The sequence below is a fragment of the Silene latifolia genome, chromosome 1, assembly GCF_048544455.1.
Source record: "Silene latifolia isolate original U9 population chromosome 1, ASM4854445v1, whole genome shotgun sequence".
NCBI lineage: Eukaryota > Viridiplantae > Streptophyta > Magnoliopsida > Caryophyllales > Caryophyllaceae > Silene > Silene latifolia.
Window position 1 is genome coordinate 104,817,928 of NC_133526.1, and position 72,089 is coordinate 104,890,016.

General features: G+C 38.6%; 1 long non-coding RNA gene across 2 annotated transcripts; it reads right to left on the bottom strand.

Moving 5' to 3' along the window:
• Nucleotides 1–6,835: 6,835 nt before the first annotated feature.
• LOC141599909 (uncharacterized) lies at nucleotides 6,836–9,996 on the bottom strand. 2 transcript variants are annotated; one of them, XR_012524049.1, is made up of 3 exons: nucleotides 9,917–9,996; nucleotides 9,159–9,247; nucleotides 6,836–7,137 (listed from the first exon to the last, which is right to left on the bottom strand). It is a non-coding gene; the product is annotated as an uncharacterized LOC141599909 (long non-coding RNA). The 2 variants fall into 2 exon arrangements; XR_012524032.1 differs by having other exon boundaries at nucleotides 6,836–7,377.
• Between the last annotated feature and the right edge of the window lie 62,093 nt (nucleotides 9,997–72,089).

The window sequence follows — 72,089 nt, forward strand, 5'->3', positions numbered from 1 at the left end:
ACCTTGCAGCGTCTGCGGCTGCAAAGGAAGCTGTTTGGATTAGGCAATTCATGGAGGGGCTAGGAGTAGTCCATTCCGCCAAAGATCCGATCACTCTATATTGTGATAACAGTGGAGCTGTTTTTCAAGCCAAAGAGCCGAAGTCTAGTAACAAATCTAGACACATTGAAAGGAAATACCATGTAATTAGAGATTATGTGGAAAGGAAGGAAATTGACATTTGTAAGGTTGGGACAGATGATAATATTGCTGATCCTTTAACCAAGCCTTTATCAAAGGCTAAGCATGATGGTCATGTCGTCGCAATGGGATTGAGACGAGTACCAGATTTTCTTTAGATTATGGATATGTAATAATTGGATAGTGTATCTCTTATTATATATATGATAATCAGATTCATTGTTTTCGCATTCATTCTTTTATGAATCTTTTATTTAGCGTGACTAAATTTTTAAATACCTTGTTTATCTGAATAAGTTGTGGAGACAATGTTGAACACTATTCAAGTGAATAAGATGAACATTGTATTTTGTCCCTAGTCACTTAATGAGGTGACGTCTCGGAGTGACTAGATTGTAAGTTGATTGATGGTTGTTCAACACCATAAGGTCATACGTGATGACTAGTCGATTACATAGACAGAGTGTGTGACACTTTTCCGGACAGTGACCATTTAGAGAGTCCCTAAGTTCTATTATAGACGCCTGGCCGTGGCGGGGATCTCTGAGATGTTCTAATGAGTCGATTCTTTTGACTGGAGACTATTATCTGAGCAAGTGCAGTTTTCGAGTGACTTTGGTTTTTGTCCTAGGTCGTGCCGTGAAAGGAGGCCAAAAGGGCATTTACTAGGTCATGGTGATCTGTATTGTGCAATAGGATAGATAGGGCATATACCCGAATTCTCCAGCCACGTTGGGTAAACTATATCTCAAGGCCACTCGAGGAGTTAATGACTACAAATGCGTGGCCACGCTCGGAAGTAATATGTGAGAGATTTTTCCGGTCAGGTAGTCACACTCCTGATTGAGAAAACCACTCGCGATATGTTCATGTGCAAGTGCGACCTGAAAGACACCTTGCATTGAGTGCGAGATTAAAATGGACAAGAGAATTGGTAGCGCACACCTTGTGTCGGACAAGTGGGAGATTGTTGGAGTTAGTGTCCTCCAAAATAGTGCGTTTACATAATAAATCTCATTAAAGGAATATCATCAGATATTTAATTATTTGATCCTCATCAGTTGATTAACGTAAATCGATAACGGTTGGCTGACTAGATTTTGACGTTATTGTCGTGAGACGACGGTGATCAACTGACCCCTTTCGGTCACACCTAAAGGAACGAACCCCAATTGACAACTAATTAATTGTATGAGATACAATTTATTTAGTCCCTTGATTTATAGACTAAAAGGTTAGTCGATTATTTTTAGAAAGATTTCGAGTTGCGAACTCGAGGCACGGCAGTTATTATTTAATTATGCGATAATTGAATAATAAATTTTGGGAGACGGGTTTTAGTTAATTAATTCTTAATTCACTAAAATTGTACTAATTGATTAATGTGATTAATATTAGTACGTAAATAATATGTGTAGCGGTACACGTATATTTACGGAGTGATTTGGACGAAATTAATTATGGAAGTATTTAAACATGAAACGATGTTTAAAATAAAATTACACGTATTTGTGCGACAAATATAAGAACTGACATGGACCCGTAAATGGGCAAATGGACCGTGTAAATGAAGTTAGTGGATGAACATAGTCATTTCACCTTACTTTATATTCTTCCATAAGTTATCTTTTGTCATATGATCATTGTGCATGTCATAATGTTTTTAGACAAAAATTAAAACAAGTCCCGGTTTTCCTCCATATACACTCCAAATGTTTGCTCATTTTTACACTACTTCACTTGAACATTTGCATGTGTATATCTATCTTCTCTCTAAAAATAATAACCATCATTTTTACTAAGTTGTTAGTAAACTAAAAATAATAACTAAGATTGTTAGTATTATTTACATATTATCAAGGGTTTATTTTACAAGTATCTAGTTAGTATTTGTAAGATAATTTGTGGGTGTAGTTCTTGGGTGCAACTTGAAGGAGACTTTCTTTTTGAAGGTTTTTCAAGGAGGATCATCCATATCTTTTTAGCTCAAGAACAAACTAGAAATGTGATCTAGTTTGTGCCCATATTACCATAAAATCAATATAAGGAAATTGTTTTTCCTTAAACTTTCATTTTTATGCTTTTATATTTGCATGCATGTTACATAGATCACCAAAATGATAAATTATGAGATAATTTAATTTTTATTAGAGAGTCTACTATGGATCTATGATCTTTCAGTTTTAATATCTCGTTTTAATCTTATGGGATTTGTGTTAGATTGAAATCTATTTTTGTATATCTTTTGAAGAAATATTTTATTATATCTTGTTTACAAGTTATGATGGAATCTTTTAATAAGATAGATAATATTAGGTTTCCTATTCGAACACAATTTCCAATCTTTTAAAGATATTTTATATTTTACAAACATGGAAACTATCTTTGTTTCCTTACTTTATTCAGCCGAATTTTCGAAGGTAATATTGTATCTTTTTCGGTTTATATCTTCATGAAATATTAATCATATCTTTATCTTTTTAAACTTATTTTTTTGCCACGATATTTTGAAAAGATTATCTTACAATATTTTATATTATTGTTATTATTATTATTATTATTATTATTATTATTATTATTATTATTATTATTATTATTATTATTATTATTATTATTATTATTATTATTATTATTATTATTATTGTTATTATTATTGTTATTATTATTGTTGTTATTGTTATTGTTATTGTTATTGTTATTGTTATTGTTATTGTTATTGTTATTGTTATTGTTATTGTTATTGTTATTGTTATTGTTATTATTATTATTATTATTATTATTATTATTGTTATTTTTATTGTTATTTTTATTGTTATTCTTGTTATTATTATTGTTATTATTATTATTGTTATTGTTATTATTGTTTTTGTTATTGTTATTGTTATTGTTATTGTTGTTGTTGTTATTGTTGTTATTGTTATTGTTATTGTTGTTGTTGTTAATGTTATTGTTATTTTTATTGTTGTTATTGTTATTATTGTTATTGTTATTGTTATTGTTATTGTTATTGTTATTATTATTATTATTATTATTATTATTATTATTATTATTATTATTATTATTATTATTATTATTATTATTATTATTATTATTATTATTATTATTATTATTATTATTATTATTATTATTATTATTATTATTATTATTATTATTATTATTATTATTATTATTATTATTATTATTATTATTATTATTATTATTATTATTGTTATTGTTATTATTGTTATTAGGGTTTTTTTGGTAACTACTACCTTTGTACTACACTGTTTTAAGAACTACTACCAAAATAATTTTCGTTTAAAAACTACTACCAGTAAGTTTGATGTTTTTTAAAAACACTATCAAGTCTCATCCAAACCTTAATAAAACACAATTTCAGCCATTTATTTTTGAATTTCCATCTTAAGTTGTAACTTGTATCCCTTTAACACTACCAACACTACCGTTTGCCAATCATTTTGGGATACACTTTAACCTACCTTCATCTAATTCACTTATCTAAGGTAAAAAGTTGTTTAAACTTCATCAAAGTAACTCGTTAAAGAGATAAAATTTACTACTTAAGATGGAAATTCAAAAATAAATGGCTAAGATTGTGTTTTATTTGGTTTGGATGAAATTTGGTAGTGTTTTTAAAAAAAATCAAACTTAGTGGTAGTAGTTTTTAAATGAAAATTATATTGGTAGTAGTTCTTAAAACAGTGTAATACAAAGGTAGTAGCTATAAAAAAAAACCCTTGTTATTATTACCTGGGCTCCTTCCTGGTATCAGAGCCTTTAATAAGGTTCACTCATACTGTGTCTGCATACACTGTTTAAGTGTTGGTAAGGTGCTTGGTAAGCCCTGGTTTAATCCGTTGGTAAGCCGTGTCTAGGTGTTCCCGGTAGGGTGGTCCCACTGTTCCCATTTACATAGCGTCTGCATTCATTGGTAGGTTTAAACTTTATTCATGGCAAACTGGTTAAGAAAGGCGTTCCAAGTAGGAACAAGTAGAGATATGTCAACAGTTCAAAGTCATGAAATCAATGTTCCTGTTGATTTCTCAAATTGGGATATACCCAAAGAAAACCCAACTGAAATATACAAAATAGGATCATTTGATTTCAAAACTGCATTTTCAGTAAGAACTCATGAAGAAACTAGAAGTATCCATAATTCCACAGAAACTTTACATTTACTTTCTCATACTAGTATAAAAGAATATATTCAAAAGAAATATAGATTTATTCACTTGGCCTTGTTCGGGTTGCAGTCAAACCTTTAGTTCATAAGGGGGTTGATTGTCCTATATTCATGGCCTTAAGAGATAATAGGTTAAAAGCATACAAAGACTCTTTGCTTGCTGTTATTCAAACCAGTGTCTGTAATGGACCTGTATATTTCAACTGTTTTCCAGATTTTTCTGTTGATTTACAAGATCCATTAATTCAGGACTCTTTAATTCTTGATATTCATATTTTGGATAATAAATTCAAAGACTTTGCAAGAAATTTTGCAATTGTTTTAAAAATTTATTTAAAACTTATGACTTCCACAGTCAGTCCCAAGTTCATTCATGAACCTTCTTCAAAAGAAGAAACTATTTTCCTAGAAGTTCATTCAAAAGATAGCGGGACTAAGTCCTTAGTCACTACTGCCAAAAGTCTTCCCTGGAATAAGATTACCATTCCGGAAGAACTTCAAATTCCTAAATAACTACCTACTCCTAATATGATCAAAAAAGATCTTGATGAGATAATTGAAGATGATAAAAGGGTTATTATGAGATTCAATTCTTTTAGAGAAGGATCGTCATTTTCTTCCCCCGGTATATCTTCCTCAAAGAATCTTCCAAGAAAATCATTCTCTTATGTAGAATCTTCAGATATTCATTATAAGATAAATTTCAAATCTCCTTTACCTGAATATGACGCTACTTCTTCAAGTCCTCAGTCTCTGACTCCATCAGATTTTCAGTCTGTTAATACTATTACTCAAGAGTTTGAGATAAATAAAGATTTTCTTCGAAAAGATTTTGATTCTCCACAAAATAGTCAAAATAAATCTTGGTTTCTCTCTTTCAAAGAAGAATTTAAAGATCAAATACGTGAATATTGGTATGCTGATATGAAGCACCATGCTATCAATATTCCTTTCTTTACATGGTTTTCTTTCTACTGTCAAAAGAGAGGTATAGAGAACCCTTATAAATTATCTAATATTCAAGTTAATTCCAAATTATCACAAAATTGGAATATGATGGATGGTCGAATAGTTACTTCGGTTCATCCTCCTCCAACATCATTCAAATTTGATGCAGGTGGAAAAGAACTAGAAGCTGCCCCTTTTAAAATAGGTCGCTTTGATAAGCTTCAAGAATCTGTAATTGTTGAAGATATTATAAAGGTATATCAACAAAACAATTTTACAAATCAAATTCTTCAAACCATAGCAAATCAAACAGATCATATTTCTACTAAATTAGATTCTGTCAAACCAATAGAATTGACAAATTCCAATCAAAATCAAATTCCGCTTTCATTACCCAAATTTCCTAATGAAGTATCTTCACAACCACACTTCAAACCTCTAGGTTTTCCATACTCAATAATTCAAAAAATAGAAAGCTCTTCTAGCTCTTCAAAAGATATAAATTCTAAACAAAATTTGTCAAAAATTTCTTCAAAGATCAATGTCATTCAAAAAAACCAAATCGCTTCTGATTCAAATACCGAATCAGATGATCATATTGATCAAATTGAAAATCAATTCATAGAAAATCCTCAAATCAGAAAAATTAGAAACCCATGGAAAAATAATTCCACAAACAATTATTATCCTCGACCAACTCCTCCTGATATCCAATACGAAGAAAGATCCAAGTTCCAAGCTCATCAATATCATCCAGATACCATTCATGAATGGAATATCGATGGTAAATCAGAATATGAAATTCTTAATACCCTTCAAGAAATGGGTATGGCTATGGCCGCTTACAAAACTCGAGAGTCAAATTAACAAGTTGTTTTTGCAAAACTTAGTTCTAGTTTTACAGGGCAACTTAAAAATTGGTGGGATAATTCCTCATCTCTCCAAGATCAGTTAAATATTCTCAATCATACAATTCATGCTGAAGGAATTGATGGTAACTTAGTTAAAGTTACAGATTGTTGTACCTTTCTTCTTATTACCATAGGTATGTATTTCGTGGGAAATCCCCAAGAACAATTATCCGCTCATAAGATCGTTTTAACCAATCTTTGATGTCCTACCCTAAGTGATTATCGTTGGTATAAAGACATGTTCTTAACATATGTGTTAAGAAGATCAGATTGCAATTAGGCATTCTGGAAAGAAAAATTCATTTCTGGCCTCCCGAGTCTTTTTTCTCAAAGGATATTCAGAAAACTTAAAGAGGTGATTGGAACTGAGGCAGTCCCCTATAAGGCTATTCCATATGGCCAACTATTTGCCTTTGTTAAAAATGAAGGCCTTTCACTATGCGAAGAACTCAAACTTCAATCCAAATATAGCTCTGAAAGGAAACAATCCAGAAGAGAGCTGGGGTGTTTTTGTGAAGCCTTTGGCCTTGAAAAAAATTCAAGCTCCTTCCTCAAAACAACGCAAATATGCTACGAAATTCCATAAATATTTCAAAACTAAACATACTTCTTATCAAAACCCACCTCCTTATTACAAGAAACATAATAAGCACAAAAAACAAAAAACTTCTACATCTTCAAAACCTACAAAAATTATCTGCTACAAATGTGGTAAACCAGGTCATAAAGCAAATCGATGTTTCACTAAGAAGAAGATAAATGAATTATTTAATGATGATTCAGCGCTTTGTTCAAAACTATCACAACTTCTTCTTCGGTCTTCCTCATCTTCTTCTGAGGGGGAAGAGGACATCATGGAACTTCAAATTCTAAATTCTTCTGATTCTGAGTCTTATGATTCAGCATCTTCTTCACCTATTCAAATCATTAATGTCATCACAGAAGATAAAGAGTTTCTTTTTGATATCATTAACAAAGTTGATGATCCTGAAGTGAAAAAAGAGGCATTAATTCGTCTAAAATCTTTAGTCATCAAAGATAAAAATATGTCCACTTCTATTCCTACTACTGAACCATTTAGTATTTCCAAACTTTTCAACAAATATCCTGAAGCTTCGGTCAGAAGTAAAGCCTCATTAGACTTAACAGCTTCGCCTGTTAAGATAATGCAGCAAGAAATTAATTCCTTAAAGGTCCAAGTTAATGAAATTAAAAATTATTTGGAAAATCTTGAAATCAGAGATCTGGATATCCAATCAAGATTAACTGCTCTAGAAGCAATAAAAGAAGTTTCGAAGGGAAAATCTTCAGATAATTCTCTTGAGTTATCTTTATCAGAAACACTTCAAGAACGTCCTTTTAAGATTACATCATTAGAACCTACCTAATGAGGGTTTTATCAAAGCTATAATCAATTTTCAAAAATGGTATTCTATTATCACTTTCAAAGTTAAAGATTTTACAGTAAATCTTATAGCACTCATAGATAGTGGTGCTGATCAAAACTGTGTTAAGGATGGAATAATACCACCCAAATACTATGAGAAAACCAACACCAAGCTCTATGGAGCTAATAATAGTCCATTAAATATCAAACATAAAATTTCAAAAGCTAAAATCCTAAATGAAGATTACTGTTTTAAAAACTCCTTCACTGTTGTTAGAAACATCCAAGAAGATATCATTTTAGGAACTCCGTTCTTAACTCAAATCTATCCTTTTCATGTAGATGATAAGGGCCTTCATACAAATATTATGGGTAAAACCCTATTTTTCAAATTTTTATCTTCTATAACTCAGAAGAACATAACTCTTCTACAATCATCAACTATATATCAAAATATCGATTCTATTTATAAAAAAAGAAAATTAATTATGAATCTTAAAGAAGAAATTTCTTATGCCAGTATTGAAGAAAAACTTCAATCTCCAGCCATTCAAAAACAGATCTCAGATCTAGAAAATCTTTTTAAGAATAAGGTTTGAGCTGATACTCCCGACGCTTTCTGGGAAAGAAAGAAACACGTTGTTACCTTACCCTATATTAAAGATTTTTCTGAAAAATTTATTCCTACAAAAGCTCGCCCTATTAAAATGAATTCCAAACTCGTAGAAGTTTGTAAAAGGGAAATTCAAACTCTCCGAGACAAAAAACTTATTAGACCTTCCAAATCTCCTTGGAGCTGTGCAACATTTTATGTCATGAATAATGCTGAAAAGGAACGAGGAGTACCTCGTTTGGTCATTAATTATAAACCTTTAAATAAGGTTCTTCAATGGATTAGGTACCCAATACCTAATAAGAGAGATCTTCTTAAACGTCTTTTTGATGCAAAAGTATTTTCAAAATTCGACATGAAGTCAGGTTTCTGGCAAATACAAATTGCAGAACAAGATATATATAAGACAGCATTTGCTGTACCATTTGGTCATTACGAATGGAATGTAATGCCCTTTGGACTTAAAAAGGCTCCTTCAGAATTTCAACATATTATAAATGATATTCTGAACCCTTATTCAACATTTTCAATAGTTTATATTGATGAAATTTTAATTTTTTTCTCAAAGCATAGAACAACATTTCAAACATCTTCAAACATTTCTCTATATTACTGAGAAAAATGGGTTAGTTGTCTCTGCCCCAAAAATGAAACTTTTCCAAATCAAAATACGATTTTTGGGTCATGACATACATAAAGGCACAGTAAAACCTATAGCAAGAGCTATAGAATTTGCCGACAGATTTCCAGATATTCTCAAAGAAAAAACCCAACTTCAAAGATTTTTAGGATGTCTTAATTATGTGTCAGATTTCTTTCCTAATTTAAGACAAACATGTATACCCTTATTTCAAAGACTAAAAAAGAACCCTCCTGCATGGTCTGAGTCTCATACGAGTATAGTTAAGTATCTCAAAGAAAAGGTTAAGTCTTTACCATGTCTTGTCATACCACACCCTGATGCATTCATGATAGTCGAGACCGATGCTTCTGACATTGGTTTTGGAGGCATTCTAAAACAAAACCTACATAACGAAGTAAGTCTTGTTAGATTTCATTCAGGTGTCTGGACAGGACCACAAAAGAATTATTCAACTATTAAAAAAGAAATTTTGTCAATCGTTTTATGTATTTCAAAATTTCAAGTTGATCTTTACAACAAAAAATTCCTTTTAAGAAGTGATTGCAAATCTGCAAAAGAAGTTTTAGAAAAGGATGTTCAAAATATTATTTCAAAACAAATTTTCGCAAGATGGCAGGCTATACTGTCAGTTTTTAATTTTGACATTGAATATATCAAGGGAGATCAAAACTCTCTTCCAGATTTTCTGACTAGAGAATTTTTATAGGGAAAAAATGTCGAACTCAAACAAGAACAAGGGAAAGATTCAAAAAGGATGATATCAATCCTCAGATGATTATGAGATGGATATTCAGATATCCAAACCATCTACTTCAAATATTCAAACTTCAAACCAATTCATCCCACTAACATCAAACTTTCCTGCTTTACCCTACTCTCAAGCAGTCCAAAATCAAACAAAATTTACCAAAGCTCTAATACCAGGAAGGAGCCCAGGTACCAACAGAGTAGTAGAAATTAAAACAGTTGAAAGAAATGAGAACAATAAAAGTAGTTGATTTTAAAATAAACTTTGAAAATTACATGATTGAAAAATGAAAATAAAACTTACAATGAATATTGATTCAGAGATCTTTTGATTACAACTTATTTTTAGATTTTGTTGCTAGTTTGCTTAAGGCAATACTGCATTCTAAAAACTCGATGATTTTCTTGAATACTGAGGGGTTCCTTTTATAGTGGTTTCCTTTTGTACTGTTGAATATGCTTTTGAATTGTGTTGTTGAATTCTCATTTGCAGATGAATGATAACCGTTCTTTTGCGTTGGTGGAGGGACCACTTTCTCTGAAGAATCCAGTTGTCCATCATTGTTTGAAATTGCATGCCTTTTGTCTGGTATTGAAATATTGTCGACATCCTTCATACTTCTAGAAAGGTATGTTGACCAGTATATATGAATAGTAAAAGTCAATTTTGAATAGTACTATACGTATTTTTGTACATGCATTATACAGACTCAAAATACAAAATTTGTACAATCATATTGAAAAATTATACAGACTCAAAGGAAAAGACATGACATGATAATTGGCACAATTATTATTATTATTATTATTATTATTATTATTATTATTATTATTATTATTATTATTATTATTATTATTATTATTATTATTATTATTATTATTATTATTATTATTATTATTATTATTATTATTATTATTATTATTATTATTATTATTATTATTATTATTATTATTATTATTATTATTATTATTATTATTATTATTATTATTAATATTATTATTATTATTATTATTATTATTATTATTATTATTATTATTATTATTATTATTATTATTATTATTATTATTATTATTATTATTATTATTATTATTATTATTATTATTATTATTATTATTATTATTATTATTATTATTATTATTATTATTATTATTATTATTATTATTATTATTATTATTATTATTATTATTATTATTATTATAGTATCCATTCCGCCTCCTTTTTTTTTGTCATATGGGTCTTGGGAAAAAGGTCCACCATGAATATCAGAGGTACTGGATCCGGAGGATTCAGTTAGACCTGGCAAACAGATCAGGTCGTGTCGTGTTCGTGTTCGTGTCAATTTTAAACGGGTCACCACTACCCCAACCCTAACCCGACCCAATTACATAAACGGGTCATATGTCTCAACCTTAACCCAACCCATTTAATTTTTCTATAACCCAGCCCGACCTGTTTAACCCATTTATCTTTTAGCAGGTCATGTTTAACCCATTTATCTTTTAGCGGGTCATTTTTTACTTACTTAACCCGTTTAACCCAATAAACTAATTGAATAAACTAAACTTTATAAGCCTATTATCCCAAAAATGAGGAATGAAAATACTTAACTTTAAGTTATTTGGGTGGGTTATTGATTCAACCCAAATATATTACGACACTTTAAATAAGCGGGTTATTCGCGTCGGGTTCGTGTCAAAAGAGCTCAACCCTAACCCGACCTATTTAAGTTTCGTGTCGTGTCCGTGTCAACCCAATTACTTAAAGGGGTTATAACGTCTTGACCCTAACCCGCTAACTTCGTGTCGGGTTCGTGTCGTGTTTTCGGGTCGTGTCAATAATTACCACCTCTAGATTCAGTATTGTCTGAACTTTGAGATTTAATAGCGTCGATCAGCTATTTTCGAATAGCTGGGTCATTAAGCATTTCTTTGATTGTGTGATTGGTAAATTTTTGTTTTGAGTGGAGTTGTTTTTGAATTTTGGAATTTGATGAAGAAGTACCCTGATTAAATGCAAGGATACTCCATTCAACCTTTTTGCCAGTTTCAATAAATGTTTGAACATTTTCAGGAGAACATAGTTCTACCAGAAATTTGTTCCACCATTTAATTTTGAATTCTCTTACTAATGAAAGGGGATAAGGAGATGGAAGAATTTGTTGGAGTGTATAGCTCCAGCAAATAATCCACGGGATTTTGAATTCTGTATGAAATAATAATGGTTTGATAAATAATTCACCCTTTGTATTTGCAACAAAGGTTTCAAATCCTTTTTTACAAATTGGAGGGTAAATTTCTTGGTTTGGTCCAAAGTAGTACCACCAGTTGTAAAACCAAATACGAAAATTCTTTGGACAGGTTTTGTTGAATGTGATGAACCAGGAATGGTCAAAGTCCTTGAAAAGGAGTGCTCTTGACCATGCTAATCTATAGTCGGTATATGAATATGTTGGAGGAATAAATCTTTTTGAAAACTCTTTTTCGGCATGAGGTTCAATCCAGTCATCAGAAGAAATGACTTTATTGATAACTAGTTTTGAGTATAAAATGTTATTACTGGATTCTGACATCTCGTGTTTGATATCTGCAGAGCCAGAATCTACTAGTATGAATTCGTAAAATCTTTGGGTTTTATTTGTATTATCAGTAAACCAATGAAAGTTTTGAGGAAAGGTTTCGTAGTTGTTTTTCCTGATTTCTGTAACAGATGGGGTATGTTTGATTTTGGTAAGGCAGATGGGTTCTACTGCTTGTTTAATGAAATATCCAGAAGATTATTGTTATTATTATTGTTATTGTTGTTATTATTGTTATTATTATTGTTGTTATTATTGTTGTTGTTATTATTATTATTATTATTATTATTATTATTATTTTTTTATTATGAGATGCGCGCAGCTTTCATTAAAATAAAAGTAAAAGTTTACATGAAATTGGTGGGGAGCCGAGAGACAATCTGGGCTCCCACACCCTTAGCAATAGCAAAGCTAAGCCTAGTAAAAATGTAAGCGGCTACCCGAGCCCCCGCATCCTGAGATACCGAGAATTTCTGGATCCGCTTGATGATGATTATTATTATTATTATTATTATTATTATTATTATTATTATTATTATTATTATTATTATTATTATTATTATTATTATTATTATTATTATTATTATTATTATTATTATTATTATTATTATTATTATTATTATTATTATTATTATTATTATTATTATTATTATTATTATTATTATTATTATTATTATTATTATTATTATTATTATTATTATTATTATTATTACTATTATTACTATTATTACTATTATTACTATTATTACTATTATTACTATTACTATTATTACTATTATTACTGTTGTTGTTGTTGTTGTTGTTGTTGTTGTTGTTGTTGTTGTTGTTGTTGTTGTTGTTGTTGTTGTTGTTGTTGTTGTTGTTGTTGTTATTATTATTATTCCTAAACTATAGATCCCTCCATTACCTAATATAAATGCTACCTTCTCTCATCACTTTTTATTCTGTTGTTCACAACTACTACACACAAATATTTAGAGAGATAAAGGGAGATAGTGAGACAACTTTGCGAGACGACTTTTTCATCTTGCCTTAGATCTAAAGATTTTGAAGGATTTGTGGAGGAGCCTTATTAATTTCTTATTGCTTGAATATTTGAAGATTTGCTAAAAGATAGGAAACTACTCAATCTTATGCTATTTTATTATTGTTGTAAGACGGATTATATGTTGAGTTGAATTGGTGATAAGATGAATTATGTTGTCTTAAGACGATTTTTATTATTGCCTTGCTGGATAATTTGTCTTATGCCAAGTTCTTATTTTATGATAATTTGGTTATCTTACTGTGACTGTTACTATTGTTGGCTATTGTTGGAGTTGGGAGATTTTATTTGTCCTGAGATGAGATGAGTATTGTATAGGCCAGGCACATGGATGTGGAAGGGCCGTGGACCTGAGGAGGGACTGCGTGTCCGGACTATGTGTCCTTAAGACTGTGTGTCTTGGTGTGGAGTGTGTGTCCAGGAGTATCCAGACTGTGTGTCTGAGGCGGGACTGTGTGTCCATTGGACTGTGTGTCCATTGGACTGTGTGTCCTGGAGTATGACTGTGTGTCTAAAAGTGGAGTATGACAGTGTGTCTAGAAGTGGTTGTGTGCCGTGGTGTTATGTGGCACACGGTTGAGCCGTGTGTGACGATCTTGGTTGAGTTCTTGATTATGACGTTTTGCAGGTTATCGTATTGTTATTGTTGTTTAGTTATACTACTCAACCTCGTGGTTGACTGTGTATTCGTGAACACCTGTGATGAACCAAATATTGGGGAGCAGATATTGCAGGTCTTAAAGATTAGCTGACTTGGGGAGCTTACGGGAATGCGTGAGGATTGGCTAGTCGACCTAGAAGTCTAGATCACTTAGATTATCTATCACTTTATTTTATTTCCGCTACAGTTGTTTTAAAAACGTACTTTGTAATAATTATTTATCTCGTTGGGAATTTTTTAATAAAGTCTCTTGAGGCACTTCAATAATATATTGTCTTAAAGTACTTTGGTATTATTTGTCTTTTATACTTACTACCTCAGGCAACTGAGATGGTGACACCTTTATTTATTTAGGAATGTCTTGCTAAAGGCTCTTAAATAAATTGAGGTGTTACAGTCCATCTGTCATAATGTCCTTTGGCACCCCATGTAACCTCACTACATTCTTCCTATAGCCATTTGCCAACTGCACCTTACTCCACGTATCTTTCATTGGAATAAAATGAGCTGACTTAGTCAAACGATCAACGATCACCCATATCATGTTATTACCTTGCTAGCTCCTCGGTAAACCCACTATGAAATCTATGGAGATAGATTCCCACTTACACTCAGGCTTCTCAAGAGACTGAATCTTACCTTGTGGTCGTCACTGCTCCCCTTTAACTCTCTGACATGTCAAACACCTAGCCACAAACTCAGTTGTGTCCCTTTTCATCCCAGGCCACCAAAAAGTCTTCTTTAAATTCCTATAAAGCTTGTCACCACCCGGACGCACTGAATACGGAGTGCAATGAGCCTCTGTCGTGATTGTCTTTCTCAACTCTCCATCCTTAGGCACACACCATCTCCCATCAAACCGAACACTCCCATCAGAATGAATAGAGACACTATCCCTTTCTCTACTCCAGCCCTCCACCCCTGGATCTTAGAATTAAGAGCCCGCTTCCTGCGAATATCATCATAAAGATCCGGTTCCACTGTCAAGTCTGCCCTAGCATCTCCTTTTTGAATCACATGTATCCCCATCTTACCTACCTCATCTCTCAACCTCATCAAAGACATAGTTGTGCATAGAGAATGCACACTCTTCCTACTCAACGCATCAGCAACCATGTTTGCTTTCCCTTCATGGTATATGATATCCATGTCATAATCCCCGATAAGCTCCACCCACCTCCTCAGTCTCATGTTCAGCTCCTTTTGAATAAAGACATACTTTAAACTCTTGTGATTGGAAAACACCTTAAAGGTTTCCCCATAAAGATAGTGCCTCCAAATCTTGAAAGCAAACACAACTGCACCCAACTCTAGATCATGCGTCGAATAGTTCTCCTCATAAGGCTTTAGTTGCCTAGAAGCATAGGCAATGACTTTCCCGTTCTGCATCAACACACAACCCAACCAGTTTATTGAAGCATCTGTATACACCTCAAAATTCTCACTCCCCTCAGGTAAAGCTAAAACTGGAGCCGTGGTCAAACGCTTCTTTAATGTTTGGAACGCCGTCTCACAACTTTCATCCCAACGAAACATGTTCTCTTTCCTCATCAACGCAGTCATAGGCCTGGCCGTCTTCAAAAAGTCTTTCACGAACCGTCGATAGTACCCTGCCAAACCCAAGAAACTTCTGATCTCGGCCACATTCTTTGGTGCTTTCCCACTTCTCAATCTTGCTAGGATCAACAGATACACCCTCTTTAGAAATCACATGACCCGAAAAAGTTACTTTCTCTAACCAGAACTCAGACTTAGACAACTTTGCATACAGCTGGTTGTCGCACAGAGTTTGCAACACCAACCTCAAATGCTCCTCGTGCTCCTCCTTAGTCTTGGAATAGACTAAGATGTCATCTATAAACATCACCAAAAAATTGATCCAAGAACTGACTGAAAACCCGGTTCATCAAATCCATAAACACTGCCGGCGCATTAGATAACCCAAACGGCATCACCACATACTCATAATGACCATACCTCGATCGAAAAGCTGTCTTTGGTATGTCTTCATCCCGAATCCTCACCTGATGGTACCCCGATCTCAAATCAATCTTTGAAAAGACTCCGACCCCACTCTACTGGTCAAAAAGATCATCTATCTTTGGTAAAGGATACTTGTTCTTCACTGTAACACTGTTCCGCTCCATATAGTCGATACATAACCTCAAGCTCCCATATTTCTTCTTCACAAACAAAACCGGTGTTCCTCACGGCGATACACTAGATCTAATGTACCCTTTGTCCACTAAATCATTTAACTGTTTCTTCAGCTCCTCCAACTCCTTAGGACCCATGCGGTACGGGGCCATATAGATTGGTCTCATCCCCGGTTTCAACTCCACACTAAAATCTATCTCTCTCTTTGGTGGTAAACCCGGTATCTCCTCTGAAAAAACATCTGGAAACTCTCCCACCACTGGTATCTCATCTGCTGTCGACTCTACCATACTATAATCTTTCACATGGAATAGAATCAAAGGACACCCCTTCCTCAAGTAAGACTTCAATGTCACCACTGCAATCACTTTGATTATGGGTTTGACAACAAACCCACGATAAGACACACTAACTCCCTTAGGACCTCTCAAAGAAACTTTCTTTTAGTGACAATCTATTCTAGCCTTGTACTTACCCAATCAATCCATCCCAACTATCATCTCAAAACCATCCATAGGAAATTCTAACAAATCCACTGGAAGATCAACCTGCCCAACTATCATGGATACCCCCTTATATAACCTTCCACATGACACTAACTCACCCGACGGTATAAAAAACTTCATCTTTTATAGACTCAAACTCTCTCAAACCCATAGACTTAGTATGACACGGCGATACAAAAGAGTGCGACGCCCCAGAATCAAACAAAACAAAGGTAGAAATGTCGATATCAAGAAAGGTACCGGTGATCACGTGTGCATTATCCTCAGCAGCTTGCTTGTCCATCATGAACAGTTTGCCACTGGTCTTTTGTCCACCCCCTTATACTGTACTAGCTAATGTATAAGGCTTGGCAGCTGACGATTTCTGATAAGAATTACCGCCATTGCGGTTGAACCCACCGTTGTTGTTACTCTGCCCTCCTTGATTACTCCATGACCCAGTTGGTCGGTTGCTAGCATAGCTCTATGTCGGACCCTGCGAAAAGCTCCCCTGTGATGGCCTCTGAAAACCTCTTCCCCCTGCACTAGTACACTCATGCCTCTTGTGGCCCATACCGCCACAGTTAAAACATGAGATACCCCAGCTGCTACTACTACCGCAACCACGCCCATAGGAAGATCCTCCAGTAGAGCCCGATCCCGAAAATTAAGCCCTTGCCTGGTTGTGATTACACCTCTTGTAACTAGACTGACCACCACCTTCACTCCCAGCCTTTCTCTTTTCCGGACCCCTCTCTTTGTTTTCCATGGCCATTTCGACCAACTTCTCAGCTCGTCCTGCTCTCTCATAAACTTCCTTAACATCTGTAAGAACCCCAACCGGTAGCTTCTCCATGATCTGATAAGTCAACCCATTCTCAAACCAAAGTGTTAAGTTCTCCTGATTCAACCCTATATCGTCGGCATATCTCAATTTCTCGTTGAACTTATGATGATACTCCGCCACTGTCATATCTAAGGTCATCTTGAAAGAATCGAACTCCTCCTATCCTCCCGCAACTTGCTGCGAACATGCTCCGAAACAAACTCCTTCCTCATAGCTCTTTTAAACTCGGTCCATGGAATAGCAGACTTACCCTGCCTTAAACTCTTTGGGACAATGAACCACCCCAAGGATGTTTTCCAACTCACGGTGCCAGTTATCGAGCAAAATCGGCGCACCTGTATCCATATAGTTTGTTGGGTTGAAGCGGGATATCGTAGTGCTCATCTTGGCAAAGTCTATCCCGGCATCCTTATCTTTCCCAAAACTCTTAAGAGCTTTGATAAGCGCATCCTGATGCTCAAGTATCTTGGAAATCTCATCAACACTCATCTCCTGAGCCCTAGCCTACATAGCTAACCTGTTTGGCGACATATCTTTGAGCTATAAGAAGAGAGATAAACGTAAGCACATAGCCTACGGCTCAAAGAAAATATGACCCGCACAGAATCTACTCGATTGAGTAACCACACATACTCGATCGAGTAGAGGTCACTCGATCGAGTTATCCACTTACTCGATCGAGTACCCTAACTCCAGAACCTGACCAGATCTGACATATAACACACTCGATCGAGTACTCCCCTTACTCGATCGAGTTGCACAAAACAGCAGCTACTGCCAAACGTATACACATACCCACTCGATCGAGCTGAGCCCACTCGATCGAGTTACCCCCACTCGACCGAGTCATGCTGACGATTCTAACTACCTGCATGCCTTTAACTTTATAACTTTTCGTAACAATAAAACATACGTATACAACAACTCCTATTCACATGTTACTACTATCACCAACAACATTATTATCCACTTTATCACATAATCATGCTCAAACCACTACTCACATTATCATGAAACAATTACTTCTCATCCTTTCCTCCACATCCTCAATTCAACCACATATCCATCAAACATATTCATATGAACAATAGTAAATACATAGCGATCCCCATGACATCGCATAGTGATCGGTTCAAAGTTTTAGGGCGAGTTCGGGACTTTAGGACGTCTCCCTAGTCTTTGCATTAGCTCCTAACAACTCCTACCCGAGTTCATTTTAGTTTGACTCTCTAAGTTCATTAGGTTCATTAGTTACAGGTTCCAAAATCGTCACTCTGATACCACTTTGTAACACCCCCATACACCCTGGTGACTTACTAAGACCACCTAATGTATGAGAACTCTACTATCTCGGTTGCTCGAGGTAAAGTATAACAAATAGACCATCAAAGAACGTACTTTGAGTAAATAGTTAAAGTGATTACTGTTTTGGGTGTATTTTGCGCAAGGCGAAATCAGGTCAGGATAGAGTCGTGTGCGCTTAACTAGCTCTAAGTGGCCTGTTGGTCAGGTCGTCAGGGTTAAAATATATAGCTATAAGTATAATAACAACAACAATAATGAGATACAGAATTTTGTACGTGGAATACCCTTAAATGGGAAAAAACCACGGGCACCAAGCCAGGAGAGGATTTCACTATGTAATTGGGAGCATAATTATATGATAACGACAATGTTTATATTTCTCTAAGTATTGTGTATGTGGATGTATGCTTCTTCTTGTGTAGACGATGTGTTGCAAATGTCTTCAAAGTATTCCTTATATAAGCTTCACTTGAATGGCTGCCTGATGCTAGAATTAATGCGGATTATTCTCCATAATTATCCATAATAATTGTCAATATTTCTCCCTTAGTTACTGCATTTACTGCGAGATCTTTTCATTCAATGTTGCGCATATATTCCGTTTATAATATGAGCTCCTGGTCTGATATCGTCCTGATAGTTTGACCGTTATCCTCTACATGGCCTGGCGCCTATCTTCATGTGTCCTGATACCCTGACACCCTGACGGCCTGATAGTCAGGTCAAGATGAGATACTGATCAGGGACGTCTGCGAATTTCCAGGCCTAACAATAGCCCCTTATCTCCTTATTTTCAGCGTGTCAGGATGAAAAAATGAGGAGATAACCTTATTCTCAGAAAGATTACCCAACGGTTAAGTTATGCCTAGTCAGTTCCTGTAACGGCTATTTTACTGCAGTTTATGACGCGTGTAGGCTTTACTGCAACTTCCTTAATGATTATCCATCTCTTTTGCGGTTGAAACCCTAATTTACACCACTATAAAGACCTGCTTGCTTCATTGAGTTAAACTTCACCAAAGTAATCTTTCTTATTCTTCCCTTAATAATCTTTCTCTCTAGTTTCCTTAATTCCCAATTGTTCAATCTTCAATTAATCTTCATAATTCTTTCAACAATGGCCGCAAAAAAGAAGTCTACCAGGGCAGAGACTCCTGCAACCCCTCCTTCCCAGAATCCAGAGGGAACTTCTTCCGAGAATTTGCCTTCTTCTTCTGCTGCTCAACCTTCCACGATCAGCAAGGCGAGTGATTCTCCATTGAAGATGATCTCAATATTTCATGGTGATTTCCAGTTCAAGCCTACAAAGGCTTTGAAGGATGACCAGTCTCTTGAAAATCGTTTGAAGCCTGAGTTTGAGATGGTGTTGAAGGATAAGGGGATCATCCCTGCCGATGCTGAAGTCTGGATCCCTGAGAATTCTCCTATCAGGGCCGAGTGGGCTTGTCCTGGTTGGTTCTGCATTCATGACTGGGCTTTCAGGGCAGGTTGTAAGCTTCCTTCTTCTCCTCTTATGGTTGAGGTTATTAAGGAGATTGGCGTTCCATCTTATCAGCTGATGCCTATGGTGTGGAAGGTTGTATGTTCCATTGAGTACCTCTGTAAAAAGCACAATATTTCTTTTTCCCTTGACGATCTTAAGGCTTGTTATGCTGTCAAAACCAATAGTCCTGGACGTATAAGTTTTAAGGCTAGGGCTTCTACTACTCCTCTTTTGAGCAATCTGGATAGCGGCCATGATAAAGGCTGGGCTGCTGGGTACATGTTTGTCAGGACCAATTCTGTGGGTCCTGACCTGGCATATTTAAATCATGAAGCCTGCGTTGCTGGTGAGTTTCTTAGTTTTTCTTCTGTCCTGCATGTTTTACTTGTTAGTGAAAAATAAAATGAAATTCATGCCTGAGTTATACCTTTTATGCGTGCAGTTGATGATTGGGTTACTGAGACTGAGTATCCCACTGCCAATATTTCTGCTTTCCCACTGCCACCTTCCTTGTTGCTTGAAGGCTGATGGTGCTGCAGGGTGGCTAAATCTTCTGGGGCTGTTAGTGCCACTACCTCAGGCAGTAAGTCTATCTTGACTTCTTTTTTTCTTCTTGCTTTGGCTTCCTGGTGATGTTTAGTTTATATTGCTAATATAGTGTTTTGTGTTGTAGCCACTAGGTCATCTACTCGCCTTGCCAGATTTGGTATGGCTGACCTTTCAGCCAAGCTGGCTAAGATCAAGGAGGAAGGTTCCCAGGGAAGCGGAGATGTTGAACCTGTTATAGATTTGACTGAACAGCCTGATGCTCCTAAGGTCACTGCTGTACCTGCTGCCCCTGCTAAAACAAGTTCAGCACCCCAAAAAAGGAAAATTGAAGATGTTGACATTTCTGCCCCAGTCAGGGAAGTGAAGGCCAGGGTGGACAATATGGAGGCTGCCAGGGTGAAAATCAGGGATTATGTTGCTTCCAGATCAGATGTCATGCTCACCCTTGACCTTGTTGAGACTGCTACTCAGGCGGTTGCTTCAGTGGATCATTCAGTCAGCCTCTTGGCAGGTGCCTTGGCTGCTGTAAGGGAGGTAGGCTGGAACAATTTTTATGTGTGTTTTGTTTGGGTAGTTTTTATTATTGGGGTATATTATTCATACTCTTCTTCCTGGTTTTGATCAGGGTGCTGTGACCTGTCTCCATAACGCCTATCAGGCTACTTCTTTGGTAGCCAGGATTGATCTGATGAGATCAGATTATGATAGGCTGAAGTCTGAGTTGGATTTTGCACGAGCTGACCTGGCTGCTAAAGCTGCTGACTTGGTGAGGGCGCAGGCTGAGAGAGATGCTGCTAAGGCTGAGGCAGATTCAAGTAAGCAGCCTTTGCAGGAAGCTTTGGACAGAAATGAGGAGCTCACCCAGGAGAGGGATGACCTGCAGTTCAAGTTAGATGATGCTTCCCTCTATTTCTATATTAAGGGGAGGGCTGCTGCTATGTCAGAGCCTGTCGAGGCCTGGTCGAAATGGTACCCTGAAGCTGAGATGGCTTTTGCTGCTTCAAAGTATCCTGACCTGCATAATATGGGAAATGAACAAGAGGTGGACTCTCCAGGGGAGCAGGACGTTGATGTTGATCTGGCCAAGGGTGGAAGTAGTGGTACTGTTTCTAAGGAGAAGCAGTAATTTGATTTTTTAGTTGGTATTTGGCCCATCCAGGGGGGATGTCCCTGGACGAACAAATTTTCTTTTTTCTGTCTTTATCCGGGTCAGGGAGACTATCCCTGGCCTTTATGAATATTTTGGTGCCTTTGCCCGAGGGGGTAAGGGCTTTATTAATGTAGGCATGGTGGCCTTTTTTGGCTGATTTTGCTTTTGACTTTGCTTGGGTCTGTGAGTTTCATCCTGTTGGGCCTGTTTAGACATCCTGCACATCATTTTTGTTTTATCTTGTTATTTCATGAGTAATTCAACCAAGTATAGTTTTTTGCTATAATGGTTGAAGGGGTGGGAAAACCGGCCTGTCAGGAGGGCTTATGTCCCCTGCCTAGCTGGAGGGCTTGGAATTCGGCCTGTCAGGAGGGCATTTAGACTAAGTGGTTGGAAGAGAACACCCTTGCACCTATCTTGCTGCGTCCAGCCGGTTGTAATATGTGGCAGTAAACCTAGTCAGGTCAGGCAATTATTTCATACCTGATTGGTCCTGACATTTACTGTATCTGGTGGTGGTTACCAACTCACCAGGCACAGTCAAGTGCAAAATTTTGTTTCAGAAATATATAGTAGAGTAGCCCTCAATCCTGAATATTTATGCATATAATCATTTATCAAGTATAATTGTTCAGGATTCAAGAAGTAAAATAAATGGGTTAGTTGAATATATAGATATGAGTTGCATACAAAGCATGTAAAACACGTAGTTTCTCAGGTAGCATGTCAGGTTGAGTAGTGATTGAATTTATACCTGATTGTGGCCTGATCTGATCTTTACTTATGGAATAATTTCAAATGGGTTACATTCCAGGATCTGAGGATCATCTCTCCTTCTAGTGTTTGGAGCCTGTACGCTCCTTGTCCAACAATTGAGTCAATTAGGTAAGGGCCTTCCCATGTGGGGGCCAACTTGCCTGCTGATTTTTCTTTTTTATTTGGAAAAACTTTTCGTAAAACGAGGTCTCCTTCTTTAAAGACTCTGATTTTGACGTTTTTGTTGTAAGTCCTGGCAACTTCTTGTTGGTATGATGCCATCCTGATCTTGGCAGCGTCTCTTAACTCTTCTATTAGAACCAGGTTATCTTGCATTAGGTCTCTATTTGCCTCAACGTTATTCAGGCTGTATCTAGATGTTGGTACACGTACTTCTGCGGGAATGATAGCTTCACAACTGTACACCAGGGAGTAAGGTGTTTGGCCTGTTGATGTCTTTGGAGTTGTCCTGTCTGCCCATAGCACTAATGGAAGTTCTTCAGCCCATCTGCCTCGTCTTCTTTTTAGCTTCTTTTTTAGGCGGCTTATGACTACCTTATTGCTTGATTCAGCCTGGCCATTGGCTTTTGCATATCCAAGGGTTGACATTACCAGGTTGATATTCCATTCTTGGCAAAATGCTTGGGTCCTTTTCCCCACAAATTGAGTTCCATTATGACATACTATTTCTGATGGGACTCCATATCTGCAAATGATGTTTGTCCTGATGAAGGATATTACTTCTTTTTCAGTTACTTGCCTGAAAGAGTAAGCCTCAATCCATTTGGAGAAGTAATCAGTCATAACCAACATGAATACTTTTTGTCCTGGAGCTACGGGCAGTTTTCCCACAATATCCATGCCCCACTTTATGAACGGCCAGGGTGCGGAAATTGAATGGAGGAGTTCAGATGGCTGATGTATGATTGGTGCATGAATTTGGCAGGCTTCACATTTCGAAGAGTATTCCAGGCAGTCAGCCCTTAGTGTAGGCCAGTAGTAGCCTGTCCTGAGAACTTTACTTGCCAGGCTCTTTCCTCCTTTGTGGTTGCCACAGTGTCCATCGTGTATTTCTTGAAGTACTAGTTTGGCTAAATCTTCAACTGCACGCATAAAAGGTATAACTCAGGCTGATGGTGCTGCAGGGTGGCTAAATCTTCTGGGGCTGTTAGTGCCACTACCTCAGGCAGTAAGTCTATCTTGACTTCTTTTTTTCTTCTTGCTTTGGCTTCCTGGTGATGTTTAGTTTATATTGCTAATATAGTGTTTTGTGTTGTAGCCACTAGGTCATCTACTCGCCTTGCCAGATTTGGTATGGCTGACCTTTCAGCCAAGCTGGCTAAGATCAAGGAGGAAGGTTCCCAGGGAAGCGGAGATGTTGAACCTGTTATAGATTTGACTGAACAGCCTGATGCTCCTAAGGTCACTGCTGTACCTGCTGCCCCTGCTAAAACAAGTTCAGCACCCCAAAAAAGGAAAATTGAAGATGTTGACATTTCTGCCCCAGTCAGGGAAGTGAAGGCCAGGGTGGACAATATGGAGGCTGCCAGGGTGAAAATCAGGGATTATGTTGCTTCCAGATCAGATGTCATGCTCACCCTTGACCTTGTTGAGACTGCTACTCAGGCGGTTGCTTCAGTGGATCATTCAGTCAGCCTCTTGGCAGGTGCCTTGGCTGCTGTAAGGGAGGTAGGCTGGAACAATTTTTATGTGTGTTTTGTTTGGGTAGTTTTTATTATTGGGGTATATTATTCATACTCTTCTTCCTGGTTTTGATCAGGGTGCTGTGACCTGTCTCCATAACGCCTATCAGGCTACTTCTTTGGTAGCCAGGATTGATCTGATGAGATCAGATTATGATAGGCTGAAGTCTGAGTTGGATTTTGCACGAGCTGACCTGGCTGCTAAAGCTGCTGACTTGGTGAGGGCGCAGGCTGAGAGAGATGCTGCTAAGGCTGAGGCAGATTCAAGTAAGCAGCCTTTGCAGGAAGCTTTGGACAGAAATGAGGAGCTCACCCAGGAGAGGGATGACCTGCAGTTCAAGTTAGATGATGCTTCCCTCTATTTCTATATTAAGGGGAGGGCTGCTGCTATGTCAGAGCCTGTCGAGGCCTGGTCGAAATGGTACCCTGAAGCTGAGATGGCTTTTGCTGCTTCAAAGTATCCTGACCTGCATAATATGGGAAATGAACAAGAGGTGGACTCTCCAGGGGAGCGGGACGTTGATGTTGATCGGCCAAGGGGAAGTAGTGGTACTGTTTCTAAGGAGAAGCAGTAATTTGATTTTTTAGTTGGTATTTGGCCCATCCAGGGGGGATGTCCCTGGACGAACAAATTTTCTTTTTTCTGTCTTTATCCGGGTCAGGGAGACTATCCCTGGCCTTTATGAATATTTTGGTGCCTTTGCCCGAGGGGGTAAGGGCTTTATTAATGTAGGCATGGTGGCCTTTTTTGGCTGATTTTGCTTTTGACTTTGCTTGGGTCTGTGAGTTTCATCCTGTTGGGCCTGTTTAGACATCCTGCACATCATTTTTGTTTTATCTTGTTATTTCATGAGTAATTCAACCAAGTATAGTTTTTTGCTATAATGGTTGAAGGGGTGGGAAAACCGGCCTGTCGGGAGGGCTTATGTCCCCGCCTAGCCGGAGGGCTTGGAATTCGGCCCGTCGGGAGGGCATTTAGACTAAGTGGTTGGAAGAGAACACCCTTGCACCTATCTTGCTGCGTCCAGCCGGTTGTAATATGTGGCAGTAAACCTAGTCAGGTCAGGCAATTATTTCATACCTGATTGGTCCTGACATTTACTGTATCTGGTGGTGGTTACCAACTCACCAGGCACAGTCAAGTGCAAAATTTTGTTTCAGAAATATATAGTAGAGTAGCCCTCAATCCTGAATATTTATGCATATAATCATTTATCAAGTATAATTGTTCAGGATTCAAGAAGTAAAATAAATGGGTTAGTTGAATATATAGATATGAGTTGCATACAAAGCATGTAAAACACGTAGTTTCTCAGGTAGCATGTCGGGTTGAGTAGTGATTGAATTTATACCGATTGTGGCCGATCCGATCTTTACTTATGGAATAATTTCAAATGGGTTACATTCCAGGATCTGAGGATCATCTCTCCTTCTAGTGTTTGGAGCCTGTACGCTCCTTGTCCAACAATTGAGTCAATTAGGTAAGGGCCTTCCCATGTGGGGGCCAACTTGCCTGCTGATTTTTCTTTTTTATTTGGAAAAACTTTTCGTAAAACGAGGTCTCCTTCTTTAAAGACTCTGATTTTGACGTTTTTGTTGTAAGTCCTGGCAACTTCTTGTTGGTATGATGCCATCCTGATCTTGGCAGCGTCTCTTAACTCTTCTATTAGAACCAGGTTATCTTGCATTAGGTCTCTATTTGCCTCAACGTTATTCAGGCTGTATCTAGATGTTGGTACACGTATTTCATGGGAATGATAGCTTCACAACCGTACACCAGGGAGTAAGGTGTTTGGCCTGTTGATGTCTTTGGAGTTGTCCTGTCTGCCCATAGCACTAATGGAAGTTCTTGACCCATCTCCGCCTCGCTCTCTTTTTTTAGCTTCTTTTTTAGGCGGCTTATGACTACCTTATTGCTTGATTCACCGGCCATTGGCTTTTGCATATCCAAGGGTTGACATTACCAGGTTGATATTCCATTCTTGGCAAAATGCTTGGGTCCTTTTCCCCACAAATTGAGTTCCATTATGACATACTATTTCTGATGGGACTCCATATCTGCAAATGATGTTTGTCCTGATGAAGGATATTACTTCTTTTTCAGTTACTTGCCTGAAAGAGTAAGCCTCAATCCATTTGGAGAAGTAATCATATAACCAACATGAATACTTTTTGTCCGGAGCTACGGGCGGTTTTCCACAATATCCATGCCCCATTTTATGAACGGCCGGGGTGCGGAAATTGAATGGAGGAGTTCGGATGGGCGATGTATGATTGGTGCATGAATTTGGCAGGCTTCACATTTCGAAGAGTATTCCAGGCAGTCAGCCCTTAGTGTAGGCCAGTAGTAGCCTGTCCTGAGAACTTTACTTGCCAGGCTCTTTCCTCCTTTGTGGTTGCCACAGTGTCCATCGTGTATTTCTTGAAGTACTAGTTTGGCTTCGTCAGGCTCCAAGCATCTCAGGTAGGGTCCAGCCTCCGATCTCTTGAACAAAGTGTTACTGATGATAGCATAAGTTGAAGCTCTAATTTTAAAGGCCCTTGCCTCATGTCTGCCCTAAGGCAGTATTCCTCGGAGAAACCAATCATAATATGGTTTAGTCCAAGAGTTATTATCCTGATTGACAGGATTGACTTGTTCGGCTCATTTGATGGTCGGCTCTAATAAATGAACAATTGGTATTTTGTCGAAGACTGTAGGGGTAAAATTTGAACCTAGGTGGCCAAAGCATCACCGGGTGTTCGTGTCTCTTGATATTTGATCTATGTCAAATAAAGCAAATTTAGCGGTAAGGTTTTTTGTATATTCTAAATACGAAATCATTTTTGCATCCTTAGCCATATAAATTCCCTTTATTTGATTAGCAATTAGGAGTGAATCAGTTTTTATCTTTAGGTTTTGAACACCGAGGTCTAGACATACCTTTAAGCCTGCTATCAGGGCTTCATATTCTGCTTCGTTGTTCGTAGCTTTGAACTCACAGCTTACAGCCTGTGCTATTATATCTCCCTGTGGCGATTTGAGCACTAATCCTAACCCTGTCCCCTTGACGTTGGATGCCCCATCTATGAATAGGGTCCATTCTTGGCCTGGGGTTTTATTTTCTAGTTGGTTGGCCTCTTTTATCATGTCCGGTTCCAGGTTAGGGCTGAAGTCAGCCACAAAGTCTGCTAGGGCCTGCGATTTAATCGCTGCCCTGGGTTCAAAAGAGATATCGTATGTGCTAATCTATACTGACCACTTGGCCATCCTGCCTGATAGTTCAGGCTTACGTAGCATAAACTTTATGGGTATATTGATCCTCACTATAATGGGGTGACTTTCAAAATAAGGTCGCAGTTTAGTACATGACATAATCAAAGCTAAAACATATTTTTCAAGCAATTCATACCTCAACTCAGCATCTAGCGGGCTTTTACTTACATAGTAGACTGGATGTTGCTGACCATCCTGTTCTTTCACTAGGACTGTACTGACCGCTGTGTCAGTGACAGACAAGTATACTGACAAGGGTTCTCCCTTCTCTGGCTTAGCCAGTAAAGGTGGAGATGATAAGTAGGATTTTAGATCCTGAAAGGCTGTCTCGTGCTCATCCGTCCACTAAAACTGTTTATTCTTTCTGAGGAGGTTGTAAAATGTTTTGCACCTCTCGGAGGATCTTGATATGAAACGGTTCAGAGCAGCTACTCATCCTGTCAATTTTTGGATATCCTTGACAGATTTTGGTGACTGCAGTTCTAGGATAGCTTTTATCTGTTTAGGGCTGGCTTCTATGCCTCTCTTTGTGACCATATATCCAAGAAATTTGCCTGCAGAAACTCCAAAGTGGCATTTTGCGGGGTTGAGTTTCATATTGTATTTTTCCAATATCTCGAACGCTATTTCGAGATGTTTTACATGATCTTCTGCATTTTTGGATTTCACCACCATGTCGTCTATGTACACCTCCATGATGTCACCTATTTGGTCTTTAAACATCATGTTGACCAGGCGCTGGTACGTTGCCCCTGCATTCTTCAGGCCGAAAGGCATGGCAGTGTAAAAGTATATGCCTCGATCTGTAATGAATGCAGTACTCTCCTGGTCAGCAGGGTGCATCTTTATTTGATTGAATCCACTGCAAGCATCCATGAATATCAGCATCTCATGGCCTGCTGTAGCATCTACCATGGCATCAATATGTGGCAAGGGGAACGGATCTTTGGGACAGGCTTTGTTCAGGTCAGTGTAGTCTACACAGACTCTCCATTTTCCATTCTTTTTCTGCACAACAACTACGTTAGCCAGCCACTCAGGGTACATTACTTCCCTGATCATTCCTATATCCAAGAGTTTCTCTACTTCCTCGTTAATTAGGGTATTTCTTTCAGCTGCAAATTTCCGCCTTTTCTGTTGTACAGGCTTAAAATTGTTGGAATATGTGTCCTCCGACAATAATGCGATCACAACTGTTGATCATGATGATCACATGTTTAAGTCTCATTTTAAAGAATACAATTGGGAAGTAATATTTTACTGTCAACTGGTCCACACCTATCGGTAATGATTGGCTGACTAGAATTTGACATTACTGTCGTGAGACGGTGGTGACCAGTTGATCCCCTTAGGTCATACCTAAAGGGTAACACTCTTAATTGATCATTTAATTGATCGTATGACGATACGGGTCAATTAAATTTCTTAAAAATTGACGGACGATTTTGGAAGTAAAATTTACGTATCTCATTATAATCTGATTAAATAAGATACGGTCTAAGTAATCGAATTGTTTCATTACTTAGATGAAATTATTGTTTAAGGAAACAATTGCATTTGAATGAATAAATTATTATAAATACAAGATGTTGTGATTTATAATTGATAAAATATTTTGGTACAAGTAATTATGAATTAATAAGTCAATTTTGTATATGACGTATTTTTATTAATACGTTGATTTTTAATATGTTAAAAATACATAACAATTTTATGTGACATGTGACATATGACAAATTGACAATTTGACAAAGATAAAATGGAACCCATTTTACCTTCATATGTGCCGAAAATTAAGAGGGAAGATTAGGCATTTTTGTGTTAATAATGTTTAAGTGGAAGGCATAATCATGTGCCTTAACTTATAGCCTTACATGCCTACTTTTATGGGTAAGAAAAAATGCCATGCATTGGCCATACCCAAGCCCTCCTACCCGGTTTTCCTTGTCATAAGGCCAAGGGTCTTTTGCTCATTTTATCATCTAATACACTACATGCAAAGGTGGGGTATTATCATTCATTCATTCATCTAAAATTAGAGTTTTAGAAAGATAAAAACTTCCTTCTCCTTCTTCTCTCTTGACCGAAATAGTAGAGAGACCAAATAATATTTTTGGGTCAATTTTAATACAAAATTAGTATTATTCTAGTAATAATAATATTAATTTTATTAAGTTGTTATCTTCGGTATAATACTTTTGGGAGGGATTCTCTTCTTGAATCCTTGTTCATCCACTAAGGAAAGCTCAAGAACAAGAGAGTAGGAGAACTCTCTTGTGCCCATATAAACCGAAATATCAATGTGAGATGATGATTTCTTCTTTATTTATTTTGTAGTTTGCATGCATAAGATCACCTTTTAATTTTATGACTAAATTAAAATTATAACATATATGAATATGTTGAGTATAGAGATATAGATTTCTAACAAGCGGTATCAAGAGCCTTGGTTGTTTGCATGCAAATCGGTTATAGTTTTTCCGAGTTATATGATTAACATATAAAACTTGTAAATTTGTGTTATTATGAAATATCACGAAATAAATTTATGCATGTTAAAGTTTCTGGTCGTAAAATGTTTTTAGGATATTTTGGTTAATTTATGGATTTTTTATTGTTCATCTTATAATGTAATGGCATTAAAAATGTGATTTTATGATTAAAATGTCATTTTCGGACTAAAATTAGCTAAACTGCGAATTTTCCTGTGATTTTTGGATATGTTATCACATGTATTATTTTTAGATGACTTGTAAATTTTCATAATTTTTGGAGTTCTTATGCTCGAAAAATGGATTTTTCATGTTTAAAATCGGATAAATTTCGAATCTGGTCATAGTAATTTAGTATGTTATCACATGCAATTTTACAAGATGTGTGTAAAATAATGGGCTATATTGAAGTCTTTATGCATGATTTATGGATTTTTGATGAAAAATAGCATAAATAGTGACTTAATTAGTAAATAATTGCTAAAACATACTCCATGACTAAGGAAAAACGTCACATGTTGCATTTTATTATCTTTTTTCAGATCTAAAATTGAAAAGTTGGTGAATATAATTTTTCTCATGTTTTTATGATTTTTATTGATAAATCCGATAAACCGCAACATAGTTTTTCTGATAATTTTACGAAATTTTAACCTAAGTTTTTTGAACATTATGAGTGTCATGGTATTTTTCCAGAATGTTCATAAGTTTAAATTTCAAATTTCAAATTTATTTGGAATTTTTGTGATTTATTTGAAGTTTATAGCATTTTATTATAATTTTAAGTCCATTAATGAACAATTTTAAGAAAGATGAGTTAATTATAGTCAAGTAATTAGTGAAGACTAATTTTGAGTCCTAAGAGGTTAGGGTAATTAACTTGTGCATAAATATGAATTTATGTAATTTTTGTGATTATAAAACGTTGAATCACGCAAATCCGTAAAAACCGTGTAATATACGATATTGGCTACTTAAAGGCGATTTAGCATAAAATTGGGCATGTTCATACATATTATAATGCTGCATTTTATTTATGATTGTCATAATTTTATTTTATGTAATTTTTGAATTATGTAATTTTTACTTAGTATGGCCTTAGTTTTTAATTGATATTACCCGAAATGTATGGGAATATCGATTCGGTTGTAATTTATTGTGATCTCGTATCACCGTTTTGTAATTTAATAGATTTATTTTATTTTAATTACAAATGCATAATAGGAAATTATGTAATTTGTTATGTAATTTATTTATTCCGGAGTTCCTTGAAGACGGTGTCACAAAAGATGGCGATACATAAAGACGGTGTTACCTCGAGATGCGTGCCATAATCGAAGTTCAAGGGACCAATGGAGTTGGTTTCCGAATATGTAATAGTTAATTAGATTTTCTCTTTTAGGAAGGCCATACTAGGATTTTTTTTATGCTTTGCATTTTATTTATATGTTGCATGCATCGCTAAATCGCCATAACTATAACATGCATTATCATTTAATCGAGTTTATCGACCGTGTCAATTAGAATTATCGTAGTTCACCGCTTTAGTTCACTTAAAACGTGATAGATAATAAATTGACATGACCTCTCGCTAAAATAATCAATTGAAACATAGCCTTACCAAATAGTAGAAACCATGAAAACCTATTTCGCGAGGGAGTGCACTCGGCCCTACCGGGGTACAAAACTTGTTACGTAGGGGAAGTGGGTGATAAATGTCTATCCACCGAATTCATGTTGATAAGGGATGAATCGGCCCTACCGTGCCCAAGTTGATGTGGATTTGGATCATGGACACATTTATTCGAAATTTGGATTGAGCTCAACGGAAGTATTCGTGACCATAGTCGCATGTGTTCCGGGCTAAAGATAAATGTTAATGTAATTTTATCGACCAAGAGTTCTAAAAGTAGAATCGATTAAAGCGTTAATCCACCGAGTTATATTGATAAGGGATGAATCGGCCCTACCGTGCCCGAGTTAATATGAATTTGGGTCTTGGAATCATTTATCTAGTTGGGTAGAGGTCACTAGAAAAATGCAATTAAACTTGTTTAAATTAAAAATTTTACGAGTATTATTATTAAAACGACATATGTTTTATTCTTTCTATATTTTGTTTTGTAGACCGATCTTATTTCTCATAACAAATGGCAAATCCAAACACCAACGCCACGCCTCTCACTAATATTTCATGGCTCCGATCCTTTATGGATCGATGTAAACTTGAAAAGAATGGGTCAAATTTCTCCGATTGGGATGCCCAGCTCAAACTAGCCGCCCAAGGTGACGACAAGCTTCGTTACCTTACCGAGGCCTCTCCACCCTAACCTAACACTAGGTCGACCGCCGCCACTAGGGAAGCATATGAGGCTTACCATAAGGAGTCCGCCGCAATGAAAAATGTGTTGATCTTTGCGATGGAGGCGGATCTCCAAAGGAGAGCCTTTAAGATGGGCACCGCTAATGAGATTTACTCCAAGCTTATAACAATGTTTTCACAAACTCCGCGGATCGTCCAATATGAGGCGGCCGCGGCATTCTTTGATCTCGACTTCAAAGAGGGCCAAAAGGTTAGCCCTCATGTGCTCAAATTAATGGAGCTAGTCGAGACCTTGAAAATTCAAAAGGTTGAAATCCCCAAAGAACTCATTGTAGATAGGATTCTACACTCCTTATCCAAAGTCAAGGCATATGTTCAATTCCGGGTGAATCTTAACATGCAAGACAAGGATGTGTCTCTTGAAGAATTGCACAAGTTACTTGTGCAAGCCGAAAGGGACATGGGGTTAAATGTGAACCCACCCAAGGATGTGCTTAACATTAGCACCAAAAGCAAGGGGAAGTTCAAGAAGAATGGGAGGAAGGGTAATAAACAAGCTCCCACTTTCACCAAAGCTAAGACTTATGAAGCTAGCACTTCAAAAATCAAGAAGGGTCCTCTTGATAAATGCCATTATTGTAATGGTGTTGGACATTGGAAAAGAAATTGTTCCAAATACCTTGGTGATATTAAGGCCGGAAAGATTACTCCAAAGAGGTAAATGACTATCCTTTCTTTTATGTTTTTATTTCAACTATGGTATTGTGATACAAAGTTGTGATAATGTATCCCCTTTTTATTGTAAATAGGGCCTCCACCAAGCAAGGACAAAGGAAAAGAAAAGCAAGCTTGAGAAACCATCGAGAAGCTAGGAATAGCTTCCATGAAGCTTTGCTTTTTATTGTCTTATTTTAATTATGTTTCGGATTTTAGAACCTTTTAATTTCCGTGTTCGACATGGAAATGTATTTTGGATAATTGGTTGTATTTTGGATAATGGTGGCTTAGTTTGCAACCCAAGTCACCCGTTTTATCGTTTTATCCTTGTTCTAAAATTCGTCTTTACATGCTTGCTCATAGAAACATATGATTATTCACTTAAAGTGATCTAATAGACAATTATAATGATGGGATTCATTATATGTCCACATGCTTAAGGCTTGTGTATGATCATTTACAAAGTGTCATTGAGTTTATGAACTCTCTTAAAGGAATGTCAATCAACCAAGTACACTTACAAAATCTAAAACTATTAGTCAAACCTATGAGATAGTCCTCCTTATACTTCAAATCATTATTTGTGTCCCATAAGCTATCTTTGAATCTCTAGTGTATTTATTCTAAAGATAGAGTGGGAGAAAATGAGGACACACAACACCAAGATAAATTTGTGTACTTGTGTATACGAGATCTACGCAAGGAAGAATGATTTGAATAAAGGTATATCTATTTATATAGTATACCCAATAGATGAGATCTATGGTCTCAAATAAAGCTACATGACAAAAGAGACCAAGTGAAGTAATCAAAGGAATATTTTCTCAAGATAACTACACGAGGAGACCAAAAGAAAGTTTTGGAAGAAAAATGACTAATGTAAAGTCTTAACAAGAGTTTTGACTAGTTTATGATAAATTTTGACCAATAGTTTCAACCTTGATATTTACTTAAGAGCCTAAATGAATCAAAGTAACATCCTAGAAAATAAACAAGATTTATGACTAGAGGTTGCAAGGATTGATATACCGATAACTTCAATAGCTAAGTTTTAACCACGCTAATGTCATTACTTAACCTCATTATGAAAATGAAATGGTTAAACCTCCTTCCAAAAGGGTATTTCGAAGGACGTGTTTTAGATATTATTTATATTTGAATAATGACATTGCTACACATCATTATGATATGAATAAGTTAGAGATTAAAATCTCTTTCCATAAGGTTAAGATGAGACCACTTCAAAATAGGTATTTTGAAAAGATATATGGGAACATATATGGTTTTATCTTAATAACTTGGCAATGCAATATATATTCCAATTATTGAAATGTTTCGATTGAGTAGTCAATTTCGAAACATGTGGAATTGAGTGGGAGTTGGAAATTATCATGTGAAGGCATGGGATTTAGTGGGAGCAATCATCTTGTAAAAGTTTATAACTCATCACTCATTGAAGAATGACGAGCTAATACCTTCCTTCACAAAGGAGTATTTGAGTTTTCAATTCTGGATGAAAATGGACTATGATGAATCCAATCACATCATGAGATGTTGGATAAGTATTGAGACATACACATCGAATCAACGAGAAACGTAGGTTATTCATGTAAATGAAAACGGAATTGCCATTAGCAGTCATGGTCGTTCCTTGAACCTAAGAATGGTTGATCTCATGATTATTAGTTACTAATGTTTCCGCCATTAGAATAATCATGCCCATGTCCAATTATGATTCATATGCATAAAAGCATGATGAATCGTTGGCGAGCCATACAAGAAACGTCATGAATTCTCGAGGAGAATTTGATAAGCGATTTCAGTGTTAGACAAGAAGACTCTGTTGTGTGTCAAGAGGTTGCACATATTGCAGTTCGAACACATGTAAGGATTTATGAAAATCCTAAGCTTTTCAAGCTAAAAGGAGAAATAGGAAGTTTGGAAACATACTCAGTTGAATAAGAAGTTACTCAAAACTGTTTTTCCTAATATGTTAGGACTTGTGAGAAGTGCTAGGCTAATCATCTTGACAATTGTTGCAAGATTCTACAAAACATATACCGAGTGCATTGTGTGTGGGTAGAATACCTGATCAGTACAAGTTATATCATTCACCACAAATTCGTTTGTTATGTGATAATCGACAAAGAAGTTCTTTCAAGAAAAAGAGCCGAAACCGAGGTTGTGAACCTAGATTTGTACTTGGTAAGGTTCATGCTATGATAGATAACATGAACGTAAAGGAAAATGCGATAAAAAGAAGTTTGAACACATGGACACTTGATATGTTAAACTTCTATTGCAATTAACAAGTGTTTACACACTTACGATATGCATCACAAGGTTGTAATATAGTATTGACCACCCGAGTCTGATGTCGACATTTGTCGTTTGAGTTGTTATTAACTCACCTTATACTTTGTTATATCCAAACGGGTTGTAGAGACAATTGAACCCCGTTAAAGTGAACACGGATTAGCATTGTATTTGCCCATAGTTACTTACATGAGGTGACGTCTCGAAGTGACTAGAGTGTGATGCGATTGATGACAAGTTCAAGTGCCATAGAGTCATATGAGAATGACTAGTCGATCACATAGGCAGACTGTTAGGAACATTATGTCGGGCCTTATGACCGCTTATAGAGTTCTGGCAAATTTATATAGCCTGGTCATGGCGAGAGCTACTATAGTATTCTAATGAGTCGATTCTTTTGACTAAAGACTATTCGCCTAAGATGGCACAGTTTCAGATTAACTTTGATTTGTGTTACTACGACCTTCGTAAATGGGGTCAAATGGGCATATTTTGGGTTATGATGGCTGTGGCTAGTCGAAGGGAATGAGTGCGATAGGAATTGTCCACCCCTAGTCAGGGTTATAACAACATCTTAGGGCCACTCGAGGAGTAATGAACTGGAAATGCGTGGCCACGCTCGGAATGTATCCATGGTGGATAAATCCGGTCAATAAGTTATTCTCCAGATCGAGGAAACCACTCTCGATATGATCACTTGCAAGTACGACCTGAAAGACACCTTGCATTGAGTGGGAGATAGTAATAGGACAAGAGAATTGGTGACGCACACTTGTCGAGGACAAGTGGGAGATTGTTGGAATATGTGTCATCCGACAATAATGCGATCACAACTGTTGATCATGATGATCACATGTTTAAGTCTCATTTTAAAGAATACAACTGGGAAGTAATATTTTACTGTCAACTGGTCCACACATATCGGTAATGATTGGCTGACTAGAGTTTGACATTACTGTCGTGAGATGGTGGTGACCAGTTGATCCCCTTAGGTCATACCTAAAGGGTAACACTCTTAATTGATCATTTAATTGATCGTCTGACGAAACAGGTCAATTAAATTTCTTAAAAATTGACGGACGATTTTGGAAGTAAAATTTACGTATCTCATTATAATCTGATTAAATAAGATACGGTCTAAGTAATCGAATTGTTTCATTACTTAGATGAAATTATTGTTTAAGGAAACAATTGCATTTGAATGAATAAATTATTATAAATACAAGATGTTGTGATTTATAATTGATAAAATATTTTGGTATAAGTAATTATGAATTACTAAGTCAATTTTGTATATGACGTATTTTTATTAATACGTTGATTTTTAATATGTTAAAAATACATAACAATTTTATGTGACATGTGACATGTGACATATGACAAATTGACAATTTGACAAAGATAAAATGGAACCCATTTTACCTTCATATGTGCCGAAAATTAGGAGGGAAGATTAGGCATTTTTGTGTTAATAATGTTTAAGTGGAAGGCATAATCATGAGCCTTAACTTATAGCCTTACATGCCTACTTTTATGGGTAAGAGAAAATGCCATGCATTGGCCATACCCAAGCCCTCCTACCCGGTTTTCCTTTTCATAAGGCCAAGGGTCTTTTGCTCATTTTATCATCTAATACACTACATGCAAAGGTGGGGTATTATCATTCATTCATTCATCTAAAATTAGAGTTTTAGAAAGATAAAAACTTCCTTCTCCTTCTTCTCTCTTGACCGAAATAGTAGAGAGACCAAATAATATTTTTGGGTCCATTTTAATACAAAATTAGTATTATTCTATTAATAATAATATTAATTTTATTAAGTTGTTATCTTGGGTATAATACTTTTGGGAGGGATTCTCTTCTTGAATCCTTGTTCATCCACTAAGGAAAGCTCAAGAACAAGAGAGTAGGAGAACTCTCTTGTGCCCATATAAACCGAAATATCAATGTGAGATGATGATTTCTTCTTTATTTATTTTGTAGTTTGCATGCATAAGATCACCTTTTAATTTTATGACTAAATTAAAATTATAACATATATGAATATGTTGAGTATAGAGATATAGATTTCTAACAAAAAGATGGGTCAACATTGAGTTTATGCGTAATTATATCAGCGCTAATTCCAGTCATATCAAAATGTGAGCAAGCAAACCAAGATGATTTATTTTTAAGGAACTTTACCGATTCGGGCCCCGACGCTATCTCGGGGCGTCGGATCCTACTAAAACATACCTGTCAGGGTACTCAGGGTCTAGAATTACCTGATCTGTTTCCATTCTGGGAGGTGCTACATAAGTGCTCCTGACAGGGTACTGTAATTGCTATGCAAGGGACTTACCTGCCTTGGAAGGCTTTAAGGCTGTTGTGTAGCATTCCTGGGCTGTCTTGTGATCCCCTTTGATTGTGGCCATGCCCCAGTCTGTTGGTATCTTGATACACTGGTGATAGGTTGATGGTACGGCCTTGACATTATGAATCCAGGGCCTACCCAAGATCGCGTTGTAAGATGACAGGCAGTCAAGGACTCCAAGTTTCTCATAAGATGAGACTCCTTCCACGTAGGTTGGGAGGTAGATTTCTCCTAGGGTGCTCCTGGTTTCGCCACTGAATCCTACTAGGACACTGGATTTTTTGGTGATTTGGTCCTCGTTGATCTTCATGGCTTTCAGTACGTCAAGCATGATCAGGTTCTCTGAGCTGCCTCCGTCTACCAGGATCCTTCTTACTGTGGTGGTTCCAATCTGCATAGAAATTACCAGGCCATCATGATGAACATCAGGGATGCCCACCAAGTCACAATCATTGAAAGTGATTGTTGGGATATGATCCGGCTTGCAGAGTGATACGGTCCTTGGCGTCCTGGCTATCTTTTTTGCTGCTGAACTTGTCAGGCCGCAAATTTCTGATCCGCCAGATATGAATTTTACTTCATAGATTGGTGGTGGTGGAGGGAGACTACGATCCTGCTTATGCTCCTGATTCTCTTTATCCTGGTTTGCGTTCCTTCCTTTCGTCTTGATCAAGTCTTTCAAGTATCCATATTTCAGCAAGTAAGCCACTTCTTTCCTCAGGGTGAAACAATCATCCGTGGTGCGTCCAATATCCATATGGAATTCGCACCATTTAGAATTGTCCCTTCTGGGGTTGGGATTTTCTGACTTCCTGGGCCATCTGACAGCTGATCCCATGTTGTCAAGTCTCTGGATTAATCATGCAATATCAACACTGAAGTTATGTTCGGAAATAGGTGGATAAACTTTAACCTTACCTTGATACTCATGAGCCAGGTTAACTTCTGATTGATCTGGCTTGGAATATGAAGTAGGCCTATAGTTGTTTCCTTTGTTGCTCTTCCTACTTTTCCTTTCATGATCCTTTGGTCTACTGGGTCATCCAAGTTTATAGCTTTTATCTTCCTCTAGCCTGATGAAGGCAAGAGTCTTGGCCTGAACGTCCTCGAAGGTGTGGCAGGGATACTTAGTGAGCTCGCTGTACAAGTCACTATATGGTAGTAACCCTTGCCTGAATGCTTCCACTGCTGTTCCAACGTTACACCTGGGTGTTTGGGCTAAAAATAGCACAATAAATAGAAGGCCCACTTGATAAAATAATGGATCATGGGAGGAGGAGGAAAAAAGCGCGTGATTGAATAAAGCGTTGGGCCGGCATGCACGCAGGAGAAGACTGAATCCCGTCAGAAGAGGCGTCTGGAATTAGGAAAGGGGGAGTCAGGGAGATGTTAGGGAGATCAGGGAGAATTAAGGGAGACAACCAAACATGGAAATAGTTGTTATGGAAGTTATATTCCCTTTCCATAATCAAGGTAGGACATGCCTAGGGTTCTTACCCTATAAATAGCCAAGGAAGCAATCAAGGAAGGACATTCATCATCACATCCACATACACACGCGTACAATCATCCAAGATCTTTCGAGCTCGATACCTCACGCCAGCAAGATTAGCATTACGTCTCAATTGTAATCATCCTCCCATTCAACAATAGTGCAATATTTGGCAGGGTACCGTCCCTCCCGCGGTTGTTCCCACACTGGGTTTTCCGCGTCACCAAATCTTACGTGTCAATTTATATTTCGTACTTTATTTCCTTATTTAAGCATTATTATACAAACTATCAAACATCCGACGAGTAAGACCGCATTGACCCGAATCAACCAATTTGGTAAAAAATACCTAAACAGTTTTGCGCCCACCGTGGGGCATTGTGGTCGTCAATCGTTGATACTCTAAATACACAATGGATAAGCAAGCATCGGACGCCGTGTCAGGGAGCAGACAACCGTCGCCACCACACACTTCTACTCAAAATCCAGCATCAACAGTGGCAACACAGGCTCCCGGACATACTTCGAGAACAACACCAACAACAAAAACATCCCTACCTCCTAAGACTCCTGCTATCGCAACCCAAGCCAGATCAGATAAGGGAGCAGCAAATTCAGGCCACACCCCGCCGCCTAGTCCCACACAAATCTTGCTCACTGGCGTAGAGAATCTCCAGAAAGCCATGGAAAACATGAGAGAAGACCAGAAGAAAGCAGAAGCTGAAGCAAGGAAGAGGGACAGAGCTCAGGCACGATAGACATCCCAAACAAAGAGATCTGCCACCCCAGCGAGCAGGGCAGACGAAGGAAGGTCTCCACTAGTAGATCTGACACAGGGGACATCGGGTAGTAGGAATCCACTTCGACAGATACCAGCCGAACTGGTAACAAGGTTGGATCTAACTGCAGTACCGATGGATGGAAGAATAACCCCACAAGGGCTGAGATACCTCACACCGGACACCTGGCCATCAGCCAGCTGTGCGGAGACGCGAACAGGTGGCATCCCTATCGCCAGCTTTCGCGAAAGAATCGATCGACACCGGAGCGGATGCGAGTGGAACCAAAGAAGTGAACGCGGCAGGGGGGACAATCGTCACTTCAACCCCTCTAGCCTGCGGAGTACATCGAACCTTCAAGAGCTCGGGACAGAGGTAGGATATTAAACCAACAAAAAACGTGACAGCGAACCCCATTCAGCAAAGATAATAAATCAAGAAGACGTGGAGCTAAAAGAAATACTGAGCAGGGTCCCAGGGCAGCCACCCTCACTCGAGAAAGCAGCATTGGACAGCAATGCCGACTCACCATTCGTGGATACCATATCCATCACAGCCATGCCAAAAGGATTCAAAAATCCAAATATGCCTCTCTTCAACGGCAACAATGCATCCCCTTGACCATATAAGCCAAGACAAGCGAAGATGATGACAAGAATGCCGTAGGGGCAAGTCAAGGAGGCTTGCATGTGCAAAGGATTTGGATCCACCTTAACAGGACCGACACTTCGATGGTTTGTAAGCCTGCCCAACAGGTCGATATCCACATTTGCTGAATTAGTGAACGCATTCACTCAGCAATTTGCAAGCAGTAGGAAGCCGCAGAAGCATGCAGGAGATGTAATACTCCGTATTTATAAGTCTTGAGGTACTCTATCGAGTAGGCCTTACTCTATCGAGTAAGGGTAAGTGGCGTTTTAGAAAAGTTTCTGACCTGTTGGGTACTCGATCGAGTAAGGGGGTACTCGATCGAGTACCTCGGTACTCGATCGAGTGTCCTATTTACGGGGAGTTTTCTCGGGTTTTGTTAATTGTGCGATTAAGGTATATAAGCTTTGTCGTCATTATTCTAAATCACTTTTGCAAAACCTAAATTACTGTTTAAGAGAGAAAGCAAGCAAGTTCTTCATCCTAATCGCATAATTAGCAATCCTCGGAGTTTGGAAGGTCAGTTCTTAGCGTTGGTTATACCGTTGAGTTCCTTGCGTCAAGGGTAAGATCTGTGTACCCTTTTTATTGTCTTTCCTTTGATTTGGTTAAACCCTAATTTAGAGATTTGGGGGTTTTTGTATAGTATATGATTCGGTAGCATTTATATGTCGTATGATAGGAGGAGGTTTCATAGAGGAAGCTTTTTGATTCAGCAGTAGAGACCGTCTGATTGTGTGCTTACCAGGTAGGATTTCCTACTCAGTATTAGTCCCATAATGGGATATTGGTTGATGTGTTGTGTTTGGTTGTTTGATATAGTAATTGTATTGTGATTGTGGTTGTGATCGTTGTCTATGGTTCGTGAGGCGTGGCCTCGGCTGAGTGGGGTCATTTGCGGGAGTGACTTCACGCCCTAGTTTCGCCTTCTGTGGAACCCGCCACAGAAGGGATGTGCACATTAATGGACAGGGTTTGACCACAACTCTTGTCTTAGCATTGCCAAACATTAAAAGAGCGTTTGACCACAACTCTTGTCTTAGCATTGCCTGAAGGGACCGAGAACTTTGAGGTTTATAGAGATGCCTCAAAGAATGGGTTGGGATGTGTGTTGATGCAGAACGGTAAAGTGATTGCCTATGCTTCTAGGCAATTGAAGCCTTATGAGGAGAACTACCCTACTCATGATCTGGAGTTGGGTGCGGTGGTGTTTGCTCTCAAGATTTGGAGACATTACCTTTATGGAGCAATCTTTAAGGTATTTTCTGATCACAAGAGTCTCAAGTACATCTTCACTCAGAAGGAGTTGAACATGAGACAGAGGAGGTGGATGGAGCTGATTGGCGATTATGACATGGAAATCATCTACCATGAAGGGAAGGCCAATGTTGTAGCTGATGCTTTGAGTAGGAAGAGTGTACATTCTCTGTGTACAGCTCTATCTTTGATGAGGCTGAGAGATGAGGTAGCAAGGTTTGGGATATATATGATGCAGAAAGGAGACGCCATGGGTGATATGATAGTACATCTTGAGTTTTATGATGACATTCGAGGTAAACAGGCGTTGGATCCTAAGATAGTGGAGTGGAGAGCTGGAGTTGAGAAAGGGACAGTGTCCCGATTTTCTATTCATACTGATGGTAGTTTGAGGTTCGATGGTAGGTGGTGTGTTCCTAATGATGAGGAGTTGAAAAAGACTATCATGACAGAGGCGCATTGTAAACCATACTCAGTACATCCGGGTGGTGACAAACTGTACAAGGATTTGAAGAAAACGTTTTGGTGGCCTGGGATGAAGAAAGAGACAGCTGAGTTTGTGTCCCGTTGTTTGACATGCCAGAAAGTTAAAGGGGAATATCGACGACCACAAGGGAAGATTCAGTCTTTAGAGGTACCTGAGTGGAAGTGGGAATCCATTTCCATGGATTTCATTGTGGGTTTGCCAAAGAGTCAACAAGGTAACAACATGATTTGGGTAATAGTGGATAGACTGACCAAGTCAGCTTACTTTGTTCCAATGAAAGATACATGGACTAAGGCACAATTGGCTATGGCCTATCGAAAGAACGTGCTTAAGTTACATGGAGTCCCTAAGGACATAGTGTCTGACAGAGATGCGAGGTTTATATCGAGGTTTTGGAAGGAGTTGCAGGAATCGTTGGGAACAACTTTGAAGATGAGTACAACATTTCATCCTGCGACAGACGGACAGACTGAGAGAACAATTAAGACTCTTGAGGATATGCTGCGAGCTTGTGTGATGGACTTTGGTGGTAGCTGGGAACAGAGGTTGGACTTGATAGAATTTTCTTATAATAACAGCTATCACACTAGTATTGGTATGGCACCGTTTGAGGCTTTATTTGGGAGGAGATGTAGGAGTCCAATCTGTTGGGACGATAGTGCTGAGGCAGTGGTTTTAGGACCAGAGATGGTGCATGAAATGGTCGAACAGATTAAGATGATCAGGGAACGGATGAGGGCAGCTCAGGATAGGCAAAAGAGTTATGCAGATCTACATCGCAGGGACATAGAGTTTCAAGTGGGGGACAAAGTTCTTTTGAAAGTGTCTCCTATGCGTGGGGTTATGAGATTTGGGAAGAAAGGCAAGTTAAGTTAGAAGTTTATCGGGCCTTATGAGATCTTAGAGCGAGTTGGGGAAGTTGCATATCGTCTGGCTTTACCAGCTGCATTAGAGAGAGTGCATAATGTGTTTCATGTATCGCAGCTGCGGAAGTATGTGAGTGATCTGTCACATGTATTAGAGGCCGAGAACTTAGAGCTAGATGAGTCTTTATCATATCTTGAGGTGCCTAAGCAGATTCTTGACCGAAAGGTTAGGAAGACTAGGAGTGGGGAGACAGTTCTGCTCAAGATCCTTTGGTCTAACCACGAGACCGAGGAAGCTACATGGGAGCCAGAGGAGGCTATGAAATAGCGTTACCCTTTCCTTTTTGATCAGGTATGTATGGTTACGGGGACGTAACCTTGTTTCTTTTAGGGGGGTAGGAGATGATCGCGAACAGTTTTTAAGAGTTTCATACCGTTTTTGTATGTTGTGTCGGTATGTGTGTCGGGATGAGTTGGGTTGGTAACACGTTTTATGTTGAATTTTGTTTTGGTTGTTGAGTCGGGAATGTATGGGAGTACCTTTGTTTAGTAGTGGTTTGAACTTCGGGGACGAAGTTCCTTTTAAGGAGGGAAGACTGTAATACTCCGTATTTATAAGTCTTGAGGTACTCTATCGAGTAGGCCTTACTCTGTCGAGTAAGGGTAAATGGCATTTTAGAAAAGTTTCTGACCTGTTGGGTACTCGATCGAGTAACTAGGGTACTCGATCGAGTAAGGGGGTACTCGATCGAGTACCTCGGTTACTCGATCGAGTGTCCGGTTTTACGGGGAGTTTTCTCGGGTTTTGTTAATTGTGCGATTAAGGTATATAAGCTTTGTCGTCATTATTCTAAATCACTTTTGCAAAACCTAAATTACTGTTTAAGAGAGAAAGCAAGCAAGTTCTTCATCCTAATCGCATAATTAGCAATCCTCGGAGTTTGGAAGGTCAGTTCTTAGCGTTGGTTATACCGTTGAGTTCCTTGCGTCAAGGGTAAGATCTGTGTACCCTTTTTATTGTCTTTCCTTTGATTTGGTTAAACCCTAATTTAGAGATTTGGGGGTTTTTGTATAGTATATGATTCGGTAGCATTTATATGTCGTATGATAGGAGGAGGTTTCATAGAGGAAGCTTTTTGATTCAGCAGTAGAGACCGTCTGATTGTGTGCTTACCAGGTAGGATTTCCTACTCAGTATTAGTCCCATAATGGGATATTGGTTGATGTGTTGTGTTTGGTTGTTTGATATAGTAATTGTATTGTGATTGTGGTTGTGATCGTTGTCTATGGTTCGTGAGGCGTGGCCTCGGCTGAGTGGGGTCATTTGCGGGAGTGACTTCACGCCCTAGTTTCGCCTTCTGTGGAACCCGCCACAGAAGGGATGTGCACATTAATGGACAGGGTTATCGCTCACTATGTGGAGCGGGGATTTGGTGGGTACGGCTGCGGTCCCCCACTGGCAGGGCTGGTCCAGTGGATAGTCAGTGATTGAGATGATTGGTTTGGCGTGATTGTGTGTGTGTGTGACAGTTAAGCTGTCTGTTTATCTTATTGTTAGTATATATTGAATTGTGTGATTAGTACTGACCCCGGTACTGTTTTGTAAACCTGCGGTGATCCATTCGGGGATGGTGAGCAGATATTGAGCAGGTATTGAGATGAGTACTAGGATAGCTGGGATTGCCATGACATGATGATAGGAGTCTTCCGCTGTAGCTTATTAGTTATTTACATTTCAGTTAGAACAGTCAGTTTGAGGACATGTATTATACATTTGGTTTGGTTTTGAGAATTGTAACTCTTCGCTAAGTATTTATATTTAAACGTTGTTTCTTCATTGTTTATTTGATTATCATTGCCTCGGGTAACCGAGATGGTAATGTCTTCATACCTGAGTGGTCCTGGTAAGGCACTTGGAGTATGGGGGTGTTACAGGATATCTATACAGAATCATCCAGGGGGCAGGAGAGAGCATTGGAGAATACAATACTAGGTTCAACAATGAGAAGGTAGTAGTACGAGAGTGCGACATTTCGACAGCAGTAGAAGCCTTCAGAAGAGGCCTCCACCATGACTCCGACCTGTACAAGCAGCTAACTATGCATCCCTGCCATATTTTTGAGGCCGTACAGGAAAAGGCAGCTGCCGCCATCAGACTGGAAGAAGACATACTAGCCAGAGCCAACCTACCTAATACACCAAGTGTTTCTAGTACCTCGGCTGGGGAGAAATCAGGAAGAAAGCAAACCACCAGCAAGAAGGACGAGAGGTACAAACCATATGGAAGGGGAGTCAACAGAATCGAGGAAAATCAACAACTCCCTACTCTTGAAGAATATGGATTCACTACAGGCGTCGGAGGAATCCTGAAGGCACTCAGGGAGATGGGAGATGGAGTCAGGTGGCCCAACCCACCAGTAGAAGGACAAGCATGGAGGAAAGATAGCAAGAAGAAGTGTGAATTCCACCGTGATATTGGGCACAATACTGAGGATTGCTACACATTACGAAGAGAGGTCAAGCGCCTATATGAACAAGGAAAGCTGAGCCACCTATTACCACGTGGGGGCAAGCAACAGGATAAGGTAGGCACCACCAAACCTGCAACCCCACCCACATGCACCAAAATCATAAACGTGATAACAGGCGGCTCCGACCTAAGTGGGCTGACATACTCAACAGCTAAGAGACGTGCTACCTTGACCAAAGGAGATAGGCCAGCAAATTCTTGCAGAATTTCTCACAGCGACTTACCAGCTGTCAGCTTTGATGAAGGAGATACGTACGGCGAAAGAGAACATCATGACGCACTTATTATCACCTTATCAATGGCCAATTGCACGGTTAGAAAGGTCCTGGTAGATAGAGGCAGCTCGGTCAACCTGATCATGCTGAAGACCATAGAAAACATGGGATTCAGCGAGAAGGATTTACAGAAGAAGTCCATTCCGCTAGTAGGCTTCAGTGGGGAGACAGCCAACTCACTGGGCGAGATAGTCATCTCAACCTATGTGGGAGGAGTCAACAAGCAAGTCGGGTATCTGGTTATAGACGGACCTTCTACCTACAATGTCATTCTAGGAAGGCCGTGGCTACACCAGATGAAAGCAGTCCCCTCAACATATCACTAATGCATAAAGTTCCCCACATCATGGGGAGTAGAGACAATAAGAGGAGATCAGGAGGAAGCTAGAGGCTGCTATAAGAAGGCACTAAAATGCACCGCCAGCCCTCCCGCATAGAAATTACAGAAGCAGCCTGTCCAGGACGAATACATCGAGCCTCCGGCAGAAGAGCTAGATCAAATTAACCTGGATAAGCTGCACCCAGAAAGAACTGTGCTAATTGGAGCAGGATGCACAGGAAGCTTGAGACAGCAACTAATCAAATTCCTACAGGATAACATGGATTGCTTCGCATGGTCACACGATGACATGATAGGAATATATCCGTTCATCATTACGCATAAGCTTAGTGTGGACCCAAAGTGTAAACCCGTCCAGCAGAGAAGAAGAAAGTTTACAGCAGAAAGAAACAAGGTCATCAACCAAGAGGTAGATAGTCTGCTGGCAGCAAAGAAAATAAGAGAAGTAAAATATCCAGAGTGGATGTCTAATGTGGTAGTAGTGCCTAAGAAGAATGGGAAATGGATAGTATGTGTGGACTTCACTGATCTCAACAAGGCATGCCCTAAGGATCCCTTCCCGCTGCCTCATATTGATGCAATGGTAGATGCGACAGCTGGACATGAGATGCTGACATTCCTGGACCCATGGAGTGGATACAATCAGATCAAGATGGATCCTACAGATCAAGAGAAGACAACATTTATGTCTGAGAGAGGAATATATTGCTACAACGTCATGCCATTCGGCCTAAAGAACGGAGGCTCCATTTATCAAAGGCTAGTTAACCGCATGTTCAAAGAGCAGATAGGAAAAACTATGGAGGTATATATTGATGACATGGTGGTAAAATCAGAAAAGGCCAAGGACCACATGCGGCACCTGGCAGAAACATTCAGCACCCTGAGGCAATACAAAATGAAGGTAAATCCATCTAAATGTACCTTCGGAGTATCCTCTGGCAAATTCTTAGGCTACATTGTAGCTCAAAGAGGAATAGAAGCTAGCGTCGAGCAGATCAAAGCCGTCTTACAACTACAGTCACCTGAAAAGCCTAAGGATGTTCAAAGATTAGCTGGAAAGGTAGCAGCCTTAAGCAGGTTCATCTCAAGATCTTCAGATAAGTGCAGGCTGTTTTACGACATACTGAGAAAAAGCTAGAAGTTTGAGTGGACCGCGGATCACGAGCAAGCTTTCAGAGAGCTGAAACACTACCTCAGCAGCCCACCACTACTGTCGAAGCCGGAACCAGGAGAACCGCTATTCGTATACCTGGCCGTCACAGAAGTGGCAGTGAGTCTTTGTTCGGTCGAGAGCAGAAAAGGAGCGAGCTTGATCTACTACGTAAGCAGGTCTCTGCTGCCGGCAGAAACCAAGTACACATCTCTTGAAAAATTAGTAATATCATTGGTAGTAGCATCTCGCAAGCTGTGCCCCTACTTTGAGTCCCACATCATACATGTCGTGACCAACTACCCGCTGAAATCTATCATGAGGAAGCCCGAACTGTCAGGCAGAATGTTAAAGTGGCTTGTACACCTCTGTGGGTACGATATCCAGTATGACCCCAGAACAGCAATCAAATCGCAAGCATTGACCGACTTCGTGTCAGACTTCAACCCAGCCATCCAAAATCTGGCAGATGAGGAAATCCTCACCCTAGGGGGAAACAAGGAGGCAAAGGTCTGGCAGATGCATATTGACGGAGCCTCCAACCAAAGGGGGGCAGGAGTAGGGTTAATCCTGCGGTCACCATAGGGAGACCTGATAGCACAAGCGATGAGATGTGAATTCAAGGCAACCAACAATGAAACAGAATTCGAGGCCTTGATATTAGGAATGAAGCTAGCTCTGGAATTAGGAGTTAGGCATCTGCGCATATCCAGTGACTCTCTACTAATAGTCAATCACGTGAATGATGAGTTCATAGCTAGAGATTCGAAGATGATTGCATACTTAAAAATAGCAAAGGAGTTAAAACAAAAATTCGGGACTTGCAAGCTTAAGAAGATCCCCAGAGACCAGAACGTGGAAGCAGATGCCTTAGCGACTCTGGGGGCAACATTCAAACCAACAGAACTTTCCAGCATTCCAATAGCACACATGCTAGAACCTTCCATCCAGAAAGCAGATGAAATAGATAAAGGTGAACTGGAGGATTCACAGAATAGGGAAGGAGTCCAGGCAGTTACAGAGGAAGGTGAGAACTCTCAGCCAACCGGTCAGCCGCCTGACCAAACAGCCGAACAGGCAGATGACTGGGATTGGCTGTTGGAGTAAGTGTCCCCGACAATAATGCGATCACAATTGTCGATCATATTGATCACATATTTAAATCTCATATCAAGAATACGAAAGGGATGATACATTACATATATAGTCAACTGGTCCACACATATCGGTAATGATTGGCTAGCTAGAGTTTGACATTACTATCGTGCGACGGTGGTGATCAGTTGATCCCTTGAGGTCACACCTAAAGGACGATTCCCTTAATTGAAAAGGTTAATTAATTGTATGTCGATACAGATTAATTAATTCCTTAAAACTGAACAAATTATTATTATAAGAGAGAAAATGACATCTTATTATAGTGTGATTAAATAAGATTTTATTTAGTAATTTAAGAAGTTATATTACTAAAATTAATCGGTGTTTGCGAAACACGCGAGATGAGAATGATAAGTTAGTTATAATTAAAAGATGTTGTGAATTATACTAACTAATATTTAAATGACCATTTTATGTGAAAGTAATTTTGAATTACTAGTCAATTTGTTAAATGTGATTTATTTAATTTGTAAATGATATTTAATTTGTTAAATATGCATTTTAAATTAAAACATGACATAAGACATGTCACATGTAACATGACATACAATTGTACAATTGACAAAAATAAAATGGACTCTATATTACATGAAAACTGAAATATTGGTGGGTTTTTAGTAGTTTTGTCTTATTCATTTGTCTTATTCATTTGTCTATGACACTTGATAGTGAGTTGACAATGACAAAGCCTTACACCATTAGTCTTGTGAAGACAAAAAGGAAAAATAAAAAGGGTCTATAAACCCTATACCCACCGGTTTTGTGGGAAGAAGAATTAGAGATTTTTCTCTAAAAATTTATCATTCTCTCATGTTTTATGAAAAACAACACTCTCTCTCTTGTTCTTCATAAAAATCATTTTTATGAATCTAATTTGTACAAATCAATCACTAATAATACTAGTAGTAGTATATGAGTATTAGTAATCGATTTTAAGGTAAACCACATTACAAATATCTAGTACATGTTAGTTTGTGGGATTTTGGGATAGTCTTGGGTGCTACTTATTGGAGGGCTTCTATTTTGAAGTCATGAATGTTCATCCATTATTGGAAAGCTCAAGAACTAACAAGAAGGAGATCTTGTTGGTGCCCATCAAACCGAAATCATATAGTAAGAACAATGATTTCTTCTCTTATCTTACTTATGTTTGCATGCATAAGATCTAGAATTTATTTTATGACTAAATAAATTTGAACATATATTAAAATGTTATATAATGAGATTAATAATTTCTAACAAGTGGTATCAGAGCCTTAGGTTGTTTGCATGCAAATCGGTTATTGTTTTTCCGAGTTATACGATTAACAAACAAAACTTATAAATTTGTGTTTATTATGAAATATCACGAAATTTATTTGCATGTTAAAGTTTATGGTCCTAAAATGTATTTAGGATTTTTTTTGGGTTTATTTATGGATTTTATTGTTCATTTTATATAATAATGGCATTAAAATGAGTTTTTTATGATAAAAATGTCATTTTTGGACTAAAAATAGCTCAACTTCGATTTTTTCAGTGGTTTTTGGATATGTTTTCACATATATTATATAATGATGGCCTGTAAATTTTCATAATAAAATGAGTTGTTATGCTCGAAATATGGATTTTTCAAGATAAAATCGTATTTAAATGAGAAAATAGGTTAATATGAGTTATATGTCGAATCTGGTCATAGAAATTTAGTATGTTGTCACATGAAATTTTACAAGATGTGTGTAAAATATTTGGCTATAATGAAGTCTTTATGCATGATTTATGAATTTTTGATGAAAAATCACATAAATAGTGACTTTAATTAGTATAAATTGCTAAAACATACTTCATGACTAAGAAAAAAACGTCACATGTTGAATTTTATCTCATATTTCAGATCTAAAATTTAAAAGTTGATAAAAATAATTTTTCTCATATTTTTATGGTTATAATTGATAAATCCGATAAACCGCAACATTGTTTTTCTCGATAAATTTCGAAATTTTTAACCTAAGTTTTTGAACATTATGAGTGTCATGATATTTTTCCAGAATTTTCATGAGTTTAAAATTTCAAATTTCAAATTTATTTGAAATTTTTATGATTTATTTGAAGTTTATGGCATTATATTGTAATTTTAAGTCCTTTTATGAACAATATTAAAAAATATAAGTTAATTATTGTCAATATGTTAGTGGAGACTAATTTGGAGTCCTAAGATGGTTAGGGTAATTAACTAGTACATAAATATGATTTTATGTAATTATTGTGATTTTTAAAAAAAGGTTAAATCACGCAAATCCGTAAAAACCGATTAATATACGATATTTGCTCCTTAAAGGTGATTTAGCATAAAATTGGGCATGTTCATACATATTATAATGCTGCATTTTATTTATGATTGTCATATTTTAATTTTATGTAATTTTTGAATTATGTAATTTTACTTAGTATGGTCTTAGTTTTAATTGATATTACCCGAAATGTATGGGAATATCGATTCGGTTGTAATTTATTGTGATCTCGTATCACCATTTTGTAATTTAATAGATTTATTTTATTTTAATTACAAATGTATAATAGGAAATTATGTAATTTGTTATGTAATTTATTTATTCCGGAGATCCTAGAAGACGGTGCCACTCGAGAAGGCGATCCATTAAAGAATTTGTTGCCTTGAAATGCGTGCCAAGACCGAAGTTCAAGGGACCAATGGAGTTGGTTTCCGAATTTGTAATAGTTTATTAGATTTACTATTTTAGGAAGGCCATACTAGGATTTAATTTATGCTTTGTATTTTATTTATATGTTGCATGCATCGCTAAATCGCCACAACTAAAACATGCATCATCATTTAATCGAGTTTATCGACCGTGTCAATTAAAATTATCGTAGTTCACCGCTTTAGTTCACTTAAAACGTGATATATAATAAATTGACATGACCTCTCGCTAAAACAAACAATTGAGACTTAGCCTTACCAAAAAGTAGAAACCATGAAAACCTATTTCGTGAGGGAGTGCACTCGGCCACACCGGGGTACAAACCTTGTTACGTAGGGGAAGTGGGTGATAAATGTCTATCCACCGAATTTATGTTAATGAAGGGTATTTCGGCACACCGTGCCCTAAGTTGATATGAGTTTGGATCATGGACACATTTATTCGAAATTTGGGTTGAACTCAACGAAAGTATTCACGACGATTTCCGGATCTGTTTCGGGCTAAAGATAAATATTAATGTAATTTTATCGACCAAGAGTTCTAAAAGTAGAATCGATTAAAGAGTTAATCCACGAAGTTATATTAATAAAGGGTATTTCAGCACACCGTGCCCCAAGTTAATATGAATTTGGATCTTGGAATCATTTATCATAGTTGGGTAGAGATCACTATGTAAATGCTTTACTTGTTATTTACAAATATTAATAAAACGATAAATGTTAAGTTTTCTACTATTCTGTTATCATGTTGTTCTATTTCTTTACCACAATTCATATACGATATCATTTCGATTTTTGATTCAAATCTCCATTAAAACATCGTAACTAAAGACAAATTTGAATTTTCTTCTAAAAACCTCGTATTATCCATTGTAAGGATCTCTTATGAAGAGTATAGATAAGAGTTATTCGTGATCAAAAAGGTTTTTGATTCTTAACTAACATGTCTACTTACAATAAATTATTTCTCATATGCTTAATTGAGTTAAGTACTTTGAAACGTTACATCATTTTGGTAACTAGATTTGTTGGAAATCAAAATTAACCAAAATACCGCAACCACTTCAATGAAAGTTTTAAGACTAAATGAACGAATGAAGAGTAGTCTTCATGAAATTCAATTTTGCTTCTCAAAGCAAAGACTCATTGAAATGAGTGGGAGCATTCTCTTAAACCGTTAAGAAAAGGTAAGGTTTAGAGAAGTAAAATTAGAATGGAATTGATACAAGGTAATGTTAAAACTAATGTTATTGAGAATAACAATACTAAACCTATCAATCCCGACCGATAAAGTTTCCATTGTCTAAATTGTTGGACGCTAGGAAGGAAGCTACCCCAAATTATTGAAGAATCAACAAGTTAGTTGTGGGACATCTAATGGGACCTTCTTCTTTAAATGTTTATTTGATTAACATAAATTTTGCTAGTACTACTTCGTCAATATTGGAAACCAATGGAGGTTTTCATTATTGTATTCGATACATAAGATGATTAGAATATGACGACTAGCAACAATGATGTTGAGAGATAGAGTCATTGTGTACTCAATCTAGTTTTAGGTTTAGAGTTGTACTTAATTGTGACTATTAAGTGCTTAAACTCTAAATAAGAATATATACTTGTTAAGATACAAAAGAGGTTTCACTTTTGTGACCCTATACACCATGATTTGATGTATGGCTAGCCCATTATCAAGGTGATTATATTCTAAACCAAACTAGAATGATATATCATATGGATGATGCAAGATTCAAATTGGTAACCCAGGATTAAACCTTAAATTCTAGAATGATGAACGCAAAGAGTTATCGAGTACTCTTGAAACCATTAGATTGTTAATGGTATATGCGTATCTTGTATTCAAAGCAAGATATCTCGTGCCTTTTGGTTGAAAAGGAAATTGAGGTTGTAAATCATTGATACAGAATAGGTTGATCATTTTCTTTTACCATCAATTTAAGTTGACACCTATATGTTTACTTAATAAGGTAAAAGGAGAAATCTTTGAAGGAGTTCAAAGAGTTCCATGAATCACGATCAAGTCGTGATGGGATTATCAAAATGAAAACTTTGATATAAGCCAAAGGAAATGTGATATAGTATCACAAATTAATCTCTCTTAGCACACATTATGGGATAATGTGTGGTTGAATAAAGAATTCAAACTCCATTCGATATGGTTTGAACTTCAATCAAGTTACTTTGAGTTACTTGATCCTTTTGGGGATTTTATCATTTTGTCTAAATTGTTTTTCCACTAAATCTAAACGATTCATATGAGATATGAAATGGTAGAGTACCATGCTTGTAAGTTTTCACAAGAAACAAATGCTCATTTTTCCTTACAATAATCACGAGTACAACGGGTTTGTGGCTCGTGAAACTGTCTTACTAGAAAACAAGTTTATTTCTAGAAGACAGAGTGGGAGAAATTATTTAAAGAGCCACAAAGAATGTTATGTCGCAAGAAACTGGTCTTTCTTGGCTATATGAGACGTTTTGTGTAAGACGTTGAAATTATTTAAAGAGCCACAAAGAATGTTATGTCGCAAGAAACTGGTCTTTCTTGGCTACATGAGACGTTTTGTGTAAGACGTTGTTTCTTCAAAACCTAGGAGGTTAAAGTCGTCACTTGTTGAAGATGATGAATTAGTGTTACTTTTAGAAAGTAAAGAGCTTGCAACTTACAAAGAAATTGTTTGATTCAAGTTGATTACTTCTGGAAAGTAATGAACATATGACTTACATGAGAATGTTTTAAGTCACTACTCAATACAAGGCTTAGAGCCATGAAAATCCAAAATAAATTCCAAGTGAATTATTAGATATTAAAGCTTGATTGGTGGCAAAGGGTTTTGCACTAGTTGAAATGCTTAAGTTTATTTGGATCTTCTTAGGGATTGTATTTCATTATGATGATATACATATAGCAAGTGAATCTAAAACCCACTTCTTCAATTAGAAGGAATGTATTCAATACATGTCTTGAGTTTTGTAGATTCTTGCAATCCTAAGATAATGTGAAACTTAAGAGAGGGTCTTAAGTAGGACATCAATGAGTTGGAATCACTGTTTTGATCATGTTATAAAACTTTTCTTGATAAGTCGAGAAGTTGTGTTTATACATGGAGTTTAGTGGGAGTTACAAAAATTTTAATTAGTCTTATATGTGGATGACACATTGATCATTGGGAATGATTTAAGACTTATGGAGTATTATAATACATCTTATATCCAGATTTATGGAGATAAATCCACATGATATTAGCGTCAAATAAGAAGTCTTATGTTGATAAGATTCATGACTAGTTCAATCAAGTTGAACATATTTGATTGATTCCATTTGCTTCATTGCTAAATCAATTAAATAGGAAATGATGTATAACATTTCATATACTTTGAGTATGATGAATTGTTTCAAATCGAATTTAAGTAATAGTTACCACGTAAGCCATAAAGATTACTGATATGTGCTTGCAGAAGCATTAAGGAAGTAAAGCAAAGTATTTTTGATGCAATTTTGTGTAAGGGTGTTACACAAATGACAATTGACAATTGAGATTGCGCATGGTTTCCGACAAAACCATAATCAAAACACATTAGGATGGTTAAGATACCATTGTGGCTATGTTATTTAAGAAATAGATTTTCTAGAATCATTCTAGACAATAAAGAACAATGAGAAATATTTACAACGGAAATTGAGTACACTTGCAATCATGAGATGTGCAAGAAGGATGAGTCCCGCACACTGTGAAAACAGTGGGAGCTATTCTAAGGCTAGAGGGCCTATGTCTTGATTGGATCTCGACACGTACTCAGAAAGTTTTTTAATGCAAATGTATACATTACAAAGGAAAACGAGTATGTAGTAAGGTTGAGTAAGGTACAAGAAGTTGATAAAACCTACTAACCAAAGCCTTCTCATAGGCTTAACATGATGAGTCATGTCATTTCAATTAAATTGAGATGAACAACTACATTCAAGATCAAACTGGATTATAGAATATGAAGTAGTAATCAGGCATTGACTATTCATATGTGATAATCACATTTGTCGTTCGAGTTTTACTTTAAAACTCTTTTATTATACTTTGTTACATCCAAACGGGTTGTATGAGGATATTGAACCCCGTTAAAGTGAACCCGGATTAACATAGTATTCGCCCATAGTCACTTGTATGAGGTGACTTCTAGAAGTGACTAGAGTGTGATGCGATTGATGGCAAGTTCAGTGCCATATAGTCATGTGAGATGACTAGTCGATCACATAGGCAGACTGTTAGGAACACTTTGTCGGGCAGTGACCGCTTATAGAGTTCTGGCAAATTTATATAGCCTAGTCGTGGCGAGAGCTACTATAGTATTCTAATGAGTCGATTCTTTTGACTAAAGACTGTTCGCCTAAGGTGGCACAGTTTCAGATTAACTTTGATTTATGTTACTACGACCTTCGTAAATGGGGTCAAATGGGCATATTTTGGGTTATGATGGCTGTGGCTAGTCGAAGGGAATAAGTGCGATAGGAATTGTCCACCTCCTTGTCAGGGTTAAAACAATATCTCAGGGCCACTCGAGGTGTAATAATTTGGAAATGCGTGGCCACGCTCGGATGGTATCTATGGTAGATAACTCCGGTCAATCAGTTATTCTCCAGATCGAGGAAACTACTCTCGATATGATCACTTGCAAGTACGACCCAAAAGACACCTTGCATTGAGTGGGAGATAGTAATAGGACAAGAGAATTGGTGACGCACACTTGTCGAGGAGAAGTGAGAGATTGTTGGAGTAAGTGTCCCCGACAATAATGCGATCACAATTGTCGATCATATTGATCACATATTTAAATCTCTTATCAAGAATACGAAAGGGATGATACATTACATATATAGTCAACTGGTCCACACATATCGGTAATGATTGGCTGGCTAGAGTTTGACAATACTGTCGTGCGACGGTGGTGATCAGTTGATCCCTTGAGGTCACACCTAAAGGACGATTCCCTTAATTGAAAAGGTTAATTAATTGTATGTCGATACAGATTAATTAATTCCTTAAAATTGAACAAATTATTATCATAAGAGAGAAAATGACATCTTATTATAATGTGATTAAATAAGATTTTATTTAGTAATTTAAGAAGTTATATTACTAAAATTAATCGGTGTTTGCGCAACAACGCGAGATGAGAATGATAAGTTAGTTATAATTACAAGATGTTGTGAATTATACTAACTAGTATTTAAATGGCCATTTTATGTGAAAGTAATTTTGAATTACTAGTCAATTTGTTAAATGTGATTTATTTAATTTGTAAATGACAATTAATTTGTTAAATATGCATTTTAAATTAAAACATGACATAAGACATGTCACATGTCACATGACATACAATTGTACAATTGACAAAAATAAAATGGACTCCATATTACATGAAAACCGAAATATTGGTGGGTTTTTAGTAGTTTTGTCTTATTCATTTGTCTTATTCATTTGTCTATGACACTTGATAGTGACTTGACAATGACAAAGCCTTACACCATTAGTCTTGTGAAGACAAAAAGGAAAAATAAAAAGGGTCTATAAACCCTATACCCACCGGTTTTGTGGGAAGAAGAATTAGAGATTTTTCTCTAAAAATTTATCATTCTCTCATGTTTTATGAAAACCAACACTCTCTCTCTTGTTCTTCATAAAAATCATTTTTATGAATCTAATTTGTACAAATCAATCACTAATAATACTAGTAGTAGTATATGAGTATTAATAATCGATTTTAAGGTAAACCACATTACAAATATCTAGTACATGTTAGTTTGTGGGATTTTGGGATAGTCTTGGGTGCTACTTATTAGAGGGCTTCTATTTTGAAGTCATGAATGTTCATCCATTATTGGAAAGCTCAAGAACTAACAAGAAGGAGATCTTGTTGGTGCCCATAAAACCGAAATCATATAGTAAGAACAATGATTTCTTCTCTTATCTTACTTATGTTTGCATGCATAAGATCTAGAATTTATTTTATGACTAAATAAATTTGAACATATATGAATATGTTATATAATGAGATTAATAATTTCTAACATTGGCGCACACCTTACCTAGACTGGCTGCGTAATAGCAAGCTACCGGATGACAAGAAATAAGTAAGAGCTTTCAGAGTGAAGGCCTCCAGGTTCATACTTATTGACGACATATTATTCAGAAAATCACTGGCAGGCCCCTACTAACGGTGCCTGGACAAGGAAGAAGCACAGACTGTGTTACATGCTCTCCACAGTGGCGAATGTGGAAACCATGCAGGGGGCAGGAATCTGGCAAATAAAGCCCTCAGGCAGGGATACTACTGGCCTACAATGAAGGCAGATGCAGCAGAGTACGCACGCAAATGTGACGCCTACCAGCGCTCAGCGCCAATGATCCATCAGCCAGCAGAGCCCTTGCATCCCATCATTTCCCCCTGGCCGTTCATGACATGGGGCATGGACATAGTAAGACCTCTACCAAGAGCCACATGAAACAGGACGTGGATGCTGGCGATGACAGATTACTTCTCCAAGTGGATAGAGGCAGAAGCATTCACAGAAGTAAAGGACAAACAAGTCATTTCGTTTATAAAACAAAACATCATTTGCAGGTTTGGTATCCCATCAGAAATCATATGTGACAATGGCTCACAATTCATCTCCAACGACACCGAGGGATACTGTGCCAGGTGGAACATCACCCTAAAAAAGTTAGCACCCAGGACCCCAAAGTCTAAAGGGCAAGCTGAGTCCAGCAACAAAAACCTCATGGATAATCTGAGAAGGAGGTTACAGGAGTTTGGAGGAAAGTGGGCAGATGAATTGCCACTAGTATTATGGTCAAATAGAACGACACCAAAGGTAGCAACAGGTCAAACACCCTTCAGCCCAGTGTTTGGCGCAGAAACAGTCATCCCATCAGAAGTTCTAGTTCCCACCCACAGGTATGGAAGTATGACAGGAGAACTGAACAATGCAGAGATGGCCAGAAGCCTGGACACAGTCGACGAGCTACGAGCAAGCGCAAAAATATGTCTGGCTGCTTACAAGCAGTCAGTGGCCAGGAGTTACAACAAGAATGTGAAAGTCAGGCTCCTGGAGGTAGGAGACCTGGTTCTCCAAGAGGTGTTTCAAAACACTAAGAATCGAAAAGCAGGCAAATTCGCCTACAAATGGGAAGGACCATACCAGGTAGAAGGAGTTGTTGGCCATGGTGCATACAGACTGATGACTATGGACGGTCAAATCATACAACGCCCATGGAACATACTTCACCTGAAGAGATATTACTTTTAATAATAAGTAGACTTTAGCCTTCAGAATGATGTACTATAAAAAGCCAAATCAGTTTGAAATTAAAATAAAAATCCGGTAGTAGGCATACTGCCAATTTCACTCTTATTTCTGGTGTCTCTAGCTATTTTAAGATTTTAAACTGCTATTAGATGGTGTGGTCTGACAGCGTCCTGGGACCACAATTGCTCTGGTACCCCATGAGATGGCGACAGGTACTTCACATCATTTGAGTAGATTTTCCTATTTTCAGGCTTCTCTAGGTACATCACTCTGAATCCTAGTGTCTATGGTACGTTGAAAGTATATCTAGCAGGACTGTCAACTGCCAACGCGGGGTGACAAGGTACATGGCACTCCAACATGCCTAACCTATTTTCTCCACAAGAAGCACCCTCACCAGGCGGACTGTGGAACATACGAAAGGGAGCCTGGTTGACAGCTAAACACGCTTACCCAGCTACCCCTGATACCACCCCCTTGACGTAGCTCGCACTAATCGCAGTTAATCAGGGCCTCAACATGCATGCACATACATAGAACGTAGGGATCTCTGCGCTGCCAGAATCCTGCAGCGTCCCATTGGTCCTAGAATGACGATAAACTTGCCTAAATTACGCCCCTGTTGGCTTTAAACGTGATGAACACACCTTGCATCATGAACAAGGTTAAGTAATCCAAAACTGCGGCATACGCCTAAATCAGCCATCAGGTTGACACGACAGCTAGCTTAGTTTGGATCAGTCTCTTCAGGCTGACCAAACTGGTCTAAATCAGCCTCTCAGGCTGACACGGCCACTCCTTCTTACATTGCGGCATATGCCTAAACCAGCCATCAGGCTGAAACGGCAGCTAGCTGAGTCGGAAAGTCGGCCTTTTCAGGATGACAAGACTCGCCTAAATCAGCCAGCGGGCTGACACGACAACTTCCTAAACTAAGGAAACCTAAGAAACAAGCACACAAGATATAAACTAAAACCTTGCCAAAATACGGCAAGGGGTATTCCCAAAATATGGCCAAAGTACGGCCCCTGAGTTTAACCGCCACCTTGGCGGAGCAACCAAAAAGAGTTTAAAAAACTTACAGGTCTGCCACCTCTGGGCCAGACTGCAAAAAAGTTCATTAAAATATAAAAATACTTAATTATCGGTCACATTAATGACCTCCACCTCTGGCACCTCCTCTGCCTGCTGACCCCCTGTTTCAGGTACCGCACCAGTTTGCACATCCTCATCTGCCATAGCTTCCTGAGCTCCGTCAGTAGCATCCTAGGACATTCCAGCACCTCCACCAGCAGCTTACTCAGCCAACGCAGGAGAATTCACTTCCCCAACTTCAGGCATCAGCGCACTCAGATCAGGTTGGGTGGGGTAGAGCATCTCCAACTGTTTCTCCTCCTCCTCTATAGCTTGCTGGGTGGGAGCCTCCTCAAGAGAAGCACGCATGCCGCTGATTTTTCCCCGCCAGGTAGCATAGGCAACAACATTGGTGGCCAGGGAGATCAGCTCACTGATCTTCTCATGAGAATGCTTGAGGGAGTCAGAGAAAGTGCTGCACACCTCTTGAGTGCACGCCAGCTGATCAGCCCCTTCCTTCAGCTTCTTCTTGGTGACAGCAAGCTCAGCCTTCAACTCCACCACACGTTCCTTCAGATCGGACCGCTGCGCCAAGTCGGCAATTGTCCCCTTCAGCTCCTGGTTTTTGGCGTTGGTGGCACGACTGGTGGTCTGCACTATGTTGATCATCTTCCTATTATAGAGTGCAGACTGGAGGGTCTGGGGCAAGAAAGTCAGAATTCAGCAAGGGAAGTCAAAGGGTAGAATCTAAAAAAAAAACAACAACAAACAAACAGGTAGAAGATGAAGAGCATTCACCATGAAGGCGTTGTGCACGTCATTCTCAGCCATCTCCTCTGGAGAGAATTATGAGAACGTCTCCTTTAGAGGAGGGAAGAGCAGCTGCTCCATCTCCGGCCAGTATGGTACCTTGTCCGCATTCCCAAAACCTTCTGGGAAGTGAGCGATAGTGCCTCCGCTAGCTGAGGTACGAGGGCTGGCAGGAGGAGTAGGCGGATGGCGAGAGAGCGAGTCAACATCCAAGGGCTCAGGCCCAGCAGAACTGGAGTACGTAGGAGGGGTCTGGAAAGAGGCAGCAGGAGCATTCCTCTTAGAGGTGGATGCCACGTCAGGACTGGCAGAAGACCTCTTTCTTTTGGCACTTTGGAGGATGATTTCTAAAGGATCAGCCTTGGAACCTGCAAACAAGCATCACCACAGGCGTCGGGGTACCTAAAGCATCAGGAGAAGCAGCATGCAAATTGAAACGACTGTGGAAAACTTACCAGAAGACATACTGTGAGCAGACTGAAAAGGGTTGGAGGAGGAAGCAGGTGAAAAACCAGGGAGCAGGTCAGGAAACTTTCTCTCGGATTCAGAGATACAGAATAGCTTGCTGCAGGCAGGGATCTTGGCACCAATACGAGTTAGGTCATAGGGGCCCGCACGAAGACGATGAAGTAAGCTAGTAAGCAGCGAGATAAACAAATCAGATGACAAGGAGGCAACTTACTCGAAGTTATGACCCATTTCTCAAAGATGTAGTCAGCAGGCGGCCGAATGAAGTCCTTCCCCACGAAGAACAAGTCCTCAAACCATTTCTCATCTCGGGATTTGGACACATTCCTGAAGGGAGCCTCTCCACGTCCCCGGAGAGAGAACTGGCCCCTACCTAGGGACCTGATGTTGTATATATGGGCCAAATCGCCTAGGGAGATGGAATTACCAGTATTCTGACCAGCAACCAGAGAGTAGAGGAGAACCCTCCAAACAGTGGCAGAGATTTGTGCCATGGCGAAATTGTTCGTAAAAATAAAATCTTGGATGAGTTTGGGAAAAGGAAAACGGAGGCCATATTTAAAAGGGTACAGATAAAAACAAACCCATCCGGGACGAAGGGTATCAACTTTCTGACCCGGTTCAGGGATGGCAATATCCACCCCGTGTAAATACCTCATTTCTGCACCTCCCGCAAACCGCTCGGTGATGATTGAGCCGCATGTTTGGTACGCGGAACGATTTGTAACAGTTCGTAAATTTATCGTCAAGTGATTGCTCAAACACTGATGTCTACCTCTTAATTGTCATCTACGCGCTGATACGGTCGTTTTGACAGTAATTAGAGTACATTTGGAGTCCGGGCCTAAAACCGTCTTCATTTTCTGATAACCGTTAAATCCCGAGTCAGAATGTTCTGGAACGTTCCGGATATTTCTATTCCATATTTCACAATCTTTTAATCTTTGGTAAAGAATTTCCCGTAATATTCATACAAAATATTAAGGAAAATAGAATTAATCCGTTATTCCATAAATTAAATACGGAAATCTTTCTTCCGCAGGAGGAAACCACCTGGGAACAGACGCAGCAGGTGCTGCGCCTCTTCCAAGGTACGCAGTGCCTGCTGTGCCTCTTCCCAGGTCCTTTTCTGCGTATTTTTCGTATCTTTTCATATCTTTTCGAGATTCACTTCCAAAGTTTCTCCGAAAACCCTAATTCCTTCACGTGATATTTCTCACGCGAGTGTCCGCCCTTCTCCTCTCCCGTTGCATTCTAGACCATGTTCTTACTTTTTGGCGTCTACGTGCTTGAACTTTCAACCACGTAAGCTCGGATCCTTCTGAGTACCAGCCTCGTTTGCATGACCGACCAATTTGACCAACTCCACCATAATCAACTTAACTAATCTTAATCATTTTCCTCCTACGACGGCACTTTCGTTACATTCGAGTCGAGCATCACTAAAACATAAACTTAGTTCATCTCGTTTCGTCAAACATGTAAGTCTGAGGGTGTAAATCCTTCTTTATTTATTGTTATTTACTTTTTGTAACCATCATGTAAGATTTATGTCGAAAGTACTTCTAAAACCGATTTCTAAAACCATGTTTAAAACCCTTTTTACGGATTATCAGAAGACAACCGTCGAGAAAGGACGCAGCAACTGCTGCGCCTCTTCGAAGGAGCGCAGTGCCTGCTGCGCCTCTTCGTGAGGCTGCCGCAGTTCCTGCTTCCTTTCTTCTTCCTTCGTCCTCTATCAATTCGTTGTTTTTATTTGTTTTCGTTTGTTCTTCAATTCCTTGACATAATAGCATAATAATTTCACATGTACATTGTTCATCGTCATTAACACATATAATTCATCGTTAAAATCCCGACTTTAAATCCCTTATAACCAATATTTGCGGGTTTTTCGTCATTAAAATTAATCCGGGTTGTAGAAATTCGATTCGTTCATATTGGGTTACTGGAATTCGATCTTTGATATATTCCCATCTGTCTATTGTCATATTCATCATTAATTCTTCATTAATTCATTATATTTAACCTATTTATTTCACCCATGTCATTAATCAATCTTGCATTCATGTAATTAATTCGTTTACATTCGTCTCATCCATGTTTTATCGTTTTTATGACTCATTCACATGTAATTAATGTATTAAATCACTTTCATCCGAGTCGAATATCATAATCAATCCTTAAATTCACCCACGAATATTAACGATTTGCAGTTCCGGCTTCACAGCCAGAACTCACCCTTGGAACAGACGCAGCAACTGCTGTGCCTCTTCCAGAGGGCGCAGCTCTGCTGCGCTTGTTCCAGGTTGATTTCTGTCTCTGAACTTCCGTTCTGCCTTGACCTAGTTTTAGCTTGCGTAATTAATTAACTATTAATCGTATTATCGCCTAATTCCTGTTCGTTAATTTATTTATTTATTCTTTCTCAAAATTACCCGTTTTAAAAGTACTTTCGACATAAATCAATTAATCCGATGTAATTATTGTAATCTTCTTTTATTATATTATTATTGTAATTTTCTTTATTGTATTGCTTGTATGCTCACATGTAATTGAACCTAAATCCCTACCTCGACATTAATTGTATGCTAAATTAATTGTTCACCGACTTAGTCTAATTCTCACATGCTAGGATTAAAACTTGGATGCTGCATTGCATGCATATAATCGACGATATATCGAGTATGAATAACTTCCCTAATCATTAGTAGAGGCCGCTATCGAGGCGGGCGGGATTATGTGTTCGATCAAAAGAGCTTCCTAATACGTACCCTCTCCCTTTACTCCAGATCTCTGTGAACATCCGTGTTCATTGGCATCCACGAGAGTCATTCTAGACATAGAATGCTAAGGGTAACGAGTTCTTGGTGTTCATGTCACTACTTTGTGTCTTGACATGGCACGAGGTATTCGAACAGTTTCCAATTTTCCACAATAAATTGGTGGCGACTCCACAAATGCAAACGCTTGTTCTCTCTCCCAAGCGCCCCCGTGGGGCCGCGTCCAAAGTTTGGCGACTCCGCTGGGGATAATACACTTACGTGTAGCCAAGGGTGAAACTTGAACAAGGTTAGGGAATAGTTTGTACAAGACAATTATCGGTTTTCATAACTCGATCTTCCTAGATCGTTTCATTCGGCCTTCCTAGGCCCAACCCAACCCATTCGACCAATCGTCCCGTCTAAACGGTCCTAATTCTTATTTGGGCCTAAGGATGGATGGCGATTGACGTTAGTTATACCATGGTACTTACTCTTGGTTGTATCAAGGACTTTCACTACTTGAGGAAATGGACTAGGAATCGGCCTTACTCTTGTTTGGTACGAGCCTCTCCACAGACTTCGGGTTTGATTGTTCGGTATGGTAACCCACCCTTTTAACCAAAACCCTTTTAAATGCACTCAGCATCCCGTTATAATGCTTGTATAAATGTTTGTACCTTACGTGATCACCATTTCTAAACGAAACCATGACGATTTTTGTAAAATCAAAATCCCTTTTAAAATGTAAATTTCGAAAAGGCCAATGATTAGCGCAAAACCGAGTCAAAACTCTGTCCATTTGTCGAGTCAAAATTCGGGCCCAAGCCCATTTCAAAACCTCACTTCGAGTCCACTCCTACAACTACACTAAAGTTGACTAGGACCAACATTTTTCAAACCTCGTCATTTCTTCAAAGCTCACTGACACAAGTGGCACACACCCACTTCACAAGTCAAAACATTTCTTTTATAGTAAGTGTGTTAGAATGGTCGATCGTGTTTTGATTCGTCGTCGATCTCTTATCCAGTTTCCAAGATGCCTGAAACAAGTGACGTGAACTTCAATCAACTCCAAGATGGTAATGATCGAATCCTAACCGCGCTAGCTCAACTCCAAGTTACTCAAGATCAAGTGTATGATCGCCTTGACACCATCGAGGGCCGGATATATACCGTAGAAACGAGGTTGCCTCCTCGAGAAAGTGAAATAGTTGATGACTTCGTGAATGACTTCAGGGACGAAAACCCTCCCATGGGTATGACTGCAGCTGAGAAATGACTCCAATACTTAGAGGAGCAATTGATGTATCTTAAAGGGGATGACATTTATAGGGAGAATAATCGCAAGTATGAGGCCGTGAGTTCTAAGTTGCCAACCAACTTCAACATGACGGATATCCCTAAATTCAAGGGGCATGAAAACCCTTTGAACCATATTCGTGCCTTCAAGGATTACATGTCTATCAAAGGCATCCAACCCGAGATGTTCTTAAGGATCTTCCCTTCATCTCTTGACACCATCCCAAAGCAATGGTTCTACTCTCTAGAACATAAGAAGATCGCTACTTGGGAAGACGCCGCGATCGAGTTTGCTAAGTAATATGCGGATAATGCTGAAATCCAAGTTAACATGCGCACTCTAGAGGTTCTTACCCAAAATGACAAAGAAGGTTTCACCGACTTCCTAAGTAGGTGGAAGAAGACTAGTACCCAACTAGTTGAACGCCCGGATGAGGCTACCCTTGTGGAGAAATTCGTGGACAACCTAAAGCCCATATATGCCAATCATTTGAGGTACCAAAACATCAAAACTTTCAAAGACTTAACCGTACTAGGAACGAGGATCAAAGATGACATCCGTAAAGGGCTCTTGTCCAAAACGGTAGGCCGAGGATATCAAGGCTCAACAAGTCGTTCTTATGGCTCCACTAGCAAAACCGATGAAGTTAACCTCCTCGAGCCATCCAAGAAGAGTACCCCACCAAGGAAATTTACAAATCTTGGGGACACTTACTCCAATGCTCTAAAAAGGTTAATGAAACAAGGAAAACTCAAACCCATAGGACCTACGCCCGAACCAGAAAAGAAATCCAAGTTCTGGGACGAGAACTCATACTGCGAATATCATAGGGGTAAGGGGCATGACGCAGAAAAATGCTACAAATTGAAGAATGTGCATCAAGACATGATTGAGGATGGTCGACTACCAATACCGCTGAGAGGTAAGCCCAACAACACTCAGAATCCTCTTGGAATTCTAGTGATCACAAGTGAAGAATCTACCTTAGATTGTTCACACCTCATTTCTCCAGTTGAAGATGAGATCCACGCGATCGAGAATGAAGGGTTCTACTCTACTATCTCCCCTACCATTTCCGACTTCATCGCATGGGCAAGGAGTGTGGATAGGCAAGTTTCAGAATTGGAAAATGTGGTGATAACTTTACATGACCCCAATGCAACACCTAAAGAACATGCGCCACTAATTTTTTCCCAAAATGCTACTATGCAAGAAATAGTCGCCGTGGTTGATAAACTAGTCGACCAAATCACACAATTAGAAGATGAGATCATGAGAATGAGGGAACTAGTTACAATCAATGGAGTATGGGCCGATGATGATGAAGACGAGTATCTCATTGAACACTCCCTAGTCAAGGAAATAGTCCAAAATGGTGAAGACCAAGATGTAGACCACCTAACTCATTCGGGACGTCTATATCAAAATACTACTCAAAATGGTCCAACCAACGTTATCACACCAAATGATAACGAAGATGACTCTACTGATCATTTGCTAAAGCAATTACAGAAGACAAAGGCTGATCTTTCAGTCTGGCAACTAGTAGCAAGCTCATTCCCACATCGCCAAGCTCTACTGCAAGCTTTGGCCAAACTAAATGTAGCACATAATTTCACACCCGACGATGTAGTCAACTTGGTCTTCCAAGAATCACCGAAGCTAAGTAATCCTATTACATTCTCAGACGAATATTTGCCACCCTTTGGTGCTAGTCACAACTTGGCTCTTTACATCACTATCGTTTGCTTAAAGAAGAATGTGCCAATGACCTTGGTGGATGATAGCTCCGCGGTCAACGTCATACCCCTAAAAACGGCATACAAACTAGGCATGAAAGAGTCGGATTGGACTCCTACTAATCAAGGTGTTCGCGCATATGATGGTACATGACGAAAGGTAGTAGGACTCATTAACCTAACCATAGCCACAGGGCCAATTGAGCGAAAGGTTAACTTCCAAATAGTGGACATTGAAGCTTCCTTCAACATACTTCTGGGAAGACCTTGGATTCACGCTTCCAAAGCGGTAACATCCACCCTTCACCAAAAGATCAAAATACCACTAAATGGCAAAGTGGTGACGATCACTTCGTCGCCCATCAAGGCAATAATCGAAAAGAAGTCAAATAATCAAGTCCTTGCGGATCCAGTATACGAACTTGGGGGCTTTCAAAGCATAAGTGTCATAGAAAGCGAGTTGGCACCCCTATACTACGATCCCTACTCCAACTTGGTGGTTAACCACATACTCAAATCCCAGGGATACTTCCCTGGAATGCCTTTGAACCCTGCCCGAAGAAACACCTTCGCACCCTACAAGGAAGGCAACTAAAAAAGAATACCACTTGGACTAGGATACAAACCCAATAAAGAGGAAGTTCTCGAGATGCTCGCTCAAGTTCAAAGCCTTAAGCACGTAGGAGTCCAAATGCAACCATATTTCCCTACCCTAAATGGACTTTGTTAGGGAAGGAAGTCAAGAACTCTTTCACGGATTTCCCGAACCTTGGCACTACCTCGGAAGGAAGCTAGCCGGAATCGAGATCTTTCACGATTGCTACTTCATTCCTCCAGAAACGGTTCCTACCGTCAAAGCCCGTCAAGCACCTTGCTTAGACGAACAAGCTGTCAGTCTACTATTTGGAGAAGATCGATTTGTTAGAGCCGCGCAGGATGAGATCATTACCATGATACTTCGAGACAACCACTTCAACCCTACCGCGTTAATCACAGAAACAAACGCGAACCAGCAGAAAGGAAGGAGAAAATCAATCAAATGGACCAACAATCAAGGAAGACTCTTCAAGCGAACCACTGGAGAAGGAGAGATGTTCAAAGAAGACCAGAAGACCGATGAATTCGAGTCAGGGTCAGAGTCGGAGTCTAGAGAGGTCACTAGGGAGTCTCCTCCTGTCGTCGTCCCCATTCCCTTTGTTTCTCCTAGCTTAGCCTCAAATAGTAACAGTAGTTCGGGAAATGTCCCAACAACTGTCCCTTTGCCGCCGCTGACCACAGATCAGATGGCTTCTTTGTTTCAACTTTTCTCAAACTTTAATATGAATAAATCAGGTTCTGGTTACTCTTTGTGTTATATTGAATGCAATTCTGTTTACGATGATACTGAGGATGACCCGGACCCAGACTCAATTGAGATATCTCCCTACATAGCCAAGGAAATACTACAAGAGGGGGAAGGGGGACCAGTAATAGAGAACACCGAACCCATCAATGTAGGAACCGAACTAGAACCCCAAGAACTTAGGATAGGGACTACCTTGAGCTCTACCAAAAGGGCCAATTTCGTAGGCCTCCTACACGATTTCAAAGATGTTTTTGCTTGGTCCTACAAAGACATGCCAGGGATCGACAGGGATATCGCCGAACATAGAATCCCAATTAAGCCAGATTTCAAGCCCGTAAAACAGAAGCTTCGTCGAATGAGGACATAATGGGCTCTCAAGATTAAGGAAGAAGTCGATAAGCAATTCAAAGCCGGGTTCATCAAAGTTTCCGAGTACTCTGACTGGGTAGCCAACATAGTACCCGTACCAAAAAAGGATGGGAGAATCCGTGTTTGTGTTGATTTTAGAGACTTAAACAAAGCAAGTCCTAAAAATGACTTTCCTCTACCACATATCGACATATTGGTGGACAATACCGCAGATCACGCGTTACTATCCTTCATGGATGGGTACGCGGGTTATAACCAAATCAAGATGGCCATAGAAGACATCCATAAGACTGCCTTTGTCACTCAATGGGGAACCTATTGCTATACAGTCATGCCGTTTGGGTTAATCAATGCCGGAGCTACATATCAACGCACCGCAACTGCACTCCTACATGACATGATGCACAAAGAAGTTGAGGTATACGTAGACGACATGATTGTCAAGTCCAAGGATAGAGAGGGGCATATTGCGAACCTTCGCAAATTCTTCTCAAGGCTACGAAAGTTCAACATGAGGCTCAATCCTCAGAAGTGCGCATTCGGAGTAACATCTGGCAAACTCCTGGGATATGTCGTTAGCCAACGAGGTATAGAAATAGACCCTTCCAAGATCAAAGCTCTGATCAAAATGCCACAACCTCAAACGGAAAAAGAAGTCAGAGGATTCCTGGGAAAAGTGCAATATATAAGTCGATTCATATCGAAACTCACCATGATCTGTGAACCTATCTTCAAGAAGCTCAAGAAAACAGATCACACCATGTGGGATGATGACTGTCAAAAGGCATTCGACCGAATCAAGGAGATATTAGCTAAACCACCAGTGCTCATGCCACCTCAACGAGATCAACCTCTTGGTTTATATCTCACAGTAACCGAAACAGCCATGGGCGCCATGTTAGCTCAAACCGTAGAAAAGGAAGAAAGGGCTATCTACTACCTTAGTAAGAAGTTCTTGGAGTACGAGTACAAATACTTATAACTCGAAAAGACATGCCTCGCTCTTGTGTGGGCAACGAAGAAGCTACGTCATTACATGCTTAGCTACTCCAAAATGGATCTAGTCAAATACCTCTTCGAGAAACCCGTCCTCAACGGACGCCTAGCAAGATGGACCTTGATGCTCTCAGAGTTCGATCTCAAATACGTGCCTCTGAAAGTTATAAAAGGGCGCGCCGTTGCCGAATTATTTGCAGAAAATCCCATTAATGATGCACAAACAATAGATACTTGGTCATTTCCAGACACGGATATACTCCAAACCGATGTAGACTCCTGGGACCTTTACTTTGATGGAGCATCAAAATTAAGAGGATTTGGAATAGGAGTGTTGCTCATTCTCCTGAAGGCGAGCATACACCGATCTCTGTCAAACTCGACTTCAAGGTGACAAATAAAGCTGCGGAATACGAAGCCTGTCTCATTGGACTACAAGCGGCAGTGAGCTTAGGCATTAAAAGTCTCCGAGTGCATGGGGATTCGTCCATGATCATCAATCAAGTTACGGGATCTTGGAAAATCCGAAGCGAAAGCCTAGCACCTTATCAAGCCAGAATAGACCAAGTTGCCCAATTCTTCGATCACGTAACCTATCTACACCTACCTCGGGAAGAAAATCAATTTGCAGATTCTCTTGCAAAACTTGCATCTTTGATTAATATGCCAGATGACATGGTGGAAATGCCTTTATGTATCGAACGACGATCAGAGCCAGCTTATGTCCACCAAATCACCGATGAAGAGGGAATCATAGAGGAACCTTGGTTCCAAGCAATCCTAAATTTCAAGCTCAACGGTACCTATCCACCGGATATGGACAAAAGGGGACAACTTGTTATACGCCTACTAGCTTCCCAATACGTTCTCATGCAAGGAGAGTTATACAAAAGAACACCTCTTGGTGTAATCCTACGTTGCCATGATCATTCACAGGCGCGGAAAGTGATAGAAGAAGTCCATGATGGAGAATGCGGTCCTCACATGAGTGGGCCCATGATGGCAAAGAAAATCACACGTTTGGGGTATTATTGGACCACAATGCAATCCGATTGCATCAAATATGTAAGACATTGCTACAACTGCCAAATATTCGGGAATGTATAACATGTTCCTCCTTCATTGCTCTATACGATGACATCTCCTTTGCCATTTTCTGCCTGGGAAATTGATATAATCGGGAAGATAACTCCAGCCGGAACAGGAGGTCACTGTTTCATCCTAGTGGCAATCGACTATTTCACCAAATGGGTAGAAGCGGCTTCCTACACTAGTCTCACGACTAAAAATGTAGCAAAGTTCATACAAAACAACATCATCTGTCGATACGGTTGCCCACATGAGATCATTAGTGATAATGGATCACATTTCCAAGCCGAGACTGAGCAATTGCTAGCCAAGTACAAAATTAGGCATAACCACTCTTCGCCATATAGACCACAGACTAATGGCGCGGTAGAGGCGGCAAACAAGAATGTTGTCACAATTCTCAAGAAAATGATTGACAACTATCGAGATTGGCAAACCAAGATACCCTTTGCTTTATGGGGATATCGCACATCTGTTAGGACGCCCACTGGGGCCACCCCTTTTTATTTGACCTATGGCATGGAAGCTGTACAACCAGTCGAGTTAGAAATACCATCATTACGTATCTTACTCGAAAGTCAAATCCCGGAAGTCGATTGGAAGAGGGATAGATATGAAGAACTCATCCTCCTTGATGAACGTAGGCTACGCGCATTACATAATGTCCAAACATATCAAGCACGTATCAAACGAGCCTTCAACAAAAGGGTCAAGCAAAGGAACATCAAGGAAGGAGACTTAGTACTCAAGTCGGTTAGAGCTCTTTTACCTGTCGATACACGGGGAAAATTCAAACCTAACTGGGTAGGGCCATTTCTAGTCAAGTCCATACTTCCAGGGGGTGCGGTTAGAATCGCAGACCTAGATGGGAATGAATTTGCCAACCCGACAAACCTTGACCAACTAAAGCGGTATTATGCCTAGAATAGGAACAAAAACGCGCCTCGTGTAACCTCACGTGTCGCTCTTGTGGCACTAAATAAACGGCCCATGGCCAAGCTGAAATAAGCTAATATAACTCTGCTCTTGCATTTTGACAATTTGTCATCCTCATATCATCAAATAAACTAAATTGCACCTTAAGAGTAAGTAAAAAAGCTCATGCTTATCTTCTAAGTTCATTACAAGCTCTTGCTTAGAACAATTGTTCTTTTACATTTACTCGAACTACGCGCAAGGGTTTGATTTCATTTTCTTAATGAATACGTAGGCAATCCTTTACAGGATACAACCCATTAATTTCAAAATGTAAATAGAAGGACATTTACAGTTGCATTTGGAATTTGACTAGAATAATAAATAGAAAATCACAACGGTTTCATAACCAAATAACCTCTTTT